At 34.6% G+C, this 61,613-nt stretch overlaps 2 protein-coding genes across 4 annotated transcripts in view; one reads left to right on the forward strand and one right to left on the reverse strand.

The window, feature by feature from the left end:
- The window catches only part of LOC144972519 (putative glutathione S-transferase 7), a 16,727-nt gene extending 14,397 nt beyond the window's left edge, over positions 1-2,330 (forward strand). For all 3 annotated transcript variants that reach the window (XM_078913825.1, XM_078913826.1, XM_078913824.1), the window contains exon 6: positions 1-2,330. This exon is cut by the window's left edge and continues 3,218 nt beyond it. The gene's annotated coding sequence lies outside the window, so the exon portion shown is untranslated.
- Positions 2,331-18,978: 16,648 nt separating this feature from the next.
- Positions 18,979-60,314, reverse strand: LOC144972520 (inhibitor of nuclear factor kappa-B kinase subunit alpha-like). The gene is made up of 20 exons (XM_078913827.1): positions 60,168-60,314; positions 59,430-59,547; positions 57,781-58,005; positions 56,783-56,950; positions 54,447-54,539; positions 50,253-50,377; positions 48,906-49,013; positions 44,225-44,366; positions 39,309-39,500; positions 35,355-35,483; positions 33,917-34,008; positions 32,800-32,901; positions 31,690-31,727; positions 28,524-28,603; positions 27,151-27,251; positions 26,015-26,058; positions 25,000-25,096; positions 22,267-22,411; positions 20,235-20,383; positions 18,979-19,455 (listed from the first exon to the last, which is right to left on the reverse strand). Exons 2-20 carry the CDS (start codon positions 59,523-59,525, stop codon positions 19,380-19,382), a joined length of 2,202 nt encoding a protein of 733 aa, XP_078769953.1. The 5' UTR covers positions 59,526-59,547; positions 60,168-60,314; the 3' UTR covers positions 18,979-19,379.
- Between the last annotated feature and the right edge of the window lie 1,299 nt (positions 60,315-61,613).

Here is a 61,613-nt window from a genome sequence, read left to right on the forward strand (position 1 = left end):
ATGTATTAGTTCTACACATGTATTAGTTATAGAATTTGACTATTCCCTCATCTTTCTTTTTATAGCTGCTGAAATGACCTAAAGTGTCACAAGTTCTGTAAAATTCCTTTATAACAGATCTGATTTTCTATTCCAATACTTCCAATTGATTGAAATAACTATAATGGCAGTTTTTCACTGCAAGAATCACACTTCTAGTGGTTACATAAACAATAACTTTTCTTCTTGTTGCCGGATTGTAAAAAAATCGGGGCTTGCTCTGTACTTTACCTCAGCAGAGAATAGTTTTTGTCCTATTATATATTTATGAAACACGATAATATTAACCATCTCCCAGGTTCCCAATATGTAAATAAACCATCTGGTGTCAGTTGCTGTTTTGCTGGCATGATCATGGAGAGTTTTCATATACCTACAAAGAGTGAATGTATATAAGCTACAGTTGTGCAACTATGATTTACATTCATAACTCTCAAATCTCATTCCATTAATGTTAAAATAATAGAATTACTACATAGACTAGTCCATAGCACGCCACTTGCTCTTTTTCATCTCTATTTTTTATATTTATTATTTTTTTGGTGGTAAAAACAAAAAATATACCTTCCAAAATTGTTACAAGTGATCTTCATTACCTGTTGAAATTGTATTTACACGAAAGATTGATATTTTTACAAAAAAATTTGATGAGATATTATTGATTGTTTACCAAATATTTGTTTTCAATAGACAATATAATATAGCATTTTGATATACATTCATTTGTTTGTTTTTTATATGAGAGGATTAGTATTTTAGAGGAATAAAATATCCGCTTTTTCCCTTTGAAAAAGATTTTATGAAATGATTCTGTTCACTGGGTGGGGTCTTGTAACCCTCCGTGTTGGATAGGTGCTGTATCTCCTATCCCGCTATATTTGTTTTATGAGTTGCTTTCTGTCTGTCTTGGAATGCGATTACTTGTTTTTTTCCTAGCCATGGCTGAGAGGGTAACAGTCAAATGTATAGTGTTAGTTTTAGGAAGTGATAATTTTTATCTTCTTAATCCTCTCTCTGTTGTGTGCTGATAGTAATCTTTTTTATTGTTTTGAACGCATCTTGCATACCTGCCTATTATTATGGACTGTCCGTAATTGTTACGGAAGTGTAAGGACAATTACGGACTTACAGAAATAGAAGAAATATTACTGATACAAATGGTCGCAACATTAAAAAATAATTTTAAAATTTTCATTTATATATAGAATGTGTAGAATTTGTAGCAGATGTAGTTTTTACTTATTCACTGGACTTGATTTCTTATGAATATTTTGCCATGCTGTGGAAAATAGACTTTAATTGAGGCTTGACCCGCATAAGTAGTAGGCCATGGTAAGTTTATTTTACATATATAAAAGGGTGTATCTATCATTTTTTTGTTTGCTTTAATATTACTGAAATTTGACCATTAATTACTGATGAATTTTGTATTTCTTACTGAATTTGAAATTTTCAAGTAGGCAGGTATGATCTTGTAAACATCTTAGTGGGATCTTGTGCTGGTGTCTGGATGAGACTTTTAGATGATCTCAAACTAAGTACTTTTGACCCAATTCCCCTTTGTCCTACTTTTTCTTGGGTGCTTTAATTGTAATTTAAAAATTTTTGACTTTCCCTTTTACTGGCGCTGATATGACCTAGTGTGTTGCGAGCACCCTTAAAAACATGTTCATAAAACAATTATTTTTTATAAAATTATAAACCATTAACTTTAGACAATATAACAATCAGACACCCAGAAGATCAATGAGCAAAGCATCTGACTGTGACACCGATATGCAAACACACCTGGTTTGATCCTGCATTTCAGCTCATTTTTACTGGCCTTACAGCTCATCCAACAATGATTGGGTGGCTGGATACAGCGTTAGATCTGCCAGATAATATTTTACGACAAACAGTAGTCCTAGTGCTTGATGACTGACTCTGAACTCTATACACAGAATTTATATTAATGTTATGTGATTATTTGGTTATTTTCGTAAACTTTATTATACTTTTTTTTTCAATCTCTGTCTCTTTTACGAAAAGAAATTATAAAATATTTTTTAACTAAAATTATAAATTTGATTACAACCAAGTGATAGTTGTTGATATTATTCAAAGGTGATATAATCTTATCTGACACCGAGTTTTACAATTTTTTTCGTTTTTTGACTTATATACTCGTACATAGCAGCAAAAGACTAGACTGTTGAATCTTGCTGTCTTTTACAATTTCTACATAATGTGATTTGTGAGTGATTTGTGCTTTTTTTCTTTTGTTATTAAATTTACTTTGTTACAAATTATCATATTGTTGTTGTTATACACTATTTCGTTCAATAAATGTTAAATTGTCCTACATCAACTAAAAGTTTCTCCCATAGTGGGCAGGGAGGCACTTTCTGTGTCGTCTATCCCCCTATATGTTTTCCAACTTGCTTTCTGTCTTTGTCTTGGAATGAGATTACTTGGTTTTGTCCTGTTCCTGTCCGGATACCCTGGCTGAGAGGGAAACGGTCAAATGTATAGTTAAATTTGGGAGATATTTTTTTCCTCGTAAATCATCTCTCTGGTATGCACTATATTATGTTTTGTTTACATGTTCTATATGATTTGCAAACATCTGAGTGTGTTCCTCTTTGTGGGGACCTGTGCTTGTGTCAGGATGAGAGTTTTAGGTGAACTAAGTACACTGTTAGTGTGCTCTTGGAATCTACATCAGTTTTCTATTTGAACCAATTCCTCTTTGTCTTACCTTTTCTTGGGTGCTTTAATTGCAATTCTAGAACTTTTAACTATCTCATTTTCTTCCTTTTTACTGGCGCTGATATGACCTTAACATGTTGCAAGTGCCAGCAAACCTTAAAAACAAACAACTAAAAGCTTATGCGTCCCATGCATAAATGTGATCCACCACAGAAATACTGTATTACGTCACGATGATCCAGATACTGAAAATGGACAGTGGTCCAAAATCATAAAGTCTGAGCTAATGTTCAGGTTTAAAATCGACAAGTTTCTCAAACTAAAGTCTCATATTTTGTAATAGCAACCATTTTCACTTTTAATTCCAGTTTAGGAAATTGGTTCACCCTGACATAATTCTAAATGGGTGGGTGGGTTGTACTTAACATCTTCCTTCTTTATTTTCTAGATAGTTGCTTTGGCACTAGGATTGTATTAATTGAATTAATTCTATTGTCCACTTCTGTTCTCTTTTTTATCTAAGTATGTCATCTTGATTTTCAACTTTTTAATGGCCCATATGTGTTAAAACTTCCTGGAAGCCAAACGAATGGAAAAGGTTTATATGGAACACTGAATGGGCCGTGGCTGGAGAGAATTCTCCTGGAAGGGAGGGGGGGTGTCATCTTGCTGGGTGGGGTTCCTTGTAAATTATCTCTCTGTTATATACTATTATATTTGTTATTTTTAATGTATAATGAAATGTAAGCATTTGAGTGAATTCCTCTGTTGGATCTTGTGCTTGTGTCTGGGTGAGACTTACAGGTGATCCCAGACTAAGTACATTGATGGTATGCTCTTGGAATCTACATCTGATCCCTATTTATTCCCAGTTCCCCTTTGTCTTCCTTTCTCTTGGGTGCTTTAATTGTAATTCTAGAACTTTCTACTATACCATTTTCTTCCTTTTTACTGGCGCTGATATAACCTAAATGTGTTGCAAGCGCCGTAAAACCCTTAAAAACAAACAAACAATAGTGGGCAGGGAGGTCGCTTATTGTGTCTTCAATACCCCTATATCTGTTTTCCAGTGGCTTTTTGTCTTTGTCTTAGAATGAGATTACTTGGTTTTGACCTTTCCCTTGACTGAGAGGGGAAACAGTCAAATGTATAGTATTAGTTTTGAGAGATGATATTTTTTTGTCTTGTAAATCATCTCTCTGTTTTCCACTTTATTATTTTTTGTTTTATACACACAATGATGTGTAAAGATTTGAGTGTATTCCCCTTAGAGGGGACCTGTGCTTGTGCCAGGATGAGACTTTTAGGTGATCTCAGCTACATAATAATAATAATAATACTGAAAATTAAATAGTACTATAACTCAGCGCTTATGTTTGTTTTGTTTTTAAGGGTTTTACGGCGCTAGCAACACATTAAGGTCATATCAGCGCCAGTAAAAAGGAAGAAAATGGGAAAGTAAAAAGTTCTAGAATTATAATTAAAGCACCCAAGAAAAAGGAAGACAAAGGGGAATTGGTTTGAATAGGAAACAGATGTAGATTCCAAGAGCACACTATCAAAATACTTAGTTTGAGATCACCTAAAAGTCTCATCCAGACACAAGCACAGGTCCCCACTAAGAGGAATACACTCAAATGTTTACAAATGATATATAATATACAACACATAATACAGTGCATAACAGAGAGATGATTTACAAGGAAAAAAATATCATCTCCCAAAACTATAATGACACATTCGACTGTTTCCCTCCCAGCCAAGGAACTCCGGCAAGGATCAGGACAAAACTTAGTAATCTCATTCCAAGACACTGACAGGAAAAAATTGGAAAACGGGTATGGGGGGAAAGTAGACACAGCATGTACCTCCCTGCCCACTATGGGAGGTTAGGATCCCCACCCAGAACTCAGCGCTTAAATTACAATTTTTGGCTGAAACATACTCTCATTCGCACACATACAACACAACACAAACAGATCCTATCCTGCTTCTCATATCATCTACTAAAATCGAAACAGATAAATTAGTCCCAGATTCACTCCCCTGTAGTGCCTTTTCACTAAAAGGGTGAAATAGATTTAAGCTCCCAACTAATTAACAAAGACAATTGATGCAGATTTTTCGGAATTCCCCATTAGCAAGTTAGACGTCTACTTCCTATCAAGATTGTCTATAAAAGGGAAAGCTTAAAAATATGCACTATTTGTCTTTATTAATCAAACTCACTGTTTCTTGCTTTTCAAAGCTTAAAGTGATAGCATTTTTACATTTTAAAATAATTGAAAGGAACTTTTTTTAAATATGCATGATGTAAGCATGGAATTTATTTTCATTGAAATTTTATGGGTTGTTTTTTTAAATCAAATCAGTGATATAGTTCGACAATAAATTAGAATTCATAAGCACAAATATCCAGTAAAATCATTTAAACATGTGTATGATTTATGTGTAATAACAATAACAACAATAATAACATTATAATAACAACAATAATAAGATGTTATATACAGCACTTGCGACAGTAAAAAGCAAGAAAATTGGAGAGTCAAAAAATTCTAGATTTTCAACTGAGCCAATGGTCAAAAGGTGCCATATGCCAAGTGATTATTTTGAAGTCTCTGATTTTGTTATAGCTGGAACTTTAAATTTTGGTATTTTTATGATTGAAAGGTGAAACATGAAGCTTCTGACCCAAAATTTGACACAAACGTGACAATTTCACCTCAATCTGGCAACACGCACTTCGTTGCATTAAGATGAGATGCACACGGCAGGATGACCAGTCACTTCGCATGAGACCTTTGATCAGTTCACATGTATCTGCACACCGGCTCTCACTGATCTTTTAGTTCATATTATTGTGTTGGCTGACTTCTCACATAATATGAAACTTCCACATTACTTCTAACAAACGGATCATTCATAAAATTGATTTGTGCTTTGTACTGGTAAAGTATATTTATTTAAGATTATAATACAATTGAATTATATCCATTTGTGATTGATTCTGGTGGTCACCAGGTAAGACAGAAACATTATAACATCATTAAAAAAAAAAGAAGAGATTATCCCGTTATGTCAGGCTGTTCAGCGGAGAATAAAAGAGGGGAAAATTATAGTGTAGAAAGAGTGAAAGCTCGTTCAGTGGTAATTAAAGGGGGAAATTATAGATGTGTATATATGTTTTATTGATTACAAAAAGGCCTTTGACCGTGTAAAACATGAAAGAGTTAATGACATTCTGCAGAAGTTGGATATAGATGGCAAAGACATTCGACCCGTTAGAAATATTTACTGGGAGCAAAAAGCGGCTGCTCGAATTGATAGTGAGGTCAGCGAGTACACACACATACAGCAAGGTGTGAGGCAAGGATGTGTCCTATCTCCCGACCTTTTTATCATCTACGGCGAGTTCATTCTACGTGTTTGTTTGTTTGTTTGTTGCTTTAGGTCTCTTCCAACACAATTGAGGTTATATGAGAGACCGCTGAAACAAAAAAACAAGCAATCTAACAAAAATAGTACAAATGTAAATCAAAATCATAACCTAAAGATATCATAAGCTAAATTATTTTGTTTGTTTGTTGCTTTAGGTCTCTTCCAACACAATTGAGGTTATATGAGAGACCGCTGAAACAAAAAAACAAGCAATCTAACAAAAATAGTACAAATGTAAATCAAAATCATAACCTAAAGATATCATAAGCTAAATTATAAATAACCAAGAACAAACAGGCAGAAGATTTACAGAAAAAAAATATCCCCTGTCAAAAATACAATCACAAACCAAAGAAGCAGGATAGGCTAGTAAAGAGAAGAAGAAACGACATCACTATCGGATCGTACACCCATGCGAACATCATAGGTATATGATTCAAGGGTGATGCTCCCATCCAACCACCCGCAAGCTAAATTATAAATAACCAAGAACAAACAGGCAGAAGATTTACAGAAAAAAAATATCCCCGGTCAAAAATACAATCACAAACCAAAGAAGCAGGATAGGCTAGTAAAGAGAAGAAGAAACGACATCACTATCGGATCGTACACCCATGCGAACATCATAGGTATATGATTCAAGGGTGATGCTCCCATCCAACCACCCGCCATTCTACGTGAAATATGGCTGAAGGCAGGAGTGAATATAGGGGGACATATCATCAACAATCTAAGATATGCAGATGACACTGCTCTAATCGCAGAATCAGAAAAAGAGTTACAAGAACTACTCGATAATGTGGCCAAACATAGCGAAGACATGGGGTTAGAACTCAAAGTGAAAAAAAAAGAATGTATGGTTTTGAGCAGAAATAATGTTAAACCACCCTGCAAATTATCCTATCAAAACGAAGAGATCAGGAGAGTTGAAATTTTACATATTTGGGATACATTATTACATCTGATGGTAGATCCACTCATGAAATTAAAAGAAGAATTGCTTTAGCAAAGAACACGTATAATCAATTAAAACAAATCATGAACAACCACAACATTGAGATGGCAACATAACTCTGGGTAATGAAATCATACGTGTGGTCTGTGCTTCTTTATGGCAGCGAGTGTTGGAAGATTAACAAAGAATGTGAATGTACAATAACTGCTGTTTGTTTTTTGTTTTTAAGGGTTTTACGGCGCTTGCAACACATTAAGGTCATATCAGTGCCAGTAAAAAGGAAGAGAATAGGATAGTAAAAAGTTCTAGAATTACAATTAAAGCACAAAAGAAAAGGTAAGACAAAGGGGAACGGGTTCAAATAGGGAACAGATGTAGATTCCAAGAGCACACCGTTAAAGTACTTAGTTTGAGATCACCTAAAAGTCTCCTCCAGACACAAGCACAGGTCCCAACTAAGAGGAATACACTCAAATGTTTACCAATCATATAATATAATATGTAAACTAAACATAATACAATGCATAACAGAGAGATGATTTACAAGGAAAAAAATATCATCTCCCAAAACTATAACTATACATTCGACTGTTTCCCTCCCAGTCAAGGAACTCCGGCAAGGATCAGGACAAAACTAAGTAATCTCATTCCAAGACAATGACAGGAAACAATTGGAAAACAGGTATGGGGGGATAGAAGACACAGCATGTACCTCCCTGCCCACTATGGGAGGTCAGGATCCCCACCCAGTACAATAACTGCAGCCGAAATTTGGTTTTATAGACGCATTCTTAGAATATCATGGAAAGATAAAATAAAAAACGAGGAGGTATTAAAAGAAATTGGAGTACGACCAACTTTGGTAAATACCATCAGAAAAAGACAGTTAAAATTTATCTGACATATTTACAGAAAAAATGAAATGGAAAAGATTGTACTTATGGGGTAAAGTTGCTGGGAAGAAAAGAGGAGGGAGACAGAGGATAGATTGCATTGACAATATGAACGGATGGATTGGTGGAGGAGGAACAGGAATCAAGCTATTGAGAAGATCTGAGCTGAGGACAGATATGGTTGGAGGGACATGATCGCCGATGTCTGCAACAGGCCTAGCACTTGATATGTTTGATGAATCTAATCATATTATAAGTAACATAATTATTATCTAAATGCAAATGTTAGAAATGGGTTTAGATATGAATAAACCACACACATTTTGTTACAATGTTTGGAAAGTAACCACTTCTTTGAAGTTATTTATTCCATATCTAGCTAGTTGAAGTTGCGAGTCAGAAAGGCTCTAAAGACTCATCTTAATGCAACGAAGTGAGTGTTGCCAGATTGAGGTGAAATTGTAAAAACAATTGAGTCTTACCTGTAAGGTGAAGATTGTTTTAGATTTCACAGATCTTGGCAACACAAACGAAGTATTAAGATGCCGACCCATCAACACTCCCCCCCCTATCTATAATACTTCTTGTTGCATGTCACTAAACGTTAGTTTGGTTTCAGTCTGACGCTTTCGCAAAACATCTAAAGTGTGACTGGTCATCCTGCCTGTGTATCTCATCTTAATACTTCGTTCGTGTTGCCAGGATCTGTGAAATCTAAAACAATCTTCACCTTACAGGTAAGACTCGATTGTTTTTACAATTGTTGACAATCCTTCCTCAATGATCACCATTAATGACTGCTGAAATGTGCCCAAAAACCAGTGTATTTTTGTGAAGATAAACCAAACTCGAGAACCATGAGCAAAACAGAAACAATTTGCCATGAAATTTTATATTTTAGTCATATTGACTTGAGAAGTGTAAAGAAATACTCTTGATTGCACATGTATCATCAGTCTTAAATTTGAATTCACAGTCATGCGTGTCAGTAAAGCACCTTTTGACCTTGGCTCAATTAAAAGGAGATGAGAAAAAGGGGACTGATTTAAATAAGAAACAGATGTAGATGGTTTGCTTTTGTTTTGTTTTGTTTTGTTTTGAAGGATTTTACGGCGCTTGCAACACATTAAGGTCATATCAGCGCCAGTAAAAAGGAAGAAAATGGGATAGAGGATAGAAGACACAGTAAGTAACCTCTCTGCCCACTATGGGAAAATAACAACAACAACAACAACAACAACAACAACAACAACAACAACAACAACAACAACAACAACAACAACAACAACAACAACAACAACAACAACAACAACAACAACAACAACAACAGTAATAATAATAATAAGAATAATAATGATTGTGATGATGATGATGATAATAATAATAAATCATGCAATTGACCCATTAATCTGTGACAATCTTTGCACAGATTAAAAAGTTGGGTTAATGTTTTGTTTAAAAGAAATCAACATAGGAGTGAAATTTGTTCACCACCGGAATAACATTCATGGTTAGAAATCAGCACTCTATGGAATTCATTGTCTAAAGATAACTTGACACAGGGAAGGGGTGGGGGAGAGATATTTGGATCTCTGATTGAACAACTGGTAGCGCATTCCACTCCAAGGGAACAGACTGGTTGCGAATCAAAGACAGCAGTACAAGAAACGAAACAAAGATAAGCTCTTTTGAACAAATGAAAGAGTGTAGAGATAAAAATAATATAAGGAACAATGATTTTATTACCACTCACCCCCCCCCCCCCCCCCCACAAGGGAGGACTCCAAACATCCATATCCTGATTTCTATGATAATATTGTCAATAATGACATTGCACTCATCACTTTCTTTCATCACAGTTTAAAAGTGCAGATTGAAAGGATTGATCACAAAAATATGAGTTTGACTGATCAATACCTATTACCTGGTTAAAAATATATGTAATGATAATGACACATACTTGAAAAAGTATAGTACAAAGTATATTTGTTTTCTCTCTCATACACACACACACACACACACACACACACACACGTGTGTAAAACGTATGTTGTTTGTTTGTTTTTAAGGGTTTTACAGCGCTTGCAACACATTTAGGTCATTTCAGCGCCAGTAAAAAGGAAGAAAATGGGATAGTAAAAAGTTATAGATTTACAATTATAACACCAAAGATAAAGTAAGACAAAGGGAATTGGTTCAAATAGGACACAGATGTGGATTCCAAGAGCTCACTATCAAAGTACTTAGTTTGAGATCACCTTAAAGTCTCATCCTGACTCAAGCACAGGTCCTAAGAGAATACACTCAAATGTTTTCAAATCATATATATAAAACAAAAATAATACGGTGCATAACAGAGAGATGATATACAAGACAAAAAATTTCATCTCCCCAGACTGTTTCCCTCCCAGCTAGAACTCCGGCCAGGGCCAAGACAAAACCAAGTAATCTCATTCCAAGACAAAGACAGAAAGCATGTTGGAAAACAGATATAAGGGTATAGAAGACACAGTATGTACCCCCTGCCCACTATGGTAGGTCAGGAATCCCACCCAGAAACATTAAATAGAAAACAATGATCCACCTGCATCAACTAGATTGAGGCAAGACAGAACAACCTCAAAGTTCCATCATTGGGTATACACGAGTTCACCAAATTGCCTTTTATGCATCATCAGGCAAAACATGGACCACTTCATCACACAATGCTCAAATACAGCATAACTCAGAGGATATGAAATGATCCACAAGGCTGATCAAACTTTCACTAGTGGTTTGTTTGTTTTTAAGGGTTTTATGGCCCTTGCGACATATTTAGGTCATTTTAGCGCCAGTAAAAAGGATGAAAATGAGAATACACTCAAATGTTTATAAAACAATATATGGTTATCACAAAATAAAAAATATAACAGTGTATAACAGAGAGATTTACAAGGGAAAAAAATATCATCTCCCAAAACTATGACAATACATTTGACTGTTTCCCTCCCAGTCGAGGACTCCAGCCAGACTAGGACAAAACCAAATAATCTCATTCCAAGACAAAGACAGAAAGCAACTCGGAAAACAGAAATAAGGGGAAAGAAGATACAGCGTAACCTCCTGCCCACCATGGGAGGTCAAAGACCCCACCCAGAGACTTTCATTAAGTGGTTAAATAACTGCAAACTGGAGATGCAATGTGCCCTAACAACACTGCTACCACCTGAAAGTCATCAATCCTAACCGGTGTCTTTTCAGCTCTGGTTCATATTCTCTATTTTGTCAACATGCCAGAAACATAAATAACTCTTTAAACAATGGCCTTTATCAGTACTACAACTGAATTAGATCTGCTTTCCATTTCAGCAATGACTCCATGCAGACAGCTTTAAATGATTAAAACTTCTACAGGGAATAGCAAGTTGTCTGAAGCTGCAGATCTCAAGAGTGCAGAAAATCACGAAAATATAATAGCTAAAAATAAAGGATAGAATAGCAGGAAATATTTCAACTTAAAACCTTTTTCAACAAAACCATATAAAACACAAATTCAAGTGAAGCCTATAAATACAATCAACTGGGTCTTCACACCATCATTCTGAAAGTAGGGGATGATGATGATGGATGAAATAACATTTGTGACCCATCAATTCAAACTGTTATTATGTCAGGTCAAATCTGATGCTAAAAACATATCTATAGTTAAAAATAGGAAATAATTATCAATTCATATGATTTATTGAGCCTATTGAGTCTGGACTCTTTACTAAAAAAGTAAAATTTATTTTCATGATGACATAATATCAGACTGAGGTAGAGGGTTACATTTCCTTTGGTTTATAGGGAGACACGGTGTGGCATGACATGTCTAGTGATGTGCATGCAAAATGGTTTGAAGATGAAAAATAATGAGGTTTTTAAACACCAATAACAATAAAACATAAAACAATAAAACATTTGTTTTTGTTTTTAAGGGTTTTACGGCGCTTGCAACACATTAAGGTCATATCAGCGCCAGTAAAAAGGAAGAAAATTGGATAGTAAAAAGTTCTAGAATTACAATTAAAGAACAAAAGAAAAGGTAAGACAAAGGGGAATTGGTTCAAATAGGGAACAGATGTAGATTCCAAGAGCACACCGTCAAAGTACTTAGTTTGAGATCACCTAAAAGTCTCATCCAAACACAAGCACAGGTCCCAACTAAGAAGAATACACTCAAATGTTTACCAATCATATAATATAATATGTAAACTAAACATAATACAATGCAAAACAGAGAGATGATTTACAAGGAAAAAAATATCATCTCCCAAAACTATAATATACATTCAACTGTTTCCCTCCCAGCCAAGGAACCTCAGCAAGGGTCAGGACAAAATTAAGTAATCTCATTCCAAGACAATGAATGACAGGAAACAATTGGAAAACGGGTATGGGGGGGGGGGGGGGGGGGGGGGATAGAAGACACACCATGTACCTCCCTGCCCACTGTGGCAGGTCAGGATCCCACCAGAAACAAAACAGTATACAAATTAACTCTTTCTGTTTACTGTATCCAAAATAATAATAATAATAATAATATATAAAATAATAATATAACAAATAATAATAATATATATAACAATAATAATAATAATAATAATAATAATAATAATAATAATAATAAAAAAATAATATATAATAATACTTAATATCCAAAGGAAATTTTTTTGTTTTCCACACTGCACCTCAAATGTTTACTGTCACTCTTTTATTTCATTTTTTTTTTTTTTTGGAAGGCGATTATATTCATATAATTTGTTCATATTACTATGGTATTCTCTCACCAAACTAACCAAAAGGAAGGTCAATTTACCAAGGAAACTTGATAAGGCATTTGTAATATTAGAAATCTTAAGGATAGCAATATCATGCAAGGTATACAATCGACTCATCAAAAGATCACACTTCATTTTCGACTAGATTGGTTTGTATAATTTAAAACTCATAAGTGAAAGATGAAAATCATCATTTTTAGATGAAAAATAAAAAGGACATATGATGGAAATCTGGAGGCATGTCTCACTTGTAAAACTAAACCAATATTCATATTGGGTTTACTCTATCAATATATGTGACCTCCCCATATCAATTTGGTATTAGGTCGGAGAGAACAGAATACAAAAATTGAATTTAAAGCCAAAATTATTAAGATTTTTAGTTTGACAGGGTAACCAGGGAAGTCGGACAGTCGGAAATTTCATACTTAGTTGGAAATAATGAGATCGAGGGAAAAATTTTATTTAAAATGAGAAAAATTAGGAATTTCTTACTTAAAATGTGATCTTAAAAATGTATGAAGCTGTGCACAAATTAGAATTTTACTGGCTGTGCTGACTACTTTCGATACTCGTAATTGATACTATCAATTCACTATTTATTATTATGTAAACAATACATTTTCCATGATTTAATAACAATAAGCCCAACCTTGCCAAGGTTGTTCTTGTCTTCCATTTTAAATGGCATTTAAATACTGTACTGGTTTTTCTTTTGTTCTCAGATGAGACTTCGAACATGGTTTGATTACCATTTTGATTTATGCACCAAGTTTCTATGGAGTTTGTATTTTTAGTGGAATTTCAAATGAGATGTTTTATGGCATTTCATTTTTGTTTTTATTGTGCTTAAACTTGGGAGTATTTAGTGTCAGTAATATGTAGTCTAATTTGTTAAATTATAGTATAGACATCGTAAGTTATAATCTCTAGATCTACAATTCTTTTGCCTGGATTTTGGAACATGTGTAACTCAAAAGTAACAAAGTTAATTGTATAACGTGAATGATTGATAAACTTTAACAATGGGGAAGTGTAAATTTAATCCTGATTCGCTTGAAGATGCTAAGTATGCAGACTGGCTAATGTCTGATAAGGCAGAGAGTAACAAATGTTCATGTTATATTCACAAGAGTCTGTGATGGACAATCTGGTGTTAAACCCTAGATAGTCACATGACATCATCCAAACACACACCAAAAAAGAACACCTCAGTAAAAGGATCAAAATCCATTCTTCCCTCATCGGCATCAGCTATTCCTTCAACTACAATCCACTCATACTTAAAAGGTAGATGACAATGATGTGCTTGCCTCTGAAATTTTATGGACCATGCATATCAATATAATTTTTGCACACAATAGTGCTAACAGCTCAGATGAAATTGGATGTTAAAAAAAAAATTTCCAGACTCAGAAATTGCCACAAAATCTAAATGCTCCTCAACAAAACTTGAATATTTATCTGCATTTGGTATTGCCCTAGCAATAAAGAGCCTGATAATTTCATATATCAAAAAAGCTGAGAGCTTTGTTATGTTTGATAAAAGGCTCAATCAGGATCTCAAAAAAAAACAACACAACTGGATGTGCATCTACGTTTTCTGAATGTGAACGGGCAAGTCCAAAAATACATCGATTCCTGCTTTTTTGGGCCATAGAGCTGCATCGGACATCCTTCAACAGCTTTACATTGTCATGGACAAACTTGGCTCTCATAAAGACAGAACTCGTTCAATGATCCATGGATGACCCCAATATAAATTGGAAGGTTTTTAAGGATCTTTCTGCCACTCTTCCAGGGAAGGCTGGGACTTATCCCATAACTTCAAAACAATGTATTATCTTTTCCACAATTCTCCAGCGAGATGTGAAAATATATATATATTATATCTGTCAGTAATATTTATCTCCTTCCTCTAAAATGCTGTGGTCACAGGTGGCGAGAAACCATCCCAGCAGCAGAGAGAGCCATAGCCATATTTCCTTCTGTTGCTAAGTAAGTTGCTTTGTGAAAAAAAAAGGAAAGAAAGTGAGACTTTGTGAAAAAGTTTCAAGGCTGTGTTTGAGCTATAAGGTGCCAAACTTCTGTAAGCAAAACTGCATAGAATTGTATTTGTGGCAAACATATTGAGACCATTTTTGATAAAGTTTCAAAGTGATAAACCCCTTGTGACCTTTTGTGGAAAGAACTGTTCATCAACGTGAAACGCCTTTACAATTTACAGTCTGATTTTTCAATCAGATCATCTGATTTCCTTGATTGCTCCACCAGACATACATCTGCCAAAGGACATAGATGCTTCCCATTACAACAAGCCCAACTGAAAAAATTGATGTTGGTTACCAGACCGAGCAAAGAGAAGGAAAACATATGCGACTGCACGTCACCTGGTGGAGTTCAAAATGGCATTTCAAAAATTGGTGAAGGGATGTGTCCCAAAAATTATCAAAAAGAGCCTTCTGAAATACCTGTTTTCTGTTGACCAAGCTTGTTTTGACCCCTGCATCATATCATCAGATGGGTTATAAGCTAAAGAAATGCTCAAGAGAGAAGTTCATCACATGCAGCAATGTGGCTGGATAGATGCTAGCAATGTTGATGATGTTGTCTATCAGCTCACTACACTGGAGGATAATGTTAGGGCAAAGCATACTCATCAACAAAAAGGCTTCCATCAACATGGAGGATTACATGGACTGCCAGAATTAAGACAGGTTCTAAACATCATACTCATTTTGAGCCATGGAATGCCTAAGTAGAGAGGGGCTTCTCTATAAATAAAGAAGATGCTGTTGAAAAAACTGAAAGAGACATTGGTTGCTAGGAGGATAATTTGCCAGCATGTTCAAGGTAAAAATGTGGCGATGTATCCATTACCAAGGACATGCTTACTTCATGTAGCAGAGCATGGCATTGGTATTCAGAAACACTGAAAGCAAAGAAAAAAGCTGTCCAAGTATCAGAGGAAGCAAAGAAATGAAACAGACGGATGAGATGGGCCTGAAGTGTGAGAAAAGTCTTGAACTGGACATAGACCTGCTAATGAGGAGGGTAGATGACCTAAATGAAAAAGCAGAAACTGCAGGCCCAAATGCAGCACATGAAATGATAATCCCAAGCAATGCCTTGAGATGGGATTTTAAGGGGAAAAAAGAATCTTTGTCTGCTCTTTCTTCTCAAATTAGTGAGAAAGAGGAACAATACTCAAGGCGGATGAAAACGACTTGTACATAGTGTAAATATTTGATATTATTATTGTTCTGTTTTGGTGTACATAAGTATCGATTTTAAAATTTTTGATTAGCAGTCGAGTAATACTATATATTAGTACATGCTCACGAATTATGTGCCTGAGCAAGACTTAACTCACACTATTGGTCAGGTTGACCTCCGGGTTAGGCGGTCAATCCTGCAGACAATGCATTACGTTCCAAAAAAGATAAATTAAGTAATGACATTTTCTTTATTCAGTCTACTGCCACCCTTCTTCTGAATTCACATGTTTTTCAGAACTTGGATATAACTGAATTTTTATTGTTTGATATTTGTGTCTGAATTTCATTATTCTGCTGCAATCAATTCTTTAGTTATCTAAACCTGAAATACTCATTGAATAAAATAAATTACATGTGTTATTTATTTTGTCTAAAAATTAATGTAAAATTTTTGATGCGACCACCTTTCTTTTAATATTTTATAACATTTTGTTTCTTCATACAGGTAAAATGGATCACAATTTAGAGACCCACTTGAAATCTCTAAATGAACTTTGTAGAGTATGTGGCAATACAGCACTCACACAAAATAAATTGTAATCGCAAAAGATTATTCAGTAATGATTTCAAATGTGAAATACTTTTGTTATTTAATATCGATATTGGAAAGGACTTGGAAGCAACACATTCAAAAATGCTATGTTTCAAATGTGTAAAAAGAGTAAAAAAACATTAAGTAAACAAAGGAGAAGAGTTTTTACTTTTGTGGACAGATTTTGCACCCAGTGACATTACAATGTGCAATGTGTGCGAAACATTTACAAAAAATAAGTGTCGGCTGCATCAAAGATAGGCAATCAGGTGACATTCAAAACTTAGACACAATGCAAGACACAAAATCATCACATCAATGATTGATCTAACAAAAGACACTGACATCCTCTATTTTCAAAGTAGACGCTCAAAAAACAACGCAGTCAGACGAAAAGACCGATGCAGACTTTGTCAAGCAAAAATTATCTTAGTCAAAAGACAACATAATCAAGTTAAAAACAAAAGGGCAACCATTATATCTCATGAAAATTCCAAAGCACAGAACTAAATCTTCACAGGTAATATCTCCCATATGAAGAAAACGTTCAAAAGCAGTAACCGTCATAAGAAAGTATATAGCAGGTACATCATCAAAAGCATTGCATACACAACAATCATATGAATTAAAAAAGAATCCACCTCCAACATGGCGAAGCATTTGCCAAACTGCAGGCATCATAAATAATACAAACATTCCAACTTTGTCTGCCTTAGTGATGAAAGAGACGGTGGGATTGACGTGTTCACAGGAGAGGACATTGTGACAATTCTTAAGACAAGGCGGGATAAAAAATTCCAATGAACATGCTCAACAACATTTAATGAAAACACTGACAGATGACGACTTAGAAATTAAAAGGAAACCATTCAATGATTCAAGTGGAAAAGTTTTCAAAACACCGATGGTGAAATTAAAAAGCATTACAGATTTTGTAACCAAAATGCTTGATAAAATTGAAAATGAATTAACTTGGTATGATGGGGCCATCCCTAGTAATGAAATTTGGATCAAAGTCAGTGTAAAGTGTATCCACAGTAAAGGGAGTTTTAAACTCAGCAAGGCCATAGTAAATAGAGAAAATCCAAATTCCAAATACAATCACATTATAATTGCAATTGCAAGGACTCAGGATTCTAGGGAAAATTTGTAACTTTTTTTTAAAGATATTAAAAGACAGCTGTATGACTTGAATCTTTTAAAATAGAATGGGGAAAAAATTAGGTTGTTTCTGTTTGTGATTATGACGTTTTAACAAAAATGAATAATCTTTCAGGTGCTGGTGGTGCATAACCATGTCTGTGGTGTTTTGTAAAGAAAAGAGACATACAAAATTCGCAAATAGAAAATGCACAATTATGAAATTGGTCTCTTCTTCATCATGATTACAAAAGATTTTTAGAACATGGAGAGGGCTGGAAGAAAAATGCACACTCTTACAATACCAGTATTCACCCACTCATTCTTAACATTCCTTTACACAGAATGTGTCTGCCATATCTACACTGTTTATTGGGCATCACACATTAAGACATCATAAGATACTTGAAAAATAGTGTCGACAAAACAGATTGTTTATTGTTTGATGATGTAAACAATGAAAATGAAGATATTAAAATATTTCAACAGAACGGGAAAAAACTGGGAGAGATGTATAGAAATTAAATAATCACAATTCTTACCTGCTGCTTGTTGATTTAGAAGATGAAAAGAAGGAATGAAGAAGAAAAATAGAATCAGTAGAGAGTGAGTGACCTTTCATTTCACCATTACAAAAAGAGGAACTCACAGAAAGATGTGTGCATCATCCTTGACAAACAAATGCAATCACCCCACAATTTTACCACAGCAGAGGTTTTATCTGAGATCATTGTCATAAATATTTAAAGAACAAAATATGCCATTAACTCACTGATAACCTTACAAAAATTACTGCATCAAACACCACAGACACCAACATTCTTGATTTTGCACATGATATAAGAGACGTTTTTGAGCACATCGACAGTGCATTTAGTAAAGTACATGAATTAGTTTCACACACAAAACCAATCCAAATTGATGATCTACAACACATTCAGATTGCAAGAAAAACATTATATGACCCTTTACCGCAGTTATTTCCATGAAAAATTTCTAACAAAACATCACATACTTGAGAAGCACTTCTGACTGGGTGGTAAGGCATGCAATCAGGTTGAGTTCACTAAACAACTAAAGGCACAGCCTTTCGTTTCTGTGAGCAACTAGTGGTCATTATTGTGCAGAAGTGAAGTCAACAGATGCCCAGGTTTTAATAGCAACAGTGGTATGGTATGGTAGTAATGCCTTTTTATCTCTTTCTTTAAGATTTGGATTGTGTTTAAGTAAGACCTATTTTAAGTAGGAATATATTTTTTCAGCATAGAGAACTGTGGGAAGAATTGATAAAATACCTGGTAAGAAAGTTCAGTTCTAGGAAGGAAAATATAAAGCTGGATTTCCCTGGATATCTTGGTTTAAGAAATTACATTCATTACCCTTGATAAATTCTGCATATTTTTGACTTATTATTCAATTTTTCATTATCTGGTTACCCTGCAAAACACAAGTTTGAAATGGTAGGCCACATATAAGCTGTCACAACATCCAGCTCCATTTATCAAGGCAATCTTTTAAAAACCTGAAAATTCTCTTCCACCTATGAGAATCAAACATTGTGACCATACAATGATATAAACATGTGACTCCCTGCCTCCAGTCAGCAGACGTCTAGTTGCCCTTGGGTGTGAAATACGTCATACTCTCGTCATGCTCTTTCTCCATAGATTCAAGTAAATCATCTAGCCTACAAGAAAAAGACAAAAGAAATAACATAAGTTTAAGACCTGACTATAGATACAAATATAAAATCTGTGATATCAATAAAAAAAATTGAAAATGAAGTGGACAGGATCACCCAATTCTATTGCTTTACTTTCCAACCCTCAGTATTCCAATCATGGAAAATCACATTTTCAAAACTTGCACCACCCCATCCCCCTAAGGAAGACCTTGCGAGGTCTCAGATTTGCGAGTTTTTTGCAAAGATGACAGTAATTTAAATCAGTCGATATTTGAAGGACGAGTTTTCTGGCCAAATTCTTAGATACATATCTTTCCAGAGTTAAGTGGTTAATTAAACACTTAAATTGCAACAATGATCTTTTTTAAACTTACTTTATTCAGTTATTTACAGCCTTATTTGCAGATTTATTTGTTTTTACTTGGACAGAGGATGACAGCTGCTGTTGCTGCCCTCTTGGGATATAATGTCAGATTGGTGTTGTAAAATTGAATGCAGCCTACAAATTGTTAAGTCATAAGAATTGAACAAAAAAATAATAAAACACAAACAAAAAAAAAACAATACATAAAACGTTATGAGCTAAAATCCTTCTTAAACCAACAACAAAAACCATAAAAACTAATAATTTATGCATAATCCAGAAAGACATAAATCCACTAGCTTTAAATGTTTGGTATTAAGCATTCCATTCATTTTTGAAGCTGTTACTGTTATATTCATTTTTGTCAGCATCTAGAAGCTGAATATTCACTTTGAACTTGGCTAAGTCAACAACTTACAATTGTACATTGGTCTTATTGTCATCCATCAGTTGAACCGACTCCATTGGATTTAGAAGAGAATGAAAGACAGGTGGTGTGCTGCCATCCCACATACTCAGTGGATTTATTGAGGTGTCTGCTGTCAAATTTAGGCTCTGAACATTCATCTGCAACAATAGGAAAAGAATAAAAATATGGGGTAACCCAACAACCATCCATTTCCTGTTTGTGACACTAAGAGTAGTTGAAGATTTGACTAAACACTTAAAATGCGACAATGTATTATAAGTTTTTAGGAAAATTTCCCCAAAGGTCTAAACAGGAAATTGATCTTTATTTCAACTTAAATATGACCTTATTATTGATTTGGCTTATTGAACTTGAACTTTGACAGGCATACTTGACAAATAAATGGATGGATTTTCACCATCAAATTAAATTGAGCTTTTTAGATAGCGCAATATCCACTAAACATGCTCAAAGCGCTTTACAAGGAGTCCCTGGCCAACAGCAACACTTAACATTTAGGACGTGACATGACGTCTGTTAGTCGATATTACAATTTTTTCGGACAGAGACAATGCTGTAAACGGCCAGGTACTCATTTTACACCTGAGTATAGTGAGAGAATGTGAGGAAAGATTGAATAAAGTCTTGTTCAAGGACTCAACTATGTGCCAAGCAAGGCTCGAACCCAGGACCTTCCGATCCGAAAACGAGTGTCCTACCAAAAGACCACATAGCAGCACCATCACACCCGAGTGCACTCAGATGTTGAATTACAGTGAACAATTCAAAAACCCTCAGATTACGATGATTTATTTTAATAAGAAAAAAAAAAAGGAAAACAAGTCCAGAAAAGGCTTAAAACGTAAGATAGGGGATATCCTTCACAAGAGCATGATGAGAAGTGGCCTCCTATAAAATATCTCTGAGTAAAGAACAGGATCTCACAGAAGCCTACTGGAATATAAACCAAAAACTAGAGGTGCCTAAATGAGACAATAAAATTTGCCTTTTTTTTCTTTTTTTAATATCTTAACAGGGTAGGTAGGGGGTCAATAATAACACTATCGCCACCTAGTATTTTTCAATACCCTCCCCCCCACCCCCCTACCTTATTCTTGATATATATAGTTTTGATCTCACTGCTTGATCTCATTGTCGCTCTCTCTCTCTCTCTCTCTCTCTTCCTTTTCCCATGCACGCACACAGACACACACACACACATATATACATTCACTCACTCAATCCTCTCCAGGCCTGCTGGTACTTGAGGCGATGCAAGGATCTCCACCTGGTCCTGTCAGCAGCTATTCTTGGAGCCATCTCGAGGGACAGACCTCTCTGTTTTATGTCCCTCTCTACGGTACATCTCCAGTCTCCTCGAGGCGGCCTCACTTCCTCTTTCCTTGGGGTGTCCATCGCAGAGCCTTTCTTATCAGAGTTTCATCAGGTCTGCGAGAGACATGCCCCAACCATTGCCATCTTCTCCCACTTCAGCTCTCATTCTCAGAACCTCATCTGAGATTGTGTTTGGCCAGAATATCTTGAAGATACTTCACAAACAATTGTTTTGGAATACTTCAAGTTTCTGGATGACACTCTCACACATACACACATTTTCACCTATAATGTTTCAACTATTATGACAATTAATATACATTATATATATATAAACACCACCAGACTGACTGACAGACAAATAAAACAGGGAAGTTGTCTCCAGTCTGTGTCCCAAATCAGGAAGAGGAAAATTCTAATAGCAGTCAATACATGTTGGTCTAGAAATGGTCTACCAAAGGCACACTGCACAAGTTAGCTCCGATAGTTTGTCACTAATCAATCAGTAGCCATACTTAATATTGCTTGACTCTGTTACAAAACAGCGCTTCGTAGGATAGGGCACCAATGCAATAAGAGTAAACATGTTTAATTAACAACCCAGTCAAAATCTCTCTGGCAGGGAGAAAGATCACACTTCAATCCACCCAATCAACCCTCTATCCATCTCCATTATAGGACTAAACTAAAGATAAAGACTACTAACTGCATCTGAGGAACGTTTCCAGATGTCTTCCTGCCTCCGCCTCTGCAACATAATTATGTTCTTTTTCATGTCTTGGATTTTGTTGTTCTTGATCTCCAATTCAGGTAGAAGCCTCCTCAAGTCGTGAAACAATTCCATTTTTTTACTAGAAGGGTAGTAATAAAATTTAGTATGACAATTAGATAAATGGTAACAAGTTAAAATTATGATGAGAAAAAAAAATGTTTGCCTAGTTTAACAGCATTAATAACTACATAGATAGCAGTTGTTTTTTTTTGGTGAAGATATGTATTAAAATCTCTATGATGAAAAAGATAAAGATAACAACAATGATAATAATAATAATAATAATAATAATAATAATAATAATAATAATAATAATAATAATACATATTGGGGACACCGCTTAATTGGTACAGTCGCTTTATTGGGACGATTCCTTGGGAACAGAATATTTTCTATATATATAAAAGGTCATTTCATTTCCAATTCCCTGCCGCTTAATGGGGACAAAATTTGACAATGACCATCCCCATAAAAGAGCTTTTTTGTTGTCTTCATTTAAAGCGACGGTTCAAAAAATACAAATTAGTCTTACGGGACTGCCAATGGAGTGAGTGCTTGTACCGTTCATCACAGAGGTCTGTGTTATGTTCAAGGCTCTTAATAGCCTGATGGCTCTGGATAGCCAACGTGGTGAAATGAAGAAAAACTCTGAAGACTCTTGTAAGCACTTGTGAACAATGATTTTATTTACTTCCTGTAACTGTTTATATATACATGTAGACAAAAAGGGGAAAAACTATAATTGACTAATAGCGGGATATAAAGATTCAAGGAAATATTCTTACTTTACTAATTTACACTAAAATATATACATGGTTACATTCCTTTGTTCATAATTGGCATTCATACATCTTTCATATAGGTTACAATAAATTTCTCATTCAACCCTTAGAACCTCAATCATTACAGTCTGAACAATAGAATGTACCTGTTTCCCCGGTTAGTGCCTATTGCGACAGCCAATCGAGTGTGTGGTTGAACCGTTCATAGAATTTACCTGTAGTCCCTTGTCAGTGTCATCGTCACATTCATGGTCATGAGTCATGGCCACGATGCATGGCAAAAAGGTCAACAACAGACAGTTGTAAACTGCTAAACTAAAGCTAAATTTTCGCTGAGTGGCCATGCAAGAAATGCAGAGAGACAATACAATACAGACAGAAAAAACAAACAAAAAATCAACAAAAAATTGAAGAGCACGAAAGTACTGATGAAAAGGACAGCCCATCAATGACTTCATTAAAAAAAACGTGAAATGGTGAAGCTGTTGCGACCATTTGTCCTAGAAAGAACTCTGACCCCTCTGACAAAGTTTGTAGATCAGATTAGCAGTCAGGTGGCCACTGAAGTAACCCACAATAGATGTCAAACAAGTCTCCCTGATTACTATGGCTTTAAACCATGAAAAAAAAAAAGAAAGAAATGAAACAAACAAACATAAAAAAGTTGAATGCAACCAATACAGCTTTCATTAGAAGTGGTATTGCCAATCCGAAGTCTGGATAAATGCAAAGGGGATTATGGTAAATCTGAAAAATTGCTCAATTTCATAGCAGCTGCTTAATCGGGATGCCACTTAATTGGGATTTGTCATTTCCAATCAACAATCCAAATTTGACTATTCTTGATTTCATAGTTTTTAAATCTATAGAGCTCTGGGGCTTAGATCCATTATAATAAGATTATTATTATTATTATCATCATCATCATCATCATAATATTATTATTATTATTATTATTATTATTATTATTATAACAATAGTAATAGTAATGAAGGCCCCAATAGATCTGTTGAGAGATTAGTCATTTCACAAGCAGTGGGACTGTCGTGGCTTTGTGTGCAGTCAGACCTCTCTGACCACCAGTGGTAATTAGCTCAGTCTTTTTGTAAATATTATTCTGAACATATGATTTTCTTTTTGTTCGTGATACACATTAGGTGACATTTTTTCAGGTAGAATTCCATATTCTATTCTTTCTTTCTTGATTGTAGCCTGTCCAAGTTTTCTTGCAATCTTTTGATTTTTAAAATTTCCCTATATTATAGAAGGCAAGGCTATCATCTGCAAAAAGTGGAATTTTGATAATTCTGATACTTTCCTCAGCATATTATTAATGAATAGCTTAAAACTGTTCCTTGAGGTGTACACCTGAGAGAACTGGAAGTGATGATGATTTTTTGTTTTCAACAATGACTCTTTGGGATCGCATCAAAAGAAATGATTTAATCCAAAAGTAGTTGGGTTTTGAGAACCCATGATGAGGCTTAGGTTGTGTACTTAATCAAAAGCTTTGCTCAAACCCGTTCCCCAATCAACAACCAAAACAGTAAGAGTAATAAAACATGATATATGGAAAGGATAAATGATAAGGCAAAAATGATATTGCACTCTACAGACCCGCAACATGGTATTACAAGAAATATCAGGATAGAGCTCTCAAAATATTAGAATTTGGGTCACGAAAATTTGAATATGTTGTGCTTGATGGGTCCTGCAATTCTTTTAACCCAGATATTTTATTTAATCAGTCACAATGATCTACTTCTTAAATGTGCAATCTACACATGTGTGCTCATTATGTGACTTAAGACAACTGAATAACAAAACAAAATGTCTGCACAATAGGTTAATGAAGCTTATGATATGTATTGTAGCGTTGACTCACCCAATAATGTCATGAAAGCTTTCAGTGAGTTCCTCACTGCATACCATACATTCGCCTATGATTTTTACCATAGGAGTGTGCTCAAGGGTTCTTTCATCTATGGAAATATAGGGAAAAGATATCAACTTTATACACTCAATTTTTTCTTCTTCTTCTTCCTTTTAAGTTTGTAACTTCAGATTTTGAAAATTCCACAGTATTTTTCTTTCTTTCGATATGTGAGACTGTCTTAATGTCGATGGTATGAACGAGTACAAGTGTACATCCGCTCTTGAGTGGGGGAACCATAAACTTGGATGACTTCCTCTTATTTTGTTGAATATCACCGATGGGTAATCTAACTTGATCGTTTAAGCCTTTGCAAAATATTGTTACTTTGTTATGCTTTCTTCTCTGTTGTAGTAGTTAGAGATTTTCATGGGTTTTTTTTATCTTTGTTGTTTTGATTTATAAAATTCACTGTTCTGTTTTGTATTTGTTGATTTCTTGAATTTCTGATTTGTGGTAAGAGTCCCAGAGAAAGCCACTATATTCTAGTGTAGGTCTAACAAAGGCTTTGTAGCACTTTAACTTTATTTCCCTCCTGCTGTCTTATAAGTTTCTTCTGAGGAAGCCCAGTTTCCTTACAAACAATGTAGTTTTAATGTGCAATGCAGATGGCTGTTAAAATGGATGTGTTATTTTTGATAAAAATTTTATGTGTTGAAAAGGGTATTATATACACTTTACCATTTCAGAAATTTTTTAAAATCTTGAAATAAAGTAGACAAATGAAAAATAATTCTCTCTTTACATTTACATTCCCAAATGCCGGATAACAAAGAAGAGTCGGTCACAGTACAATGAAGCAATGTATTATAGGGGCTAAGATGTTGGGCTCAAACCCAGGTCCCTCAGGTGTAAGACCAATACTTTTGTCAAATCAGTCATTCACCTCCTAGTATAACCTATTCCTCAAAAACATTTGAAGTATTAAAAGTTTTCAAATGGAGTCTACACTCTTCTTTATACTTACTGTATGATCTTAGTTTTTCATAAAGTTTCTTGGCTTGCATTTCACTGATAGAAATAAAAAAAAAAAAGATTGAAAATCATAAATCATGAAATAAGATCAAACTTGTGAGATATTTCTTTTTAAATGGGGGAGTTTTAAAATTTGTCGTTTGTTTTTCAGGATGGCTCCTAATCCAAATTCCAATTTTAAGAAAATGAAAAAAGAGAGATGACTGGTCTCAACTGCTGAAAGATTGATAAAAGTGATTGAAAAATTATATATACTCATACTCATTTAACATTTTTAAAAATAAATCATTCCTATTGAATCTATATCATCTGTTCTACATTTAAGTGAATTTTTCTCCAATTTTTGTTTTTAGAATAAATTTTAATTTTGATACCCGTCAATTCATTGCTTTGAAGTAACAATTGTTATAATTTGTTTATATACTCTAAACACTACTACAAAAGCTATTTAGATTTCTGATACATGGTAAGTTCTACTCCTTCATGAATAAAATAGCTGTCCATGTAACCCAAATTTTGCCAATCTTCTAGGACAAGATTTTCAAATTTTTATGATTAAAAAATAGAATGAAGTAAACAATCAATCCAAGTGTAATAATAATTGTTAATCACATTAACAGTCGTTTATAATAATATATTTACCACAAGCGAAGTAATTGGGAATTTTCAAATGAATGGAGTTGCAAATATTATCTTTCTTTTTTCAAGACTGCCATCAACTCTCCAACAATCAAACAAAAACAACAAAAAATTTTGGAATCTTTATTGCTTCTTCTCAATAGATTACATTTTGACCTTGGTTTATTAAAATGATATTTATTAAAAATCAGGTCTCTGTGTGTCGAGTCCCCTTAAACAGTCAATTAAACTAACATCAGATAAAGCCAATTTTTCATTATGAGAGCAGTTACAACAACGCAAATTGGGCTCCAATGAAGCCTTTGTTGTATTATTGTCACAGCCCTTTTCATGAAAATATTAACGACTGTAATTACATTCAGATAAATAATGAAACATTATGTTAAGAAAAAGACTCAGTCCTGCCATTAAAAAAATTGGAACAAAGAAAGTAATTCTTAACTGTTGAGGGAACACGGCCTATGAAATACTTGGAAACTAAATGCATACCAATCTTCAAGCTTTGGATCCTTGGTCAAATTGTTTTGTAGCTCCATACACCTTTGGATTTTTTCCTCGACAAAATTGTCCAATCTCGTAACTTGTAGACTCTAAGTTAAGACAAGATAAGAAATATGAGAAAAGATTTTAATCATCCAATAATAAAAATCCCCAGTATTTTGTTGAAGATCATTTCGATCACAAAATTGCATTATACAATACTTTAAAATGTTCTTGCAAATACATTATGAAATCTAAAGCATATGCGAGCTCATTTTTCCCCAAAACCACCTGCTTATTATAGTCCACTTATAGTCGGCTTTTATACCAAAACAGCACTTCGAAGGGTAGCAGATGATTTGCTACTTAAAATGGACAACAACAGGTAGATTGTCGTCCTCGTTTTCTTTATTCATCGTCTATCTAGAGGTGCCTTAACGAGTCAATAAAATGTATAGTAAAATACAGGGAGTAAAAATAACGTTTCAGCCTTTGGCTTTCTTCAGGTAAACAAGAAAAGGAATTTTAAGATAAGATAAGATATACTTTATTCATCCAAAAAAATGGAAATTCGTTTATAGACGTGGCATGCATGAAAATGTATAAACACAAAGTTGAGAATATATGGCGACAATGTATACATATATAATATATGCAAATGCACAAAAATGTAAAAATATACAACCAAGAACCAATAGCAAAACTTCATATTATATTAGTTTGATAAGTTGAGATAGGCCATACCTCTGGCCCTTAGTCCGAACCTGTGTGTATATTTAAAAGTTAGTATTTAATTCAAATCACAGTTGCGCGTTAAAAATTAGAACACCATGTGGCAAAAATGAGTTAAGGTGACGTGTTGTCTTTGTTTTTATAGATATAAGGCGACTGCTCCTCATGGAGAACTTGTGAAGTGGGTGATCGCCATTCTTCATAACTTTCTCCATTTTACTTAGACAAAATCTCTTGAACAATTCTTCAACATTGAAAATTGGGTGAGTATAACTCCTGGCTTTATCAATTATCCGATCAATTTTCTTAATGTCACAAATACTGGCATTTCCACACCATGCTGTAATACAAAAAGTAATATTATATTACATTTGCATTATGGTTAGTAAATGAGAAAAAGAGAGTAAGAAAGAAAACATTATAGGTAAAAATGTGTGCAAGTGTGTGCATGCAACGGAAGGGGGCAGATTCTACAGAACATAACGAAATAGCAAAAAAAATATTTAGCCTGATTACAAATGATTTCGAACACGGGGAAAATAAATACTCTATTGTAGTCTCGAATTCTTTAATAACCCATATTCAAGTAGGTGTTATCATTGGTTTAATTGTGATTGTTTCATAATAAATAGAATGATGTGCAGTCTTACGAGATCTTCGATGCTTGCAGCTTCCTGTTTTGACTGTAACCATTGGCTGTGAATCGCATCATTTATACCTTGATTCAAATCTGCAGTCAAGAAAAAAAAAATTTGGAAATTCTTTAAAATACAAAACCAAGGTTTAAATCCGGGATAGATTAAATATGAAATATTGAATATCAATGCAATTTGCTGAATATACAATACAATTATTTAGCAAAAACATATAAGAAGCATTTGGAAAAATAAAACCTGTTTAATTGGGTTTTAACAGAGAAAGCATTTCCAATTACTAATAGTGACTTTATAGTAAAAGAAATGATACATATGACCTCAACATATTTGGATGCTCTTTGTGATGAAATAGTTTGTGGCTGTCTCATAAAGTTGCAGTAAATAACCTTTATTGGCTGTTTCACACTTTTTCTTAGTTCACGAAAGATCTGGAATGTTGTTCCTGGCATTTGGTCTTTGAAATAGCCCCAGAGAAAAAAATGTGGAGTGTGCAAGTTGGGGCTGTGAGAGGTTCAAGGATGCTCTGTACAAATACTCACTTCACGATCACCAAAATGGATTCAAGTCAAGGAATTCTTTGCATTGCAAGGAGCTGCACCATCCGACTTAAACCATGGTCATGTTTGTCTGCCATACAATCTTCCCACAGGCTGCTAAAACTAACAAATATATTGACATATCCATTTGCAGTAGCAGTTTGTGTCTCCCCACTTCCATTACAAAACCCAAATAGCTTGATGATTCCATGAGTATTTAAAGCCATCCACACTGTTGCTTTTTGCCCATGTCAATCTTGTTTGATAATTTTATATGGTCACTCCATTGATCAATCAATGACAATAAGGAATGTCTGATCACAGACTGCTTCAGTGTCTCATCGACAGAAATGCAAACTTTCATCACATTCTCATCAGTATGTGATCTATTTCGGATAGCAACTCCTTTCCTCGAATGGCTTATTGAGAGACAACTGCATAGCTTAAAACTTTCATACCATCTTATAATCATTTTGACACAAACGTTTTCGGCAGGGAATCAATATATGTTACTTCCTTCAAAATTCAAGTTGAACTTTCTTCAGTGACTTAAGATTCAGGCATCTTCCCAAAAAAATGCGAAATGTTTTTTGTGATGATGTCCAAGACATTGCTACAAACATTTTAGTTACACATTTTTAAATCTGGGTGTTCAAATTTACTTCCTTTTCAAATTTGGTGGAAAATGATTTGTAAATAATAAGGTCCTGAAAAATTTGGTGAGGGACATTGAATTCAAAACATTAGGTACAACGAGGAGTGGACAAAGAATTCAAAACGAAAAGGCCTAAAGCCAGGTTTACAAATTATTAGCAGGTCTACTAACGCTTATGGACAATATTTTGTGTTAGTTTGAGAGTAGTTCCATTAAAACAATGAGCCCATAACAATTCGGGTTATCAGACCTCCAAATAAGTACACATCGGTCAAAAGATATGTCACTCTGCTTGTTACCCTGTACTCTTTACCCACAATTTCTTACCATAAAAAAGTAATCCTTCAGAGCCATTGGGCCCATGGAGCCAGAGTTTATCTTGGTTTCTCTAGCATGAAATGGACAATAGAAATTACTTGCTATCCTTTGGATAGGACACTAGTCTATCACAAAGTACTTTCCACCAAATCTAACAGACTCAGATACCCAGTCACTGCTGGGTGGACATGGGTGACAGTCAGAAAAAATCTCGACTGCATCCGGGATTGATCTTGGCCCCTTTGCGTGTGAAGCGAGTGCTCTACCAACTGAGCTATCGGGACCCCCTTTTTCTTAGCATACTCAGGTGTAAAACGAGTTCCTAACAGCAAACTATAAGCTTTATAAAACAAAACTTATACATTTTACTTAAGGGGCGGTTTGGGTCTAATTATTAGGAAAATCCTTCAAAAATTTGATTTTGAGATTTTGGTGGGAAATGATATTTTATTATCTTAGAAATAATAAAATTGAAGTCTAAATTCTTAAAGTAGACTATAAAGGCACGAAATACACAGTCGAAAATGGTGCAGGTAGTAAGAAATGTGTGAAAAACGGGAAGCCATTTTGCTATTTTCTCAATATGTCATTTTTCTAAGGCTATGGGAAACTGTGTCAAACGTTTCTCAGAATCTATTCAATGAAATTGTCTGAAAATTTCCACAGTTATCACAGAGATAATGTATTATGTCACCATAGAGAGATTTTTTTGATAAGATTTGTGATTTTTAAATTATAATCCTAAATCTGAATTTTTTACATCAATTTTGTCATAACATTTTGATTCTCAACTTTGTAATGATCTAATAAAAATTCCATAAGCTAAAGCCGTAAAATCTCTCTATGGTGACACACTATGGTACAATGTTGACAAGAGGGAAGAATATGGAGGTCATTCCTTCATTAGTTTTTGTGGAACGTTTGCCACAAGATTGTTATATTTTTTTATGTCAGACCCCCAAATTAGGTCGCAAAATGGGTATCAACACAGATAATTAAAATTTTTCACCATAAATGTTGTTTTTTAACCTATATTGATGATACAGAATGATTAAAACCGCCCAATATAGGTAATTAAAATTTTTTTAGAAAAGACCCAAACCTCCCCTTAAGCTTCTCAGGCTGAAAAAGTTGAATTTCAAAAAATCTAAACAAATCCTCTGAATAACAGGTGAACATTTTGAATGGCTACTTTAGAATAGATTTTTTCTTCTCAAAAATTATTTAAAAGAATTTTTTAAAAAGCTATCTTGAGGCTCAATAATTTACATCCAATGTTTTTTGTGATGTCTATTGTATTCATGATTTTCTTCATCAGACCAACAACGTGAATGAAGGAATAAGGGTGTGACAGATCTGCCTCGACAGGTTTTCTAAACGTAGAAATGTGATCCATCTCCTTAAAACTTTTGATCAAAATTATAGATTTTCTTTTCTTTAAAACCCAACTTTTCATAATTTTTCAATACGACTTTTGATTTTTTAAAATTCAGCACCATTGACATGCCGGTTTTTAAAAAAGCTGGTTGGCCATAAAATAAGCATTAATTGCTTTTGCAGGTGTTTTTTTTTTTCCTCATTTCATTCTCAATGTTAGGGCTAGTCAAAAGTACAATACCAAAATATTCTCTAATAATTAATACATACTTACTGTCATTTGAATCATATTGTCGCAAGTCAAAGTCAAGACTGTAATTATAAAACAAGAAACAAATGTAATATAATAATTGATTACAATACAATATAGGTGAATGTAAAAAACTGGCTCCTATTGTAACGAGTGGACATTTTTTTTTTTTACATAAGGGGTGAGAGATGCCTGTGCATATATCTGCATTTCCCAACCCCATAAGTAATTTAATTCACTCTAGTTGAGGAAAAATCCATAACACTTCATTCACACATGTGCAAACGACCAAAATACTCCAGCACAGCTATAACACTGAAGCACTATCCTCCATGAGAGGCTTAAGCTTAATACCCGTATTACTCTATAGGTGTGAAAAATCATGACTCAACCAGATAGCTGGTCACTTTAAGTTAATTCATGCTTCACTTCATGGTCAAGTGGATATCAGCATTACCACAGAAAATTCTGGGAATCAAGGTTAATTCAAGAACTTGAAATTTATTTACTAACACATTTCCAATACCTTAGACAAGCCATTTAATTAAATTCGACAATTTAAAAATTTTTACAAAATTTAATTATACCCCTAATCGACCCTCAAACCTACTAAAAATCAAAATTCAATGCTTAGTCCTCCCTCCTTATTTTGAGATTCATCTCTGTAGACATGGCATGTCAATCATAATCAGGAAACTAATGAAAATCTATAAGCACCCATCAAAAACGTATATTTTTGAAATACACATTTTTAAAAATATGGCCTAAGGCAAGCTTGGTGACTCAAACGAATTAGTAAACAGAATAAGAGTTTTTTAAAAAGGCAGTGAATAAGTAGATCATCTGTGTTCGATCCAGGTATGATCTAATAATTTATTTTGTTGGTGGATTTGTATAAAGGTGCTTGTAATACTTTTAGCACATTTCAGAACCAGGAAAAATTGACATCATGGAACGGCCTTATCATAATAATATAAGAAAAACCAAACCAGATCAAAAGGAAGTAAATTCAAAGACAATCAGTCCATAACCCTTGAAAACACATGAAAGTCCCACCTTGACACAATATCTCCACCAAAGGAGCTGTAAGTGATACAAATAAAAACAATAACAAATCAAGAATTTTTTAAGTACCTTATGTTAAAATATTCCTGAAAAGCTTCCAGTCGTTTTATTTCATCAGTCAAAGCCCTTTTCTCCTTGACAATCATCATGACAGTATGTGTGAGAGCTTTCCTGGGTGTGAAATTTAAAAAAAAATTTTAAAAGCAATATAACAAAATGTGACCAACTGCCTCAATTCAGTAATACATTGAGGGGTGAACCAAAGTAGCACAAAACCTAAATGTCATAACAAATATCATTTTGACTTTTTATCTACTTTTCAGCATCTAGTTCATCCCAACACGGAGACCAGAAAAGGTAGAGGATCAAGATTGACATATTTATTACAAAAACTTTTCAGAATCTGCTCAAAATTTTGATAAACTCTTCACTTTTTAATTGAAGCAAATGATTTATCTTACATAATATTCAATTTCACCATTAACCACTGTTCCATTACAAGAATAATAAGAATAAAAACATCACATACATTGTGTTTGATTGATCGAACTAATGCAATCTGTCACTTTTTTAAAAGATTTGCTGAATAAATGCTGCAAAAAGAATATTGATGTGAGTATTACAGTTAAGAAAGGTCCTGATAGTGAAGCAGTAGAGCACTCCTCTCACAAACATAGGGACCAGGATAAGCACCTGGCAGTAATTAAGGAGCCGGTTCTGTTATTTCTGACAGAAAGTATCAGTATCCTATCTTTTTAAAGAGACACAGCATGGGATAACCCAGCACACCATATGGATCTAAAGGACTACTTTATTTAATGCTTTTTTTTTTTTTCGTTACAATAAACAGTAATATATCCAACATTTATCTATGCAATATTTTCATCTCATTTATGTTTCACTGTGTCTACTTTACTTTGACTTGAGATTCCTGAATCCATACAACTTTCTTGACATACCGTAGTCAGCCCTTGTAAAAGGCTTTCTATTCATATCTTTTATGTCCTATCAAAGACAAATATCATACTGATATCAGGATTTGATGTGACAGAATTTTTTACAACAGCATGGCTAATCAAATGACATGCAAATAAATTTTATTTCATTGATGAGCGGCTGGAACACTTTACCAATTGATTGATATTAACCAACATTGCTCATAAAGAGTTAAAAGATTATAACTTACATGGCTGTTCTTTCACTAGCCTCTAACTGTTTATAATCAAAGTTTTTAATGGCACAAAAGTAAACAACATTTTTCCACGCCTCTTTTTGTCTCTGCAATTGAAAAAAGAAGGAGAAATCAGTGAATAAATTCTGCAAATAAAAATTTTATAATAAACATTTTTAGGATTGCCATTATGAGCCTATTTATTCTACTATAAGAACGGTTAACACAAAGGACTTGAAAAAAAAAAAAAGTTTGTTTTAAATCAGGGCCTGAAGCCAATGTTTACCTTGTCTTCTAATGATAGAAGGAAAGGACAATAACAATTTAATGGCTACCCTCTGAATTAAATGCCAGTTTATTGAATAGTGATTTTCATCATATCAGCACACCCTGCTAGGAAAAAGGGTTTAAAGAATCTTTGACTCTTTTTTTGTTTGTTTGTTGCTTTAGGTCTCTTCCAACACAATTGAGGTTATATGAGAGACCGCTGAAACCAAAAAAACAAGCAATCTAACAAAAATAGTACAAATGTAAATCAAAATCATAACCTAAAGATATCATAAGCTAAATTATAAATAACCAAGAACAAACAGGCAGAAGATTTACAGAAAAAAAAAATATCCCCTGTCAAAAATACAATCACAAACCAAAGAAGCAGGATAGGCTAGTAAAGAGAAGAAGAAACGACATCACTATCATAACGTAAACCCATGCGAACATCATAGGTATATGATTCAAGGGTGCTGCTCCCATCCAACCACCCGCTATAATCTTTGACTCAAGCCAGAATCAAAATCAGTCGACTTGTATGTAAGTGAAGTGTTCCCCCCAATTGACAGTAAAAAACATGAGAATTTTTTGTTTGTTTTGTTTGTTTGTTGCTTTAGGTCTCTTCCAACACAATTGAGGTTATATGAGAGACCGCTGAAACAAAAAAAACAAGCAATCTAACAAAAATAGTACAAATGTAAATCAAAATCATAACCTAAAGATATCATAAGCTAAATTATAAACCAAAGAAGCAGGATAGGCTAGTAAAGAGAAGACGAAACGACATCACTATCGGATCGTACACCCATGCGAACATCATAGGTATATGATTCAAGGGTGATGCTCCCATCCAACCACCCGCAAACATGAGAATGGAAAGGTCTTCATCTCAAAACTAGACAATAATGCAGTAGGCCACAAAAACAAAATCTGCCTCTTCTAAATAAATTCAATATCTTTAGAAAGAAAAAATGCAATAATCTAAGGGCAACCAGATTTCTATCCCATTTTTTGTGATAAAGTAACTTGTTAAAAAACTTTTGCCATTTCTTTGTTAACATTTAGGCTTAAATGGAACTAAAATTAAACTCAAATAACTCTAAATGAAAGTTTAATTTAAAATTTCTGAATAAAAAATAAAAAAGAATGAAATTCAAATCATTTTCTTGAATGCAAATCTAACCTGATAAGAGAGAACAGTATCTGGTTCCTTGACTATATTCTCCACTGGCTTTGGTAATTTATTTTTCCGTATGATGTCCTCAGGAATTGGCCACTGACAGAATAAGTGGGCTGAGGGATTCTTAGAGCACTGAAAAGTAAATAAAGAATGAGAAGCAAGGTGGACACTGTCAAAAGAAAAATAGTTGAACCAAGTAAAGGAACCATAAAAGTGGCCTGTCAACCCGAGTTAACCATGGTGTCAGCCACAATGCAGTGACACAAAGAAAGCAATAAGGATAAAAATTAGATACCAACAACAGGGCTAAAACCCAAGTCCTTTTGGTGTAAATCAAATCTTTTATCCACTCCTAATTGGGGACCACTGGTGTAGAATCATACTTAGGCCATTGCATGTTAGTCAGACCGTCCAACAACCAAGCCATGATGATCCTTATTTAATGTGTAATGATAACACACCATTCCTTTCTAGTGTTTTGTTTTGTTTTGTTTTGTTTTTTTTTAAAGGTTTTTACGGTGCTTGCGATACATTTAGGTCATTTCAGTAAAATGGAAGAGAATGGGAAAGTAAAAAAAATTATAGATTTACAATTGAAAGCACACAAATAAAAAGTAAGATGAAGGGGAATGGTTTTAATAAGGAACAGATATAGATTCTAAGAGCACACTATTAGTGAACTTAGTCTGAGATCACCTAAAAGTCTCATCTTGACACAAGCACAAGTCTCTACTAAGAGGAGTACACCCAAATGTTTACAAATAATTGTATATAAAACAAACCAAAAATGCAGTGAATAACAGAAAGATGATTTACAAGAAAAAAAATAGATCATCTCCCAAAACTAATACTATACATTGTTTCCTTCTCAGCCAAAGATTCCGGCAATGGAAAGGACAAATCCAAGTAATCTCATTCCAAGGCAAAGACAAAAAGCAATTGGAAAACAACACACATAGGGGTATAGAAGACCCAGAAAGAGACCTCCATGCCCATTATGTAGGTCGGGAACCCCACCCAGCCTTTCTTATATGCTGTCTGTCCTTTAAAGCCATTAGACCAATGAGGCCAAAGTTTATCCTGAATTCTGCAGCGTTAAATGTACAGTAACGTTGAATTTTCTATCCTTTGGAGAGGGCAAAGTTACATAATCTGGTCTGAATTGATAAAGATGTCTAAACAAAGATTCAGGACTGTTACAACCTGAGACTGTCACCGATCCATTTGCTTGTGCTAAGTGCTCTACCAACTAAGCTACCAAGACCCCAATGTATTTTTTTTCTGCAATTCAGTCTTCCTTGTTAATTCTTTTTTTTTAATGTTTCTGATTGTTTTCTTTTATTTTGTTTTCATATCTTTTTACACTTCATTTGTAAAATGTGTCAAATGCAAAAATCTCTGAATTCCCCTCCTCATAAAAAAAAAAAAGAAAAGAACCAAAACAATACGAATGCCCTGCCCACCTTAATAAAAAGAAATTATGATGGATTCATCTTAATACACAGCCGTTTAAATAGGGCCCAAACTTTCACTTTAGTTAATTCTTCCCTCACTGGCTACCGTCAAGTAATGTAAACAATCCACCGTCAGCCACAGTGATAACAGCTGTCAAGACGGGGTGCACTGGCAATAAATTATGTCTGCAGGTAAATCTCATCGCTTTGAATTTCTCTCAGGCAGAGAGTAATAGAAATTTCATCAAAATACTCAATTTTCTTAGCCCGTTGTGGACGCAGCATCTTTTTCATAATTTTCAAACATATATGGATACAAAGGCCAATTTTTCCTCTACAAGACGCAATTATTTTTATTTACATCATTAAATGTTAAGTTTGTGTTTTGCTCTTTTGAATAATCAGAGTTTTTTATGAAATAAATATTAAAATTATAAGTTTAAGAAATATTTAAAATTCAAAATATCAAACCAACACTTTTTACCATCAAGTGTGAGGGATCAGAGAAAAGTAGATAAAATTATCTTTCATATGATATATACTTTATTATGTAGATTCAGGGATTTAAGAATAGAGGGTGTGGAAAGGAATCTCAATAATTATTTTTTTTACCAACAAAGAGGAGAATATTTCATTATATTTTAGAAACCCAATAATAAAACTAGATAGTGATGATAAGAGACATTTATTTAGTTTGATTTCATTGAATTTAAGCGGCAGTTTTAGATATTTCTTAAATTTACTTATTTAAGTTCTGTTCAGGTTATGGAGAGACACACTGAAAACGGTCATCACACCAGTACAAATGAAATATGTCGAATTTGTTGTGAAAGAGTACAGAGCCGTGCTGAGAGGATTAAAAGACTCTAGACGTTATCAACAATTGACTATAAATAGAAACGTGAAATTCTGATATATTTAAATATTTCAATTTGCGAGAAATGTATCTCACTGATACATAATTTAAAGAAATGCGATGCAGGTATTGATACCTTTGGTTCTGTGAGAAAACTCTGAACAAGAAACGATACTTAATGAGGTGAATATGATCATTATCTTTCACCAATGATGTGCTATATGCAGTCTATATGGCACACAAATTAAAACAGGTGCAAGTCAAGTACATAAAAAAAGTAATGGGCATGGATAACTCAAAAATAAGGTTATGAAAATTATAAGAACTCTTTAAGATTTTCTTAGTGGTTTTGATTGTCTTTAAATGAATGTCCGTATATAACAATTTTTAATGGAATTCTTATAATTCGTTGATTCTGGGATAAATCTAAATGAATCACATTTGACTATGTTGCTGGTTTATTTAATTAAAAATGTCTATTAAGACAATGCTGTGATTGGATTTCAATTTCACCTTACTCAAAATCCTTACTTTTACGTACAGGTGAACTGATATCTCAAAAACGCCTCAATCTACTGGTATAAAATTTATATGTCTACATTCTACAGATATTCAACATCATTTCCATTACTTTTGTTTTAAAATCTTAAGTGTTGAACATGTTAAAATATTCTCTTAAAAATTTTAATTCACTTAAATTTATGTATCAATTTCATGGGTTATCCCTTTTGCTTTTTAACACCATCATAATTATGATTAAATAATCAATAAAAACTCTGTTAATAAACTGTTTGGTAGTATAAAAATATTTTTGCTACACTTAATAATGGCAATACTACATTAGTTTGAAATTCAGATAAAATCGATCAAAACGGCGAAAAAATTGTCTCCCTCTCTCAGTGTAAAGCTATGACTCATCATCACTAGACTGGCTAGATTTACCTGGCGAACTAAACTGAAAGCGATAAACGCCTGTGAATACTTATACTGATCACATGGATTAGCTGTGCACCCAACACATATCAAGTCAAACCTTCCATTATAAGAATGAAACAAAATTTGATGTTTCCTGACTAAATTAATCAGTGCATTATGTTAAAAGCCTGCAATCAAATAGTGGTCAATAATATTATTAGGTGCATCAATTTCCAGCTCTTTGAAAATTCAAAGGGTTAGGTGAACCAGGCTCATTGTGATCCCCTTAGTAGTTGAAAGATGAAAGTCTGCAGAAAGCCATATTTTCATGTGGCTGGAAAGCTCAGTTGCTAGTGTATCAGCTCACTGATGGGTGTCATATCAATTGGATCCCATGTTTGACTCTCTGGTATCGTTTATTCTGTTTTCATATAGCGCTTCTCCATACACTTTATTTCTAATCATTATACATTTCATTATAACAAACAATTGAATGATATGAGAAGTGCTCATCATCAAAGTGTGATTTCAACTTTGCAAGACATGCTAATCATTTTTATTTTTTTTTATGAATGAAACAAAAATATTAAAAGAGAATCTAAAGAAAAGATTGGGATAAAAGAAAGCCCCCCCCCCCCCCCCCCCCCCACCTTTAAAAATAAAAATGATGAGATTTCGATCTCATCATTTTTACTATCAAGCCTGCATTGCAGATTCATGATAAAAGCTCACCGAATCTTGGCAGGCATCAATGACAAACTGTTCAGGCTGCAAAACTACTCCATCTTTGTTGATGAGAAGTTGATGTGTGACCGGAATGTTTGTCTTTGTCTCGATAGCCCGGTGAATACTCTCAATGGTAACGCGGTCAGTGTCAGTGAGTGATATCAGTAGATTGGCTTTGGTGATCATCACATGGAATAGCTGGTGAAAACAAAAAAAGTACTTCAAATTAGTAAATAATCTTGTCTTGGAGGTAAATTCTAAAATTTATTTTCAACAAGAATTACACATACATTTATTAAAAGCCATCCCGTCTCCAAGAAAAAACTACACTCTCCATCCAAGGCCATCGACTCAAGAAAGAAGAAAAGAAGAAAACCCCACATACCTAGGCATACAGTTAGACAGTCAACTATCTTTGAACAAAGACACACGGAATGTAAAAATCAAAGCCATAAAGAGACTCCATTACTAAAACTACTAGCCAGTACTAATTGGGGAGCTGACAAAAAGATGTTTTGACAACTTTATTAAGGCTATGTGTGTTCCATCATGGACTACAATTTAGCCCTCCAAAATGTAGGTAGTAAAAACACAAATAAAACCTTGGGCAGAGTACAAAATCAAGCCCTTTGCATCATCTCTGGTGCCCTGAGATCGACACCCACAGCAACATGTGAAATACACACAGATGTAGAACCACTTGGACTGTGCAGAGAATCAGCAGTGCTAGAAACGGTTGAAAGGTACAAACGAAAAGATGAACACCATCCAAACAGAATTCTGGCAGAGAAATGGAGACCACGAACAAGATTAAAACAAACATCCCTGCTACACATTGCTAACAACTTGAACAAAAGACACAGACTCCCAAAAACAGAGAAAAACAATTTTTATCAGTCAAAAACCTCCGTACATCGAACTAAAACTTCCAAAAATAAAGACTAGAAGAAACAACTAGAAATAAAAACAAATCAGATATACAAACATTAGCAATGAAGACAATACAAGAAACCCAGACAACTGGATAGATGTTTACACAGATGGCTCTGTCCAAAAAGGAACTAAAAATGCTGGTATGGGTTTGTAGTGAAATAGCCAGATAAAACCTATGATGAAATACACAATTCCTGCGGAAGCTACTACTCAAAATGCGAGGCAGAGGCAGTTGCAAAAGAAGCCTCACTGCAACACCATTCCTCTGTTTTTCAGCTAGACCAATCAAAACTTCCCCACAGTCATCTTCACACTCCAAATCAGTTCTCCAAGCTCACTTAAATAAACTCCCCTCAACCTTCACAGCATAAGATCTCAATTAGATGAATTCCTTACAAGACACAGAGTAGCCTTATCTCTCCAATGGATACTGGGACATTCAAATATACCAGGAAATGATTATGCAGACAGACTAGCCAGACTCGGATCAACACTTTTGCAACCATCAATTCCAGTATCCTAGGACACAGCGAAACAAATAATCAAAACAAATAAGAGAGAAGAATGGATGAACAATTGGGCAATGAGCACCACGGGTAGATATAAATTTACCCATATGACCACCCATAAAGACTGATAGCCTAAATAAGCTCAGAAGGCACCAGCAGAACATCATCTTTCAACTAAGAACACAACACATACAGCTCAACAGCCATTTAAGCAAAATTACAAAAGACGCGTCCCCTTCCTGCCCCTTATGTCAACACCCCAATGAAACAGTAGCACATCAATTGCTTGAATGTCAACCTCTTGAAGACCTGAGATGCACATTCCTCCCACCAAATCCAAGCATCAGTAACACACTGTATAGTCACCTGGAACAACTACAAAAGACGTCTAACTTCTACGTCATGGTATAAGACCAAAGGGCTAGAGCTCAGGTGGTCGCTGATTCGGATAAGTAAGTTAGTTAATAACAAGAACGACACATTCAGAAAATAGAAGTTCCTTGAAAAAGAAATACAGTCCAAGCCACATTATTGGGTTCCCGACAAATCATTCCAATTAAGCGATGTCCCAATTAAGTGGAAGTCATGAAATTGAGGATTTTTTCAGATATACCGTTGTCCACTCTGCATTTATCCGTCAGTTATTGCAAAGGCGTTTATCAGACATTTCAGTTCTCAATGAAAAACAAATGACAACTTAAAAATCAACCTCTAAGAGACAAATCTAACTGCACAAAACAATTAACGGATATGCCACTCATAGCGGTTACAGAAGTACGCAAAAGCTTAAGAATGCATTGTCAATCCATTCATCTCATTCAACAAACAAACCATTTGGTGGTGAGAGCCTTGAACAAACAAAGCCATCAGTCATTACCTATCGCACAATTGGTCAGTTTTCCTGCGAACCTAGCATTGTGGTCATTGACTCAATAGCATGAACGTGATGACAAGGGATACAGGTAAATTCTGTTGTTTAAATACCTGTGATGACTATGATGAATGGTTCAACCACACACCCGATTGGCTGTCATGATAAACACTAACAGGGGATACAGGTAAATTGAATTGTTCACACTCGGTTGACCGTCCCGTTAGACTAATTTGCATTCTATAAGAAACCGTTATAAATGATTGAAGAAAATGAAAAACCTATTTTATGGAAACGGTCATTGTCAAATTTCATCCCCAATAAGCAGCAGGCTGTCCCAATTAAGGAGCTGGGAATTGAAAGGGTAAGACTTTTTATATAGAAAAAATCCGTTCCCAAGGAATAGTCCCCATAAAGCAGCTGTCCCAATTGAGCAGCATCCCCAACACCGGCTTGGACTGTATAGTATTCAATACATGGCATAGATTGATCAATTTAGAGTTCTTTAGTGCCTGCAAGTAAGCCAGGAGAAAAAAGTAGGCACTAAGAACTCTAAATTGATCAATCTATGCCATGTAGACCCATAGGAGACCCTAGTAGCAATCTACTCATGTGCCAAGATGGAATTAATTTTTAGTCCTTCCGTCCATTAAGTCCATGGAGCATGGAGTTTATCCTGGTTTATATAAAGTAAAATGGACAATAGCGATTGCTTAATATCCTTTGGATAGGATGCTTGTCTATCGCAGCTGAGACTGAGACCACCAAGAAATTTCCACACTTGGATGTCTAACCCACATCAAAACAAATAAAATAAAAACACTCACAGAAATGAAGCCTTTAAAATAATGTTCCCAGTCTGACCCAGTATCAAATCTTGTCAACTCATTCCAGACAAGGAAAAGACATAATAATAATAATAATAATAATAATAATAATAATAATAATAATAATAATAATAATAATAATATAATAATATAATAATAATAATAATAATAATAAATACAGTTCACTCTGCTTAACTGCACATCGGTTAATCACACACTCCGCTTATACGCTACACATTCCCGAAAAACGGATTTTAAAAAAATATATATATAATCGCTCTGCTTAATTGCACACCATCTCCGCTTTATTGCTACACCTTGATTGGAGTGACAACCAACAGCCATATGAAATCAACGATGCTATTCCCATTCCACACAACTTTTCAGCCAAAGCAATTGGAAACAATGGACAACATCAGCAGTATACTGACATCTCAGGAACCACTGGACTACATTCAGCCACACAAAAGATAATGCTTAGATAATGAAGATGAGGATGAGTCATCAGAATGTGACACACCACCCCTGACAAACACTGAAAAACTTGACATGGTGGACAAACTACAGCACTTCATCCAAGAAGACCATTTGACAGATAATCTACATTGGCGAGATTGGAGACAAAGGTTTATAAACAGCTTGCACAGAATAAAGTAATCAACGCTTTGCGATTACTGTTCGAACAAACAATAATGTCACATTTTGTTGTCAATAAAACATGACAAAGGAAAAGATTAAAAATAAGAGAGAAAAAAAATAAGAAAAAAAAATACCCCAACCCAAATAAATAAAAATAGAAAGAAAGAAATAAAAAAAACATTTTAGTGAGGTCATGTCTAGAATGTGATGATCCCAAGCGCGTAAAAGAATCAGAAGTTAATGTCCTACATGAATGGCACATGAAAGCTGGTGCTTCCACGGGTAGATGTATGTTTTCCCATATGACCACTCCTGTAAAGACTGATTGCCTAAATAAGCTCAGAAGACACCAGCAAAGCATCATCTTTCAACTAAGAACACAACACATACAGCTCAACAACCATTTAAGCAAAATTACAAAAGACACATCCCCTTCCTGCCCCCTATGTCAACACCCCAATGAAACAGTAACACACCACTTGCTTGAATGTCAACCTCTTGAAGACCTGAGATGCACATTCCTCCCACCAAATCCAAGCATCAGTAACACACTTTATAGTCACCTGGAACAACTACAAAAGACATCTAACTTCTACGTCATGGCACAAGACCGAAGGGCTAGAGCTCAGGTGGTCGCTGGTTCGGATAAGTAAGTAAGTAAGTAAGTAAAGCTGGTGCTTAGATGCTATTTTTAGCTTCTCCGCTTAATTGCAAACTCTGCTTAATCGACACACTAACCTGAACTCCCGAAGGTGCGCGATTAAGTGGAGTCAACTGTAACAATAAACTTAATTCACTCTTTTCAGAAATTGTAGGAAATGGAGAGGAATGTCAGATTTAAACAGATAGAATAGGGGAATTGACCTTCACAGTGGTTTTATAAGTTCTCCAGCATGGGTTACAAACAAAAATTAATAAAACAACTAAAAAAAAAAAAGAAACAAATTCTAAACGTAAAACTTTTCGGGCTCATGTTTTCTGTTGTTGGCTGAAGAAGAGTTTTGAGTCCTAAACATTCCTTGTTGTTTTTGTTCTCTTTTTGTAGCTGTTATATTCATTTTCATTTAATGTTTTTTTTACAGTCCACAGCACCTAGCAGCTTAGCATCGCTGAGAATAGGTTATAAAGTGGATCACTACTCACCTTTATTTCTAAGATTTGTTCAAGAACAATAAAACATTTGGGCCTATCAACATCATTGACTTTCTTGACACCTCCTCCTCTGGATTTTGGGTCCCAACGCAACATCAGCTTGAGCCACTGCTCCAGATAATTTTTCAAAGGTCTGGGAATAATATTCATTACAATCTAATATTGTTATCATCATCAGTATCACCATTCACTAAATTATAATCATTATTATCATTATTACAAGAAATACCCTGATTACAATATAGCAATAAAAAAAACTCAAATACCAATACATTTGAGTTATTTTTGTTGTCTTTAAAAAATAAGCCCACACCTTCTTGTTGTAATGATACGTATTCTTAAATCTAAATGTCATTTTAATAGGGAACAAAAGGGTGGTGTCAAAAACTGGTTCAAATCTCATTGGAAGTGTAAAACCACTCTTCCAGAGGACTGGATACATAAAATTTGTAATGATCATCTGGTTTCGGAATGATGGCATTTTATTTTCTTGTCTAAATATATGCTGGTTATCTTAAAGGTCATCCATCCTCATTCTATTACGTCCCGTAATCCTAAGAATCTGCCTACACATCCTGCTTCTAAAATAAATATCCCATCTTAAGATTCAATATGTAATTTATTCATTATTAGTCCTCTGAAAAAATGATTACATGGACTTTGGAACCAGAATAGTACAGGGTGTGACATCATGACTTCTCTGCCCTATCGTGCTAGTTATATCCAGACACACCTTTCATAGGATCAATTTCACTTCATCTTGTGCCATGCTTGGTAACATTGGCAGTCATGGCTCTCCAATCCTCTCTTTTTTCCATTGCTCTGATGGTGTTGCTGTTTCTTTCCGTTTCCAGCCAGTCTATGAGGGAATCTATCATTTTTGCTCTCTGATTTCCAGGGGCTCTCTTTCTTGTTAACTTTCCGGTCACACTCAGTTTTTGAATTCCCTCTCTTCTCATCTCTCTTCTCTCTGGGAATTTTAACTGCCATTTACATATTGTGTAAACTACTATCCTTTTATACCCAGCCTCTTTGAGGACATCCTCATTTCTGTTTTTATCTGTCCACGGAATATGAAGCACTCTTTTCAGAAACTACATTTCAACTGCTTACAGTCTTTTAATTATCTCTGAGGTCATGGTTCATGTTTCGCAAGCCTATGTTAATATGGGTTCTATATAACATTGTAGCAGTCTCATTTTTAGAGATTGGGCAATGATTTTTCTGGTAAACATGATTTCCATGTTTTGGAAAGTCGGTTTTGCTTTTCCTATCCTGCTTTTACTGCTTTCAACTTCCACAGCACTTTTTTCCATTTTCATTAATTATTGTTCCTAAATATTTGAATGAAATTATTTTGGGCATCAGGTGAATGGATAAAGTCAGAAATGAAAATGAGAAGTGGGGATAGATTGGTCATACACATAAAAAACCTGCCCTCAACATCAAAGACAGGCTCTGACCTGGAATCCACAAGGAGAAAGAAGACCTGGGAGGCCAAGAAAGAGTTGGCGAAGCAGCACCGTGAAGGAACAAAGGAGAAGCTGTGACATATGGAAGCAGGTGGAGAAGACGACCCAAGGAAAAGTCAAATGGCGAAGCATCATTGAAGGCCTATGATGCTCATACTGGGGTCAAGGGCTTAAGTCAAGTCAGTCAGGACACCCACTGAATTTAATTGGTAAATTGCAACGTATACAAAATTTAGCAGCCCACGTAACATATCAAAAAAGAAAATTTGACCACATCAACCCACTTTTTGAAAATTTGCACTGGCTTCCTGTCCGCTATAGAATAGATTACAAAATTGCTTTATCAATTAGTCTTCAAATGCCTGAATAATTTAGCCCATCTTTACCTTTCTGAAGTAATAAACCTTAAGCCTTGAACCAGAAGCATTCTGTAATGATTCCACACCACCCTATTTTCTGTATCAAAAAGCAAGCTAACCCTAAACTTTGAAATCATTATTATTATTATTATTATTATTATTATTATTATTATTAATTATTTGGAGTTGGAACTTACAATGAATTAATCTAAAATAAATGCATTTATTGAGGAGACTGAATTTTGCTTTTATTAACTTTTTATAACTCATATCATTTTGGCTTAAAACTATCTTCGTCTAGTTCATTCTGAAATTTTACAAGTTTGATGAGGTTGGTCACATTTGTAATCCTTTACTTAGAATAAAGCATCCTAGACTTAAGTAAATTATTATTTTATAGCTCGAACAGCAATATGCTATACATGAATATTAGAAAATTATTTATCTCCCATAATTTTTTCACAAAGAAATCGAGTCAAATTCCACCAAAGAAACAAAGATTGCTGTGTTGCAGTATGGAGTGGTGGATAATAATAATAATAATTTATTTATATAGCGCCTGTACCATACAATATAGCTCCAGGCTCACAATATACATAGCATGCAATATATATCTTTCTTTTTTTAATTTAGAAAAATTACTCTATCATATTATCAACAACATATAAAAGATGAGAATACAGAATTATTTTAAAAAATGTAAATTAGGGTAAATATGTTCTAAGGGGTGAACTACAAAAATCATGTAATTAAACTTGAGTTATATCATATGGCTATGTGGTCTAGTGGTATGACACTCGCTTACGGATCGGAAGGTCCTGGGTTCGAGCCTCATGCTCGGCGCATAGTTGAGTCCTTGGAAAAGGTTCTTTACTCACATTCTCTCACCGTACTCAGGTGTAAAATGAGTACACCTGGCCATTAACAGCGGCGTCTTTGTCCAAAAAATTGTAATATCGCCTAACAGGAGGCATGTCCTGTCCTACATGTTAAATGTTGCTGTTGACCAGGGACCCCCTGTAAAGCGCTTTGAGCACATTTAGTGGATATTGCGCTATATAAAGCTCAATTTTTAAAAAAATAATTTTTTTTTGTATAATGAAGATTGCTTATCCTTTCAACTTAATTTTTTTTTTTAATAAATAAATAAATGCTCAATTGGTTCTTTCTACATACGATCTAAATATAACAGAAAGAGATGACTTTTTAATTTTCTTTTAAAAACGGCTTCAGAATCAGTAAAGCTAGAGTGCAGATTAAATGGCAGAGAATTCAAAACTGTTGGAGCAATATAAGGTTCTGTCTTTTAATTTTGTGTTCCCCCTTTTTGTGGTGTGCAAAAGATATGGATCACAATCCTAAATTCCGAGATGGGATATAATTATCAATAAAATCCTTTAGATAAAAAGGTGAACATGGCAATTTAATAACCAATTCTAGCTTTAACAGGCAACCAGTGAAGTTCATAAAACATTGTGGCTATGTGTTCTCATTTTTTCTTCTTTAAAACAATTCGCGAGGCTTGATTTTGTAAAAGCTGAAGTTTCTTTCAGATTATCAGGCAGATTAAAAAGTAATGAATTACAAGAGTTAAGTTTAGAAAACATAAAAGAAGAGACTAATGTTTGAACAGACTTTTGGGACAAAATATTTGACAATTGGACAATTTTTTGTAATTGAAAATAAAGAATTTTCAAAAGATAGCATAAATATTTTTCCATAGACAGATTACAATTAAAATAAATGCTGAGATTATGGGCTTTGTCCGAAAAAGGAACAATTTCATTTTGAGCATTCAATGTTTTTGAATTGGTCGAATTCATAATCTTTCTTGGGTTTATAAAAAATTTAAAAAACATCCGTTTTCTCTTTATTCATTTTAAGTTTATTGCAAGTAATCCACATCCTGACCTCTTCAATACATTTCTCCATTTTTCTCAATAAACAATCAGTATCCTGGGGTTTAACTGAACTGCACAGCAGAGTGTCATCAGAGTACATGTGATAGTTTATGTTATACTATTTGATGACATCGCCTAATGGCTGTGTATACAGCGTGCACAGCAGGGGACCCAAAACAGATCCATGACTTGACTTGACTAAGCCTCTTGATTCCTTGTGGAACATAGGGCCGCAACAGTAGTCTTCCATCTGACTCGTTTTTTAGAGGTCTTCTTTACCCAGGTTTGTCCACATCATTGGCCCCAAAAAGGAGGACGCTTCCTCGACCGTGCCGATTTTAGGAACAATTTCATTTTTTATTGTATCGGGTTGTTGGCTCAATTCAAACCCCCAGACTTGGAGCACCAGGATTTATTTTGGAGATTCACCCCTAGGCGTGTTGCTCTTCCGAGCTAAAGAGTCATGCCCACCCTTGGTTATATTTTGGAGTGTCTTCCTAGGCCGATTGCTTTCCCAAGCTATAGAGTCCTTCTTACCCTTGGGTTAATTTTGGAGTGACCTTCTCCAAGATTGCTTGCTTAAGAGCTTATCTACCTGAAGTTGGAACATAGGTTGCTCTAAAACAGATCCCCGGGGAACCCCGAATTTTAATGGTGATTGTGTAATCCACTGTGTTCATTCTGGTTTTTTTAATTAATTTGTTTTTTTTTTAACAATTAAAAAATAAAAATCAATTTAAATCAAATTTCACAATTTACACTTTAAATTCACTTGCAATTGTAAGCATATAGTTCACCATAATATAATGTCAGATTGAGGAGATGGCAAACAAATACTTCTATGAATGAGAATGGGTCTACGAGTCTACGAGTGCCTAGGTTAAGAAATGGGAAACAGGATCAAGAAAAATTCATAGAAGAAATGAAAAGATAATCATACCCGCAAAGATGCGTCTCCCCAGGGAGGTATTTTGAGAATTTAACCTCCCCTTTTTCATCGGCAACGGCTGTAATATCATCAGGAGATTTTTTGCTGACTTCTTTATGCCTGAAAATAAAATACATGAGATATTTTAGTAAGTAGAAATCCTCAAGCCAAAGGCAGTATTGGTGCAGCCATCCCGTTAAAAATGGATTGCGTGCTATTGGCATCTTTGAATACTGCAAAATTGTAAATCTTGTTCATAAAAACATTGCAAAAAAAAGAATCAAACCTTATATCAATGAAACATAATTCCAAAATATTATAGTTTATTGTTCTAACGTAATTTAATTTGGGCTTTTTCCATTCTATAAAAGACAAATGAACAAACATAAAGAGTCATGATAGGAGACTACAGAAGACGAGTCAAAGTTAAGTTCAAAAACTTTGTTTACACTTTTCATCATCACTATCCAAATCAAATCCATCCTCATGAAAGACAGAATACCTGTCTTTTAATTAAAACATTTGTTCATTGGAGAAACAATGAACTATATCATTTGAATCATCCTCCCAGATGATATTTCATTAAGATTGCTTCGAAGACATCATTATTACGATCAATTCTCTGGAAGGAGGTTGAATTCAGGTTAGTGAAATTATTGAATAATGCAATTGAAAAAAAGCTACACAAAAGGCCAATTAAATTTCTTTTTTACTTTTATATCATTGATAATAGCAAAATAATGAAAACCTGTCAGATATAAATGTCCCAATGCGTCTGCAAGCGTAATTTAGCCTGTCAGCCATATTTGCCAAATGCTTCGTCCAATGACTTGAAGAATTCTTAACATCTAAACATGAAAAATTAATTTTTAAAACAAGGAAGACAAAAAAGACATGCTAATTAGACATGAGGAAGACAAAACTTTAAACAGGAGTGTCTCAACTGTGTCATAATTATAATCATTGTTTTCATGTGAAATTGTGAATATAACATTTAGAGATTCTCCACTTATATTTTATATACCTTTAATTTTTTAACCTTTACAACCAAATGGGACGAGGTATTATGCTGATTTTACAAGTCATTGCAAAATTACAGAATAAAACTGGTTAAACTTCTTTCTCTTTCTGACATGTTATTTTTTCCTCTTAGGGGAAAGAATACAAAAGGCTTGAATAAATAGGTGACATTGTTCATATGTCAGCTGGATTATCTTCGTTTATTATTAAAAAATTGAAGGGTGGTCACTCCTCACAGGACCAGCAATGGGAAATGTCAAAACTTGAATCTCAATAAAGCATTACTCATAGCTCAACATTTTTCTTGAAATAATACTTAAAGGAGGCTTTGTAATTTACCATTGCACACTGGTAAATTCTGGAAGAAATGGGCGTTTTCCTGTGATACATTCAAAGACCACACTCCCAAATGACCAGTAATCCACTGTCCTTGTGTAAGCTTGCCTCCCATACAACTCTGGGGCCTAAGGAGAATGGTGACAAAAACATGGATATAACTTGTGAGGAAAAATATTTTTGGAATATAACAGCTCATTTTAGTGACTGTTGAATTAAATCTTAAACTAAATGATTATGAAAGCCCCATGGAAGGGGACAACAGATAATGAGTGACAGAAGAGTTAGCAAGACTTGACCTTACTTAAAAGAACTCCCTAAAACCACGGGAAGGACCTTTTCCTCTTGTGGACAGGGAAACTAAACAATATTTTGTAACTGATTAAGATTTTTAAATAGTATACCACATTATATTTCTGGTCAACATGGTTAACACCTGTTTACTTAACTGAACTTTATTACAGCTCAACTGTATAGAAAGAAAATTCAGAATAAGGAGGATGAACAGCGTATGTTGAATTTATCAAAGAAACAAAATTTTACTCAAATAACAGATAGAATTATTAACATAAGACAGACAAATAAAGAGCTCGAAAAAAAAGGTGGATAACATCAGCCAATGTAATAATGGCATAGCTGTGTATAAAGCAGTCTGAAACTTGATCCAAAAACCATTTGAAGACTCGAAAGTAGAGGAGGATACAGGGAAATTCATAACTGACTCCAACGCAACAGTAGGGGATTTATCAAAATTATAGAAAACAAAGTTTTATACCACAGATACACACAATATGTATCCTCATTAGAAGGTCAGACTGCTATTCAAACCCATCACACCAAGGGAAATAGGACATTGTGTCAAGAGCCTTGACAACAAAAGAGCTCCTGGAGAAGAAGGTCTGTGTGCAGAATTATTGAAATATGGACCACCACAATTAGACAAATATTAGCAGATATTTTCAACAAGACAATTGAAAATAACCAACCTATGGACATCAATAAAAGAAATCTCATTCCAAAACAAAAGGCTTTCCACAAAAATGTACGACCAGTCACATTACTCAACATCATTGTTTTGTTTTTAGGGATTTTTTTAAAACGCTGCTTGCAACACTATTAGGTCATTTCAGCAACAAAAGGAAAAGTTGTAAATCTGAGGTTAAAAGCATCAAAGAAAAAGCAGGACAAAGGTGATTGGTATAAATAGAAAAGTGAGTGGAGCAGGCACTTATGTTGGTAACAACAAGATATGAAGTGAGTAGAAAAGTGCCAGAAGACAATAGAGAATAAAAATTTTTTTTTTTGCGGCGGTGGTGGGGTTGGAACCTGCGACCTTATTGGTACGACAACTCCGCCTGGCAGGTGAGAGCGTGGCTCTACTGTGTGAGCTATCCACGAACACAAAAATATTCGTTTCAAACCCAAAGTCATTTCTAGATCCCTCTCTCACCCACTACTTGAGATCGCCGATTCGTTCACCACCATCGCGAAGTAATTTTGACCAGCAGTTAAGCTTAATAGCCAATATTCTCATCACAAACATATAACATAGAAACGATGAGACATTGAGTATGCTCCGGTGTATGGGGTGAATTTTTAATTCAGAAAAGTGAGTGGAGCAGGCACTTATGTTGGTAACAACAAGATATGAAGTGAGTAGAAAAGTGCCAGAAGACAATAGAGAATAAAAAGAAATGTGCAATCCCTGTCCACGACTCACTCAAATTTCGAAAAAAAAATTTCCACAGGAAATGACATAAACTGACAATGTTGACTTATTGAGGTAATCTAGATTAATATAGCAGAAATCAAAAGTAACCTACCAAACAAACAAAAACAAAAAACAACTATATATGTCAATCTGGAAAAGAAAACACATCAGGATAATGTTGAGGGAAGACGATGGGTGGAGCTCAACAAAAAAATAGGGCCATATATAGGAGACAAAGAGGATGTCAAACAAATATAAAAGCTCTCAATGGTCATCCTCAATAAATTAATTGTCTAGAACAGGGCCAAATAAAAATCAACACAATAATCAAATTATACAATGCCCTTGTGGAGTCCATACTCATTTACAATGTGGTACTTGGGCATTAATATAAAGCGAAGAGCAAAAACTAGATAGGGTTCACCAGAAACAGCTAAAGAAAGTCCTGAACATTCAATACCCAGCACAAAATAGCGATAAAGTACTCTACATCGTGTGCAATGAAAGAGCTTCCACAGGAAGTTTTTTTTTTGAGTGCTGGATAGCATCGATTGCAGAATGTCCCTTTCACAGTCAGGTGGAATTGTCGTAACTGTAAGGTCAAGGGTTCAAACCCCAATTGCTGCAAACTTTTTATTCTTTTTTTCTTCTGTCACTTTTCTATTCACTTCATTTCCTGTTATTATTTAATGAAACTCCTCTCTCTCTCTTCAATTCTTAAAGGCATGATAGTGACTTTTCTGCCATGAAATAAGAAGAGACACTGAAATACCAGCAAACAAAGCCATGAACACATATTTCACAACCTCTGAACAGGGTAAATATCAAGGCCAACCACCAACAATTCACACTCTATTAAAAACGGACTCGAACACATTCAATATTAACGTTAGATAAGACTCATCGGAAGACCTTCTGTCTCTAAAATCTATGGCAGAAGACTGTGAAAGGTGGAGGGATCTCATACAAAAGATACAAGAAGTGGCCGGGACATCTCAATAAAATGACTAGAGGTCGCAAAGGTGCTTAGTCAAGTAGTCCTATCACATTATCCCAATTATCATCTTGTAACATGTGCAAATATTATCATCATCTTTTCAACCCATAGGCAATTGCTATTGCTCATATTCATCGCACTGCTTGGATCAATAACCTGTGCTAAGTGTCAATTTTAACTATAATTAAAAACTATAGCACTAAATATCGGCAGCACAGAACCCCCATTCAAAACAAGATACATCAAATACAAAGCCTCCATAACACACGAAAGCAAAGCAAAGAGTACCAAATTAGCAATGCACTATTGGGAACAGATAAACACTAACAAAACACCAACCATAACCTGGGAGATAGTCAAGCAAAGCAACCCCTACAGACGCGGTGCTAGAAAATGCAACCTGTGCCTGACAGAGAAACTGGAAATACTATTACACAACCACAGAAACAACAACACCTTAAACAAAAGATCAGAACTAATGACAATGTGCAGACACTCTAATAAATTCAAGCTCAAAACACAAAAGGTTAATAACAACCCCCCCCCCCCCAACCATTATTATTATTATCATCATCATCACCGTCGTCATCATCATTATTATTATTATTATTTCCCTCCCCCCTACTATTTTTTCCACACAGCTACATTCCACAATAAATCACACACACACACACACATGTATACAACACAGACACACACACACACACACACACACACACACACAATGAGAACACAATACAAAATGTCACTACATAACACTAATCACTGCCCCATAATTGACACAGCAGAAGTACGGACGTATATAAATAAACAACACTAAACTCTCAAATGAAAAACCATTCTACGGACAAATGCCGACTGATGAAATGAAGGACATATAAACGTTCGTTTCGGCTTTAAAATATGTGAGTGAATTTATTTATTTATATATATATATATATATATATATATATATATATATATATATATATATATATATATATATATATATATATATATATATATATATATATATATATAATATATTAAAGAGCAGTAGGCTTGCTCCACTTGACTTGCACTTATTTTATTGCTACAAAACTGATGTGCCAGTGATGTCGAATATATCTTTTTACAAATCCTATTTCTGTCCTGGTCATTTGATTTTCAATTTTTGGAAGAAAAAAAGCAGCTGAGCAACTATCAAGAAATGCAATGAAGGCCAGTATGATATTACATAATGATACATTTTTATTAGAAATGACACCATAAATGATCAATATTTCAGCCATCCCCCAATGATCTGCCATAGCCCTATGTATTCCTCTTTAAAGTTCCATCCATTTTTTTTTTAGAACTGACAGCTGTTTTAGACCAAGTTCAGTTTTCAGCTCAAGGTATTCCTTTTCTGAATTTCCTTTTCCAGATATTATTTTACTTTTACGGCAAAATTGGACAAAATATAACCATTAATGTTTCATACCTATATATAGGAAAATAAAATTGTTACCAAATATTGTTGAGTTCCAACATGAGATAGCATACAGCTGCTACTTGCGTCTAATTCTTTTGCGTAGCCAAGATCAATAATTTTGTACAGAAACTGTGGATGACAAAGAATGAAAAGCATCAAATTAAGGCAAATTTCTTTTTTTTTAAAAGAAATATTATAACAATGTGAAATTGAATGTAAGCTTCAATTTATTCAATGAAAACAGATAATGAGAACGTTTCAGGTTTCCCCTTTATCAATAAAACAGGATGAATGAAAGAAACAGTACAGACGAACGAGATAACATCATCTGCAAATGTTGCTAAAAGACTACGTGGGAGAAACTAGCAAGAGATTAAGGAACAGATTTGGACAACATCTGCAGTCCACTGAAAATGACAGACAGACCTGTCACCCACCACTTTGATGGTTCCAGTCATCGAGGATTTCATGACATGCTAGTTGACTACACATGTGTTCGACGACCGCGACCCTCTCTCTCGCCTGTGGCACAGTAAGCAGGCAGTGAATACATCCACGTCTAGCGGAGCGTGTAGGTGGAATGATAATATAACTAGCTGACTTGATGGCATAGTTTTGTTTTGTCTTTGACGCGACAAATAAAAAGTTTCTTTTGGGTTTTCTAAAGTCGGCATTGGAAAAGGAATTAAAAACTGACTATTTCGAGGCACAGAATAAAACTCTTTTATTTTATTTTTTGTTGGTTCAGTTTTTTGACGTTACGAATTTTATGTTTACTTTTAATTTTTTTCAAATATCAGCACTTAACAGAATATATCGAGCAAAATAATACTGTCGGAAATCTGACAATTGTCGGAAGATTTACAAGCCTAACTCCACAGTTCCTCCCCGTCTCCCTTTTTTTTGACTTACTTAATTGCACACATTTTATAAATATCTATTGTTCTATTTTATTTTGTGCTTCCTTACAAAAGATCATACTATTTCCTTTCCCATCAATGTTTTTGTATTTTCACATTAACAACGCCATCATCACATATTATCTCATTCGTCTGAAGTGTGCCTTTCATTCATCTTGTTTTGTTGATAAAAGAGAAATCAGAAATGATCAGATTATCTGTTTTCATTTATTAAATTGAAGCTTACATTCAATTTCACATTGTTATTTATTTAAATAAGTTGAGATCAATAAGTAGTAGATTATGTTTCAGAAAATTAAAACATCTCAGGCCTGTAAATGGTTGGTGAAAAAATTGTCTGAACTTTTTGAACACGCGAAAATAGACACAACAGGACAAAAATATGGACACAACACAGATATGACACGTCAATTGACTAGTCAAATCATGTCACTTTCCCCTACTTATTTATAACGAGGTCCTTATTTTATGGTACCAAAAAAAAAATCCCAATTATTTGAGGGCCCAGGTCTGAGTTAGTAAAATGAAAGGAAGAGAACAATTCCTACCCTTTTGAATGATGTGTATCTCGTGCTTAACACAGGAATGTGCGTATCTTCACTCCTATTTGTGTTAAATGTTTACGCTAATTCTTTCCTTTATTTGGATTAATTCTTATAGGAGAAGTAGTAGAAGAAGAAGAAGAAGAAGAAGAAGAAGAAGAAGAAGAAGAAGAAGAAGAAGAAGAAGAAGAAGAAGAAGAAGAAGAAGAAGAAGAAGAAGAAGAAGAAGAAGAAGAAGAAGAAGAGGTGGTGGTGCAGTCATGTGAGAGCTTTCGAAGAAGAATATACATTTCGAAGAAAAATAATTATTTCGCATTATTTTTTTTCCGTCTCACATCTGGACGGAACCAAAAAAATATAGAGACTGAGAAATAAGAACCGGAGATATGCATGTGTGTCGGTAGCAAAATAGAGAGAAACCTTCCGGTCCGGTTCGAAACACTTCTGTACGTGCGTTATTTACTGACTAGGTGTGTGTGTGTGAAGACAACTCGTGCGAACTTCACGACCCACTCTCGCTGGCTGTGGAAAAGTAGCCAGGCAGTGAATACATCCACGTCTACCAGAGCGTGTAGGTGGCATGATAATATTATAGCTAACAGATAGACGGCAAGTTTTGTTTTGTCTTTGATGTGACAAATGAAAATTTTTAAATTTTATATTTTTAAGTCAGCATTTGAAACGGAATAAAATCTATTTTTTTCGAGGAACGAAATAAAAGTATTTTATTTTATTTTTTATTGGTTCTGTTCTTTGACGTTACAAATTTTATTTTTACTATTTTTTTTATTTTTATATTAGCACTTAAGAGCAAAATCGTACTGTCAGAAATCCGACAATAGACGGACGATTTACAGGCCTGTTATCTGAAAGATAATAAAAGTAGAAAAAAGAAGAGATAAACAATTACCCTGTCTTCTTCATCTCCTATTGGCTGAAGAACAATGTTTTCAGGTTTGATGTCTCTATGAATGATTCGCTTAGAATGTAGATATTCTATGGCACTTCCTATACCACTCAATAAGTCTCTCACAAATACCTCTCGCAATCCATGGCAATTCTCTGGCTTTGTTAACAGCTGAAATAAACATTTGGACACAGATAAGTTAACACGTAAATGGAAGAAAGAATAAAAACAACTATAATCATTTATAAATGGGGCACCATGGCTCAGTGGTATGGTCTTTGCTTCATACCCGAAAGGTACCGAGTTCGATTACCAGCTGGGCTGTGTGGCCTTGAGCAAGTCACCTCGCCCTAGCTCAATTTGCGGCGCTGCAATGTGGCTGATGCCTGGGTTATTCCAGTCTTTCTTTGGAATAGACCCTAGAGACAAATTTCCCCTTTGGGATGAATTAAGGGAATTTTATTTTTATTTTTTATTCATTAATAAAAATTTTAAGTCAGATGGTTTTAGTGACCTTTTTACCACTTATGAAATTCTTTTTTTTTTTTTTTTGTCATGAAGTGTCCCCTTATTCAATATACACACAATCAATATCTTGAGGTTTCATTCTGGTTATAAACTTGTTGATAAATTACTTGCCTAAATGATGAAAGGTCAGGGGTCAATTTCTGGTTTAGATACAGTGATTTAATTTCTTGGGCTTCAGAAATATTATGCTGTGTTGAATAAAACTTGCATGAAGGAAATTAAACAAAAGGTTAGAAAATATATGTGTACTGATTATATTGGTGAATGTAATAGGTCTGAAGATCAAGTTGAATTATTTTAATATGCTAGCATTTCATCAAGAGGCTGGCACACAAATGTTCTATTTATTTCATGCTACAGAAACTAGGACAAAATCCGATTATAATGCCTTGAATTATTTTTCCTGAAGGACATTTTTGAAAAGAAAATGAAAAAGGAAAACAAGAAATGAGAAGAGCACATAAAAATCCCACCTTTCTGAGGTCTCCGCCCTTACAATACTCCATTCCCAAAGCTGGAACATCATTTGGACCATTGTCAAGTTCAGGAGGAACTGCAATGGCTCTTATGACACTGTTGTGATCCAGTTTGTTCATTATATAAACCTCTTGCTTCCATCTCTCCCAAACTCTATTTGTTCCATCAGCAAATTCCTCTCTTATACGAAGTTTTTTAATGGCTATAAATTCTTCATTGACCTGAAATTTTTAAAAAGTTGAAAAGAAAATTAGACTGAAATCAGACTTTCAACCAGATACAGTACTGTTCACAATCGCAACCGCATGTTTGACACCAGTTTTGCTACTTTCTGATGTCAAGCATTATATTACATTTAAATCAGGAACAAGAGATCATAGAAATATTGTCTTCAATTTGAACAATTTGTTACTATGTTTCAACAATGATTTATCCTATATAATTTGAGTTCACGTGTATCCCATCTGATCTCCTATTGTCAAATTGTGTCCCTTGAAATTTTGGGTTTGTAAAAAATTTATCCTCTAGGTACTCCAGCTACGCATAAGACCAATGCAGTTGATCATCATCAAATTTCCTTGCTCCCTGTGGGGTCCATCTGAGGGTGATCCTTGGTATGGTATCTGGGTCCAGCCAGAAATAGCCAGTCCACCTCCATCTTCTTCTCTTCACAAAAAATGATACAGGATCCAGCTCTGTTCCCTTCATCAAGAAGCGGTTTGAGATGGTATCTGGCAAGAATATCCTAAGTATCTTCCTCAAGCAATTGTTTTGGAACATGTTTTGAGTGTTTTATTTGTTTAATTACCATGTAAATTCTTGATGGGTCATAATAGTTAATCTAGTCTTATATTATGTGAAGACAACTTTTAAGGTAAGATCCTGAAAATAGTATCACTAAGAGCCAACTTATAGAACAGAAATAACTCCCAAAAGTAGTATTGAATTTCCAGAGTTACATCATTAGAAGTCTTTAAAATGTTTATCTTTAGTCAAAGAAAAATAAATTTCTTTGTTATATTTATTTCTGTTTTAAGGGAGGCTGTTCATTTCCATGTCATTCTCCTTCATCATCTAATCCTACTATCTCCATCATACTATGCAATATCGTCAATGAGCATATCGGGGGGGGGGGGGAAACTGATGATATATTTTACGGTCTAAACTATACAATCTGACTTTAATTAAATGCTTTCATTGCCAAGAGTGAATAAAGAAATAAATAAATATGAGCATCTATTTATTGCATTTCCACAAATTTACTGTGCTCGGTAAGCTTCACAATGTTTCATTTATACCCCCAGCAGGCAATAATGAACCATGTTTTCAATTCAAAGAGAATCAATCATCTGTTGGCACCCTTTTTGTTCTAACACTCTTACAATATCCATCACTGCCTATAGCCAGGTACTCATTTACCAGTGCTCTTAACAGACGAAAGTCAAAAAGTTTTAAAATTTGTTACCCCCTGAAGGACTACTTTTTTGTGATAAAAGACTGAGCCATCAGTCCACACTATCATTTCTTCTGCAAATATAAACTTAAATTGAGACCTAACTCATATCTCGTCCATTCCAACAAAATATCAGATTGACAAGGTGGGTCACAAATGTTCTCGACAGGTTTTCGAAAATGTTATAATTACCTTATTTTGGTACAAGCAGACATTACCAAATCCTCCTTGCCCAAGCTCTTGAACCTTCTGCCAATTAGAAGAGATATCTTCTCCTTGAATATTCATTCTTTATGGCCAGGAGTATTAACTGGATATCGGGAGGAAGAATCAAAATTAAAACACTTAAAAATATGGTTTGACAAGTCTCTCTCTCTCTCTCTCTCTCTCTCTCTCTCTCTCTCTCTCTCTCTCTCTCTCTCTCTCTCTCTCTCTCTCTCTCTCTCTCTCTCTGGAGAGGATCCTACCAGAGACAATGCTATTTGTTTTGCATCTGTTTCAGAAATGTACATGCTTCAGCTTTATTTGAAGCCTTTTGATTATTCAAAACTTTCTTTCCATTTTTTTAAAACCTGTGGCTTGTTATTGTTATTTAAATAGTAAATAGTGATTAAGATAATCTAGACGTCTAGATACTAATGGCTAATAATAATAATGACTTTGTCTGCCTATCTGAATCTGGCACGGCATGAAAATTTAAGCTAGGCGACCTTTTCGTTATTCATATCAGTGAAGAAGGAAATCAATTTTTCAGACTGTCTGAATACACGGCCAAATTTTCAAGCTACTTCCGTGGAATCTACTCTTCTACCTTCTTTCTACCTTCACGCTCGGCTCGGTGAAAGTGAAAGTAAAAATGTCTGTGACTGTCTGAATCTGAAAAACGTAAAATGAAAATAATGGTAAAAAGCTTTGTGTCAACATTATCACCTTTGGCTTTGGAGCGATTCTTATGCCATCAATTCAGTTAGGCCAGTCTACATCTTCGGACCTCGAGTCTCAATTCTCAGGGAAAGTACCTCAGAAGAGATAGAGATGAGTGACGAGGGAGTGACGGACGAGTTAGAGAGGATGGGCATTAATCGAGATGAGTACCCTGTACTCATTATGATACTAACGAAAATTATGTGAAAATTGAAAATAGAAAGGCTTCGAATGGGGCCAGTACAAATGACGTTTCGGTTACAAGCCCATTGTCAGCAAAACAATATACAAAGGAACGTTGAAATAAAATAAAACAAAATATATTTAGAATTTTATCATCTGTTTTCTTGAGTGGTTGGAGTATGAATGAAATGTTAGCGCGGCGTCGGTGTGTGAGTAGAGAGTCCTACGTCAGGGTATTGAAAGACGGAAATTTTCTAGAAATTAATGGAAAATAAAAGATGATAAAAATGTAGTAGTAGTAGTAGTAGTAGTAGTAGTAGTAGTAGTAGTAGTAGTAGTAGTAGTAGTAGTAGTAGTAGTAGTAGTAGCGGTAGTAGTAGTGACATCATCAGTTGTTATTATTGTTGCTGCTGTTGTAACATTTTTTTTTGGATGAATTAAGTATAGTAGTTGTAGTAGTAGTAGTAGTAGTAGTAGTAGTAGTAGTAGTAGTAGTAGTAGTAGTAGTAGTAGTAGTAGTAGCAGTAGTAGTAGTAGTAGTCGTAGTAGTAGTAGTAGTAGTAGTAGTAGTAGTAGTAGTAGTAGTAGTAGTAGTAGTAGTAGTAGTAGTAGCAGTAGTAGTAGTAGTAGTAGTAGTAGTGGTGGTGGTGATGGTGGTGGTGGTGTCTATCAAACGGACCGCTGGCTGACTGTCGTGGTTGGTGGTGTCAAATCCGATGTGTGTTCTTTGAAATTTGGTGTTCCTTTTTACACAAATGTTATTGAGAAATTTGATATTTTTTTATATCAATCTGATGCAGATACTCAGATATTTAGCTCTACTCTCTGTGATGATATTGAAGGTTTAATTGGACGATTTGGTGTTTGTTTAAATGAAGTGAAAGATTGGATATGCAGAAATAAACAAATTCATGTTGAATGATGAAAAGACAGAAATCTTAATCTGTGGTAGGCAAAATATCATTGAAATGACAATCCTTACGGGGCTTTCTTTTGGGGGTCACATTATTTCTTTTTCTAAAGGCATGAAAACCTTGGTGTGTTGATTGACGCTGATCTGCCAATGTCCAGTCTGGCCAATCACATTCTAAAATCAATGTACCTTGAAATCAGAAAAATTAGTAAACTTAGAGGCCAACAAAAATAGCAGGAGCTTTGATAAACTATTTTGTATTTCCATTGTTAGACTATTGCAATTCTTTACTGAAGAATGTGGCAAAAGAGAAAACAAATATAGCCTTTATGTTGTACAGAATAATGCCGCTCTGC

This window comes from Berghia stephanieae, chromosome 5 (assembly GCF_034508935.2).
Source record: "Berghia stephanieae isolate SIO BIC M18660-M18661 chromosome 5, UCSD_Bste_1.3, whole genome shotgun sequence".
In the NCBI taxonomy this organism is placed as follows: Eukaryota; Metazoa; Mollusca; class Gastropoda; order Nudibranchia; family Aeolidiidae; genus Berghia; species Berghia stephanieae.

What these genes read in the sequence shown, in the direction of transcription:
- LOC144972520 (XM_078913827.1), bottom strand. Translation starts at nt 59,525, where the DNA reads ATGAATATTCAAGGAGAAGATATCTCTTCTAATTGGCAGAAGGTTCAA. An exon ending in TCTGCTTGTACCAAAATAAG is followed by an intron (nt 58,006 to 59,429) that starts GTAATTATAACA and finishes TAAAAATTTCAG; the next exon opens with GTCAATGAAGAATTTATAGC. An exon ending in AGGGCGGAGACCTCAGAAAG is followed by an intron (nt 56,951 to 57,780) that starts GTGGGATTTTTA and finishes TGTTTATTTCAG; the next exon opens with CTGTTAACAAAGCCAGAGAA.